Below are 72,089 nucleotides of genomic sequence, written 5' to 3' on the forward strand. Positions count from 1 at the left end.
TATTCCATTCTCTTGCCATAGTGAGTCTCCTTTACTGCTTCCTGCCTCTTGCATTCCTGTTTGTTGCATTCCTAGTATCAGTAGGAAAGCAAATTCCCTAAGAAGGATTTTTTCTAGAATGCTCTTTTGCCTAATATTTGGGACACTCTTCAGTGGTGTAGGAAATGGGATTTCAGTTCCTATGTGGTTGAGCAGCACTAAGAATCAGAGAAAGTGAGCTTGTATTTTATTTTCTGGCATCCTTCTCAGTTGCCATTGATGACTATAGAGGTTCAGCCAATGGATTACAGACAGATTACAGAAGGATGGAATTCAGTCAATCCGACAGAGGTACTGGGTCTATTATATATTCTATGGCTTGACCCAGATTTAGTTAAATGACTGGCATTTTCTTGGAAATATCAGGAAAATACAGAAATACAATACTTGCAATACATTCACTTGATATGCTAGACATGTCCCTCTCTATCTGTCTTGGTTTTGTTGTTTGGTGGTTTGTGGGGTTTTTTTTAAGGCTATTTTGAACTCTACTTTATGTGAATATATAAGTACCATTATGTCGCTTCACAATCCACATATTATTTATGTTGCTTTGAAAAGATCCCTGACTCAACTATTGCCACCTAGTTGACCCCTTTGTTTTTGCATTAGTACTCCATTACTTTGGCACTGGTATACTGGGCTTCCTTTGGATTTTGCCTTATGATGTTGCAAAAGGAACAACATTCTTTGTCAAAGTAAAATAAAACAGCTAGGCTGATGTAGCTGAAATAATACCTATTTATATCAGTAGAAAATTTGGCCTAATTTTTCAGCCGTTTATGTTACAAGCTGTATTAAGGAATGCAAGTTTATTGGCTCCTTCACTTTATCAGATGATGAACTAAAGCCCCAATACAGCTAGTAATTATATTAGTCACTAATTTACCTACACTGGATGTTGGTCTGAGGCCTTGAATCCATGAGGAATACCTGCTGGCAATATTCAGCAAAATGCTGCTTCCTAGCAGAGGGATTTCCCACCAGAGCAGTTTATCAGTGCAGCTGTTCATCATTATGTACAGTGAACTACTCTGCATCTTTTACATAAAAGGAAGTGTTGCATGATTCTCCCCCTCAGAAACAGCAAGAAATATTAAGTCTTTGTGCCATCTATAAGTTCTTCCTGAATATATGAACATGAATCACAAGGAATTTCTATTTTACATTTTAAAACTATGGAATTTTCCTATACAAAATTAAATACACCCATTGAAATAAGTCAGCATCTAAACTTTAAATTGTCCTGAAATTTAAAGTGGATGTGTATTTATTACTAAGAAAATGTGGCTTCTCCTTCATTAAAATAAAATATTAAGCACTATAAAGAAGAAATCTTCAGTTTACACACTCATTTTCACACCTATTTTCCATTTTTATTGCAAAGAACTGTTGAAGTTTTAAGAGTGGCTTTTGAATATGACTTATGAGAATTTATTATTCATCTCTGCTTTTGGACAATATACCTACTCAAAACAGTTTTGAGTAATTTACTGTTGTGGTAATTGTGAAAAACTGACATAATATGGTAAAATGATCAAATAAACTACTTGGAAACTGAAAATGTTTTTTTGGGCTGTGACATTAAAAAATTGCAGGATTAGAGTAACATCTAAAATGGATATATAGATATTAGTTTCACCCACCCCCTAGAATATTTTACATAAAAAGATCTTCCACTGATTGTTCTAAATCATAAAATGTCTTTATAATGATATCAAAATATTCTGAGTGTCTAAGTCTAATAAATTGCATGATTTTGTATAAACATTGTGAGTAAAATCCTGACCTGACAGAAAACAACAAAATGTTTCTGACTACTAAATAAAACCCATTTAAAATCTACAGAAGTTAGATTTACTTAGTATCTACTGAAATAATACTATTGCTACTATTACTAGTGCTAATATAGTGTTACTTAAACTGTAGTGTTTTGGTTCTAGGTATACAGATTTCTGTTATCACAGAAAATTGAATTTGTTATCTTAAAGATGCAAGATTCATTCACAACACATTCTAGCTATTGGCAGTAAAGCATATTGCTATTTTGTACAAACACTAAGCACCATTAAATTCTGCCGATCTTCAGAGACGTAAGTGCTGTCAATGCTATTTTTATATTTTTGTGAGGTTTGAAAGTACAATTCTTTTTTGTGTATAAACTTTATAAACTTTTGCTGTATGAGTTCCTCTCATAATTCAGTCTGAGATTCATTGTTTAGATGATCTGTTTTCCAAGACCAAAATTCTACTTTCTTTTTGTTCTTTGTATCCTTCTATATAAGACTTTGACTCACAATATACTTAGGGATGACAAGCAATAGTATATTCCATAGTTATTACAGAACTGATGGAGAATCTTTTGAGAAAGTGGAGGGATGAATTTTTCTCTAAGCAATAAGTTTTGGTTGGTTTTGGTTTTGTTTTTAAAGGGTGTGTTTATTCATTTGTGGGGGTATTTTTTTGGTTATGGTTTGGGGTATTTTTTCTTTGTTTTGGTTAGTTGGTTTGGGGGTTTTTTTTGGATTTTATGTCTATGTTTTATTTTTTTTTTTTTGGGATTTGTGTGGGGGTTTTTGGGGTGGATAGTGTTAGGGGTTTTTTGCGGGGGAGTGGTATTTTTATTTCTGTAATCTTAGTATGTAGACTGAATATATACAAAGGAATGTGGCTAACCTTTGGTGGTGTCAGATACTTGTGGTCCCTTTAGGTAGCACTTGCCTTTAGGATTAATAACATTTTCTTCCTATGGGACTTAGAGAAATAATACCTGGCCCTGTTAGAAAATGCACAACCATAGAGCATTAGGCTTTCTCTCTCCTAAAATCTTATTTTAGACAGGCAGTCACAGGCTAATGAAAGGAAGATAGCAGAGGCACATTGTGAAAGGAGTAATGGATGATAATTTATTTGAAGAGAAGTCATTCTCAGAGGATATTCTAGTGGAAAAAAGTAAGAAATAGACAAAGGATGATAGCTGAAGTGAATGTGCTAAAGAAAGGACAGCTAAGAAAAATGAAAATGGGGCAGAAAATTTACAAAAATATGGACAAAGAAATCTCATTCAAAAACTGCTTATAATTTGCATTCTCAAATTTTGTTTCTACATACCTGCTTCTACAAGTGTGACTTTATTGTCTTTGCTCTCCTGGAACAAGCATAGGACCGAGAACAATGTCATTTAATGTCATTAAATATGGGGAGAGATTTAGTAGCTTGCCTCAAAAGAATGTCATTGGGAGGAGAGTCTTTAGGCAGTGCAACCTTTGGTTAGATTGTTTGTGCTCAGACCAGTTTCAGCTAGTCCTTGTGTTCAGTCTTTTCTCTGTATGCAGTGTCTTGTTTGTAGACCTACCAATCATTATCATGCCTAAATAGCATAGGAATTTAATGGAATGACATAACATGGAAAGATGAGCTAGCTACTGCATATTGCCAAACCACACAAAAAACCAAAGTATATTTCTGTTTGATACAGACGGCTTATCAATTTTTTTCAGTGTTATATTAAATCTTTGCTATTTAGATGTTTCTAAAACATGGCTTCCACTAAAATTCAGTGCTGCTGGCATATAACAATGCTTGACAAAGGAAGAAAGAACGAGATACTATTTTGTAAATACATTACAAAAAAAAGAGGTGAAGAAAGATAAACCACACAGAATCACAGAATTTGCTGAGTTGGAAGGGACCCACAAGGATCATGGAGTTCAACTCCTGGCCCTGCACAGGGCCACCCCAAAAATCAGACCATGTGCCCAAGAGTGTCACCAAACACCTCTTGAACTCTGTCAGGCTTGGTGCTGTGACCACTTCCCTGGGAAAACTGTTCAGTGCCCAACCACCCTCTGGGTGAAGAACCTTTTTCTAATGTCCAACCTAAAGATTCCTTGACACAACATCAGGACACTCCCTTGGGTCCTGTCACTGGTCAGCACAGAGGAGAGATCAGTGCCTGCCCTCACAAGGAAGCTGTAACTGCAGTGAGGACCCCCCTCAGTCTCCTCTTTTCCAGGCTGAAAGATCAAATGAGCTCAGTTTCTCTTCATATCCCTTCTCTTCAAGGCCTTTCATTGTCCTTGTTGGCCTCCTTTGGACATTCGCTAACAGTTTAATGTCTTCCTTTTATTGTGGCACCCAGAACTGTCCCCAGCACTGGAGGTGAGGCTACCCCAGCTCAGAGCAGAGCAGGACAATCCCCTCCCTTGCCCACTGGCCATGCTGTGCCTGATGCCCCCAGGACAGGGCTGGCCCTCCTGGCTGCCAGGGCACTGCTAATTCATACTTCACTTTCTGTTGACCAGGACCCTCAAGTCCTCTCTGCAAGGCTGTTCTCTACCATATCATTTCCCAGTCTGTACATCCAGGGTTGCCCCAGTCTGGCACTTCCCATGTTGAACTTTTTATGATTGGTGATTGTCCTCTCTGCAGGGCCTCCCTCCCTGCCTTTAAGGGAGTCAACATCTCCTCCCAGTATTGTACTGCCTGTGAACTTAGCATCCCTTCCAGTCCTGCATCCAAGTTATGAAGATGAATAGCACAAGGCTGATGGAGCCCTGCAGGACCCCACTAGTGACAGCTCACCAGTCTGATGTCACCCCATTCCTTGTAACCCCTTGTGCACGAACTGTGTGCCAGTTGTTCATCCATTGCATGATATGTTTACTGAGAAAGGGAAAGATACTTGTTCTTTGGTCTTATAACACTAATATATGTACCTTTTCTTTTAGATAAGTAAGACTTGTACTGTATGAACTACTTAATAAATTTAAGTCTTTCTCATGTTGAAAATTTTCTTTTCTGTTTAAAGGACTGTCCTTGTTTCCTTGTAGAGTTACAAGTAATTAATTTTTATAAAAAATCAAGTGCACATTTAAAGAAGCTTAAAGACTTTTCTATTTATCTTAATTGCATACATTTATTCAAGAAATATATAATAATTAATAATTTATAGGAGGCTTCTAAGAGTCTCCTGTGGAGAAATAGTTTCAGAAAGATAATGTGAGAGTACAACATGTCTCCCACCATATGTTTTTTAAAAGTCCTGACAATTTTACATTCATTTAATCTTTAATGTAATGTAGGTTTGTGTAACAATTTCACTCTGAGAGCACAATGCTACAATGAATCAGACGGCACTGGTAATGCTTTGTTTTCTGTGGAAGTCAGTCAAATATAGAAATAATCTGACCACAAGTATTTTGAGTGATTAGGTAGGAAATAACGTGGAAATTGAAATAAGCATTTTTGCCAGAGAGAATAAGTAGAGCAAGAGCAAAATTACATCTTTTGTAAGCTCAAAAACCTCTAATAGTTGATGTGGAATAGACATCCAAATGTCATTATTGTTAAGTGTGTATATTCTCTAGTGTCAGTTAAGACTCAAACAAGATATGTTGTTGATAATGACCCATGTACATAGTATAAATAATCTTCTAGCATTAAGCACAGCAGATTTACCAATAATCTCAGAAAATCATCTATTTCTACCAGTAAAATTTATTTCCAGGTTTGAAATGCATGAACTACTTTTTTTGGACAAATTTTTATTCCTGTGTTGATAAGTGAGACAACTTGTGTCAATATAAGAGTAAATCTAAAGTGAGGATAAAAAACCCAACAACTGCAAAAGAATAGCCCCACTCTCGTTTCAGGGTAATGGGTCTGCAGAAGGAGCTATTCTGAAATAGACACTGAAGAGTTCTTTATAACCAAGATCCAGTCAATCTTAGTGCAGACATATTTAGCTTCTTGGTTCTTAGCTATTTAGGTGATACAAAGAACTTCAATTTTCCTCAAGATTTTTCTTTTTTTTTTTTTTTGCTTGCATTTGTTTTTTTCGTCTTTTCCACATATCATATGGACACTCAGTAATTTGTGCATACCTAGTCATGTTAATAAAAAAACAATATCTTTTTAACTGTTTATGCAGCATGCTACTCTACCACTTGTCTTCTTGTGTAGCAGACAGGAATGTGAAAGGATACGTAATTCAAAAAATATATATAGATATATATATAGATATATATATATATATAAATTAAAACTTCCAATCCTTTGGCTGTACTGGCCAGTGCAAGAGTTTGTGAGAGCTCTGAAGAGCCTGTATAAAACTCTACCATCCACTTCAGAAATTTTAAGCATCTAGAATTTATCCCTTGCCGTTAACTGCAGCACAGAAGAACTAAAACAAAGCCTAATAACTCTTATCCCATCTAAAAAAATCAGCAAGGATGTCATTAGGCAGTCTCCATTGACTGACTACAAGAAAAAGCTAGATGATAAGATTGAGCAAGGTTCTTAACCTTAGTAAAGTTAGATGAAGAGGAATCGTATTCTTAAAATCTTCGCTGAAGTCTCTAAGTTTGGTTAAGCTCTTATAATACCTTAATACCTTTGTTTGAGCTTATCTAGACACATCATTTTCATCACTCTGAACACTTTGAGGCCTACTGTAGAGAAGAAAATTCAGCTCTGTGTCCTCATTGCTTGCTGCTCTGTGTGTGCTCAGACAGTATCATAAAAAAAGCCATAAGCAGAAAAGGATGGTAAAAATCTGAAAAAAAAGACAATTGAAGATATAACATTTCCAAGCTGTTTTTCACTTTCTATGTTAAAAATACTGGAAATAAAACAAAAATTACTTCTCAAATGACTGAGAACACATCATAACTATATTCAAAGTTTGAACTGACTCATATTGTTCAACATTCAAGGCAAAAAATTACTTTTCCAATCTTTATGGGGCTTTGAACTTACATTGACATTTTGATGCATGGTGTTTAGCTTTTTTGACTCCTGTGTCTTCTGGTGATGGCTGAAGAGACATTTAAAATATTTAGTACTCTACATAATGCCATAGAACAGTCTGTTAAAGCTCTAATGTCATCTTTTAATGGAATACTCCTGTGCTAATAATAAGATAACTCTTTATTTATAGATAATTCTATGTAGTCCCTGTTCATATTACTAGTAATAATGGTCTGTAATTTTTTTTTATTCGGAGTTTTAAATGAAACTGTCATTTGTTTTAAGGAAGTTTATCCTGAATGAAAACTACTGCATCTGTTATTTTGTTTATTTTATCCAAGTCTTCTGGAGTCAAAGGGCATCTTTGTAGGGACTTACATGGATATGGGATTTATGCTGTTGAAGAGTACCCTCTCAGTGAACCTTGAGAGAATGGGACTCACTTCTAAAGATCTGCAGACTTAGGCTTGACCTTGGGTTTACTCACAAAAGGATATAATGATCCAAAGTTCACTTTTGTTGTGTTGCACAGCTAAGTCTTATCGTTCTTTCTGTAATAGAGGGATGATTACAGTTTCTCTCACAAATTGCTCAACTTATCTGTCTGAAGTCTAGGGATGCAATTTAAACCAGGTAAGTATTAATATTAATGGCTAACTGCTATTTTTGAAATCCCTATTCAGGTACTGCCTAATCCTTTAAGAAGCAAGATCTCTTTCAGTTCTCAATAAAAAGCTATTCACAAAGAGGGTTTCCTAGATCATTTTAGTAATACTCAGACACTAGCCTTTCATGGGAATAACTAGGAGGAAGAGTGAGAGATGTGAAAAAACACACATGAAAGGCCACTAAAAGCTGTCCAGTGACAGTGCCTATTGCCTCAAAGTCCAGTTTATAGTATCCCATCTATTCTTTATTTCTGTATCCTTTTGAGAACAAAAACAAATGAAATCATGATGGCCAAAATTTTACATTTTATAATTTAAGTGATGCTTTAATACTGCTGTGGATGAGAGGACATTCTTCCATGTTCTCCCCTTTGCCAATAATTCAGATCTGGACTATAAATAATTTATTGTATAATTTACTCATGAGGAGTAGTTTTACAAGAATTTCCTTGGAATTTTGAGGGATATAGTCCTCATCTATAATGGGATCTGTACAAAACCCTCAATGTGTTGTTAATAATACTTTTGAATGATTTATTTATAGTTCTTGTCAGAGTTTTCTTCCAAACTGTTGATTTTATACTAACCTTCCCATTGACTCTCTTCTATTTAGAGCTGATCATGGCAACTTAATAAATCACAAATGTTTTTTATATCAAATGTAAAATATATCTTATGTAAGAGATAATACATATGTATATAATTATATATTAATAAATTCTGCATTGATATATTATGATTGCAGTATTTATTTGGGATTTTCATCTAATGCTAACATTACTTTTTATGAACTTTGGGTAATTTTCTCAGGAATAATTGTCCTTCTTTAATTCCTGTGATGTCATTTATTTACCTGTGAAATGTTTCAGACTGGCAAGGTTTACTCTGAAAGGAATGTTGTGTTGTGGTGCTTCTCATGAGCTCTGATAGATTTGGTTGCTGCTGGAAGAGCCATTTGTTAACCCTTCTTTGGTTTGATAAACAGACTGCCATTTGGCGGAGATGTTCTTCCTCTAATATAGATGTGATTGCAAATGGCAAAGACAGTTTCACTTCATTTAGCTTTAGACTAATCAGGGAAATAAGTAAAAGAAAAAAATCTTGTCTAGTGAAAAGTGCATCGCACTCTGGTATTTTCAGATAAAACCTGCTTTCCTCACAGATGGTAAACATTAAATTTGCAGCTACTGGATTTTGCATTTCGGAAATGGCTCCTGCAGGACATGCAGGCTGATTTTGCAAACATTTAAGAATATGAAGAGGAGTCATTGATTTCAGAAGACCTAATCATACGTGCAAAGCACTCCTTTTCCATAAGTATTTGTAAGACTGGAAGTAAAACAGGTTTTCTGCCTTAAAACAAACAAACAAACAAGCAAAGAAAGCTCTTGTAGTTCTTTTAAGCTAAAAAGGTGAACGTAATCCCTTGTTTCGTCATTTTATTTTGTTTCACATAGGAGGCCTACTAAGTCACCAATGAATCTGTTATTTGTTTTGTGCTTTGTTTTAATTTCTTTGCATTCTTGTGACAATGTCCTTTTCACAAATATTGTGAGGCATTTATAAGTAGACAAAATCAAGTAAGTTCCACTATGAACTGCTCAGCTTAAAATTTGTGATAGATTAATCTGTGCTGTTGTCTTGAAATTAATTAACCAGGCACTGAAACTGCTGGTTAAAAATTAATTCTTTTTCCTCTGTTCTTCATTCTATGACATGTCTCTACATCTCTTGGTTTTTTGAAAGAGTTGAAATCTAGTTTAACATAAAGGTTTGAACCATATTTTTTTTCAGTGATTTACATTTGTGGTCTAGCTGTCTTTATAATTGTGCCTTGTTTAAATTAAATGATTATTTTTTATTTTTATGCTTTAAGTTCTGTTTCTCAAAAGATCTACTAGCAAAGGGTAAATTTCTGTGTGAAATATTTTGATTTGCCTCAGTGGCAGGAGCAATATATAAATATGAACATGCATAGCATATCAATAATATATTTATTAATTCTGGTATATTTATGGCTCAGCAGTAACATAGAATGTGTTACTGTGTTTCTATTAATAAAACATGCTGATTTGAAAGGAATATGGGCTTCTATCCCCCTCCCCCAATCACCCTGAAATGTGTTAAACACCTAGTATATTAATTTTTCTCTTTATTTCTCAGAACATGATTCATGTTTTATAAAAATTGAGTCATCATTAGAAGAGAGTAATCCTCAGCTACACTTGTGGTAATGCAGAATCCCTGTAAAAGACTCCAGGAAAACTGGGCTAGCTGTACTATTCATTCAGAGGAAATCATAGGCAAAGCTAGTATCTTTGTTATGAAACCTAAAATTTTCTTTCTAGAAGGAATAAATGGGGTTTTTGTTGTGGTAATGGAAAGGCAGCATCTCTCAGAGGTCTTGAGAGAAGCACAATTTCTTATAGACCTGTTGATTTGATGACATAATGTAAGGCAGCTGAGCTACCATCCTAAACAAGGACAAGATGCATGGATAAACTATTCCATTTTGTTGTACAGGTGATTAGAAGTTGCCATCACTGTTTTGTTACAGATCAACAGCAGTACCCATTCACAATATTGTGATCATCTGCCTCTGCTTTTGGAAGTTAAACTGAATACATTCCAGTGGCTGGCCTCTGGTATAATGAATAGTAGAAGGGAAGGAAAATTTGGTCAGGAAAAATATATCTTAAAAATGAAATAGTTGCATATTAATAGAAAAATGTAATGGAAAGAACTCTTTCTTGTAAGAAAAAAAGCTTCCATCTATGTACAAAATTGAAGTACTTAATGAAAAGGTCAAATCTGATGAGGGATTTCTTATGCTTTAACTTTGTTTAGTGGTGCCAATCTAATTCTCGCTCTTAGGATATTCCCCAGTGACTGATGCTGGCGAGTTCATAGCTAGCTATACCATTCAGTAGTTGTACATAGAGGTTTATATGTAAATATGTAATTATTAATGGGTCTGCAGTAATTTAAAATTCATAGTTTCTTGGTCCTAGACTAAAATATAAACTTTGCTTACCTCCTTTATTGGTGGATAGAAAGATAATCTGTGTGTGTTGAAAATGTGATACTATAGTCATAACTTCTTCAAAGTTGCCCTTCAGTAGGCAGAGGTGTATTTTTTGAAATAAAATAATTCTTCACATTAATTTTATGCTACTAGATCTGTTCTTAGAAGGATTGTATCAACGTCATTTAAGTATCAACAGTACTTGCTCTTTTGAAAAAAAATCCATGTTTATATCTTATTTGAATTTGTCTCAGTTTAGCTAACTTTTTGTTGTTTTTTGAGACTTTTCCTTGCCAAATAGGTGAGTTTTTGTGATCATAAAGGTATTTTTACATTGCAGTTAAGTTCTACCTCAATCTTTTTGCAAAACCTCATCAGACTTGGATTCCAAAATCTACAGAATGGTACTTCATTATATTTGTATGCCTTAAATGTAGTAGATACTGGTTACCCTTAAGATTAAATAGACACCTAGAGCTCTAACTCAACTCTCTAGGCTGACAATATTTGAAGCTAAGAGAAATGAATCCTATTGGGTTTTTTTATTCTCCTAAGATCCTACATTTTTTTGGCTCATCCTTCTTTCAAACTGTTAATCTCTTAAAATAAAAACCTCAGAATGGATTACAGTGTTCTTCATAGGGATGAAGTCATCTCTCTTCTTATAAACCAGTTCCTCCTTAAATATCCAAAGATAGCATCAGTTTATCTCACTGGAATCTTCTCTTCAGTTGCTCTAAAAAGAAAACGCAGCCCCCTGGGGCTTTTCTAGTCATTGATTTGTAGGTTACTGACCATTGGTCCTGTCACAGTCATGTACATTCCAAAGCTATGGCTTCTATTCCATGCTCCTGTACAAATCTGTACTTTGCTCTGGATAAAGAAGTTTTATATGAAGGAAAAAGAACAGAATACTTAGTGTATTCGTAGCTTGCTGCCTGGGTGTTTTTCCCCTTTGGATCATCTGCAAGATTTATCTTCTGTGATTTTCTATTTACTTTCATTCATGAAAACATTTGCTTTGCAACATGCTGAATTAGAACTGGGAGCCATGTTCTTCTTTATTCTATTATTAATTCTTAAAGTGGTTTTCTCTGTGTCTTGGGTTTTCAGTTTCTTGACTACAGTTTCTTCATTTGCAAAATAAGGATAATTGTATTTTCTTACTTTCAGAGTCAAGGCACCTATAAAGTACCATGACATGAAACAAAACCAAAAACAAATGAAAAATAAAGAACCAACCAACCAAACAGACAACAAATCAAACAAAAAAACCCCAAAACAATGGGAAGAGATAAGAGGTGAAGAGAAGACAGGGGGAAGTGAGATAAAAGCAATCCTATCACAGAAATTGCTTTGTAGAGTTACAGTCAGCAGAGGCTAATTTGACTAGAGAGCATTTATACACAACTGTATGTCTCTGCCACACCTTTCCTTCAGTTCCTTTTCCAGAAGAGCAAAGCAGTAAGGATTCATGCACTTGTACTTATTGTAATCTTAATTATCTGAGCAATAACAGAAGAAACACTGACAGAGACTTATGGTTATTTTAGATAAAGTCCCTTTATATTAATCTCTCAAAAAAAAACAACCAAAAAAACAAACTGGCTTTTTTTTAACCCAATTTCACACAATCTATTTCATTTGATATGAAATGAGTCTTAGGTTCTAAAATTTGGTATAAACAGATTTTTTTTTTACATCCAATTTAGGAAGCTAGAAAGCTGTGAGCTTGGATGTACAAGACCACTTGACACTTCCAGCTTTCTATCCCTCTGTGTAACTCAAAATTTCTGTTAAATGGAATGGATATGACCAAAGTTTAAGACACTAGAAGTGATAATAATGGTGCACTAACAAGGAAGTAAAAATTCTCAAATCATCCTATGAAAATGAAGAGTCTTTTATCCATCTGTCCTCTCAATGTAATAAAGACTGCAGCTATTGAGATTTATGCTTTTTAGGGGGTATTTTGAATATGTGTGTGGCTTTCTGTATTTGTGTATGTGTAAGGTAAATATTTCAGAACAAGCAAACATTAACAATATGCTGAACTTCTGTCCAGAAAGTTGGGTATTTTCCTGATTTCTACTCTTCATGCTCAGATGCTCTGCTTGGTATCAAACTACACAGAAAATATATCTGCACTGATGTTATGTCCCTAAAGCTCTTTCTCAGGAGGATATTGACATGATTAAAAATGTTGGATAAAAATAGAGGAAAAAAATTAAAAACTGTGAATGGGCTGAATGACCCACTTAGAAACATATTTGGTGACCTGCCATGAAATAGTTAGGAAATGAAAAAGGCACCATAAAAAATTCTGCATCCTGTTGGGAGCCCTGATATCTTCAGTAAGAATATTGGTACAAAGACTTGTTGTCACAAATGGACAAATAGTGCTTGTGAGTCATTGCTTTGATTCCAAAGTAGCACGCAAGAAAAATTGTCTCTATTCATAACGCAATAAATTCAGAAAATGGTGGCAAACAACTCACCAGCTTACATAAAAGAACACTATCCAGTCTACATTAAAAGTTTCATTAATTGTTAGGTAAAATACCAATTTCCACTACCTGTTTTACTTCTATTCATGTATTCTCTATATATTTGCATTGGAAAAGCAAAGCCCTCTGTATATTACAGTGTGTGGATCTAAAAAAAATTCTATAGTTCACAGTGCTGGAAATCCTTTCTGGAGAATTTAATTTAGATGTTTGTAGAGATGTTGGGATGTTCATTTGATAGCACTGCCTATTAGTTACTTGTGTTTGATCTGATGTACCACTCAAACACTATCTCATTGTCCTTAGGGATGCCTGACTTCATAGTTAGGGTCTATTCTACAAAACTTAAGTGTTTATTAGTAAGGCAGTCAGTGGAGAAAGATAGGCAGCTCTGGAGATCATAGGAAAGCCTGACTTCTCCTTAGTCAAGTTTTTCCTAATTAAGACAAAGCAACCATCCTACAGGAATGGGAGCACTGCTGGGAGCCTTCCCCTTAGGAACTAGTAAGGATTTCATTCAGGAGCAGGCAGTGAAGAAACAGAAGAAGAGCAGCAGAAGAAACAACTAATTCTCATCTTATCTTGATGGTATTCATACAAGATGTAGAAACGTATTTTACAACTTACTCAGCCCCAAAAGAGATATTCTAGTTGAGGATAGAATTTATCTTTCTGGTGAACTGGGGTGACTTCAGGCAGGCTAGAAAAATCATGGGGCCATAAGATAAAAAGGCAAAAAGAAGCTGTATGCATGAATAACTGAAAACAATAAGAGAGGAGAAAATAATTAGAACTGAGGAAATTATTTTATTTTAGTTTAGTTTAGTTTCGTTTAGTTTCATTTGCATTATTCTTTAAATTCCCATGGGAAACAAAACAACAAACCAAAACTGTGTGACAGCCCAGTCACAGTGTAGATCCTACAACCTTCTCTCATTTAGCAATTTTTCTTACATTTTTTTTTTATAGAAATAAATATCACTGAGTGGATTGAAATGTTTGACGAAAGACAGATTTGTATTTTTGAGTTTGTACTTAATGAACGCTAAATACATGCGCACACGTATGCTTGTGTATCAAAATTCATCTGGAACTAATACATAGATGAACATAGAGCAAAAAATTGCAGTTCAAATTAAAAAGAAGAGATGGAATTACAATTTTTTGCATAATAACCATGTTATGAAATTCTGCAAACATATGTGAAATAATTTGTTAATCTATTAATTTTCACTTTGTGATGGCCATTTTAAGTAAGAACAGATTTGGAGAAACAGTATTTTTTTAAAATTATAAATTTAATTTGGGAAATATAACTTTAAATAATCATATGAGTTACATAAATGCAAGATGCAAGATGCTTTGCATCATATTTACATCCAAATAAAATAGACCAGTAAGTAAAGCTAGAAATGTTGATTGCCATAGTTTATTTTCTTCTTTGTGCCAACAATCTAGTGAATGGGCACAATAATCCTTTTAGAAAACAGCTGGTGAAATGCTTTGAATGTAACAGAAAGACCATAAAATCCTGCTGTAGTTGTAGGCATCTTCAGTAAGAATGTTTTTATTGTCACAAGCAATGGTAACAAAAAAGGGCAAATGAGGTTAAAGAAAATACTAGAATAAAGAATTATTTTCGTTTGTGATTGCTTTGTTTGTTCATGTGTATTAGTTATATAAAGTTGCCTTCTGATCTGTATCTAGGCAACACAAATTTACTCCATTTTAATAGTAAGGCATGAATGTAAATAATCATTTTTATAGGCACATACTGTAGAAGAAATAAATTACTCATTTACCCTTCTGTAAAAAGTAAAGAGAAACAAAAATTGCATTTTTGAGTAAAGGGTCAGCAATAACTAGATTAACTAAAGGCTTTCAACAAAGTACAGGCTTAAATGTGAAAACTTACCTTAATTTTGTCTCTAATGATGTCACTCGAAGAAACTTTTGTATGCAATCAGCCTCACTTTTGCTTTCCTCTTTGGGAGGAATAATTTCATTCATATCAATGCTTTACCTAGACAGATGAGAAACTGTAACTTCTGGGGATCCAAATATGAAAATGAATTCCTAGTGCTTTTTCCTCCCTCTCAGTTTATTTAATACTTCACAGAATTGTATTGTACTTCTTGTCAGTATTCTTTAGAAGCAGGATAGAATGAAAACAACAAAAAATGTTGTGTCTGGTCATTCCTGGATATTCTTCCTTCTGTTGAACATTAATCTAGGGACACACAACAGGCAGCAGAAGTGCTTTTAATGTGGTTAATGGGTTTTTTTCATTAACTCTCAGAGGACTGAGAGTCTTAATTTTAGGATTATGTTCTTGAATACCTGATAATAGAGAGAAATATGAAGCATGAAGATGTAGAAACATCTAAAGAGCTTAGCCAAAACTGCAGAATGTGAATTCCTAGCCCTCAGAACTGGTTTCTAAAGAAACAATTATTTCTATTACATTCACTTGTTGAAAATAACAAATAGAAAATTATTGGGTTTATAATACTATTTTGAAACATTCAAAACATGAATATTTAGCAGTGTCTGACTTTTTTTTTCTCCACAACAACATCTGTTTCATAACCAGAAGAATTCAGGATGAAAACAACAGTCCATATACTCAGCATTTACATTTCACAAAACATGTGTGGAAATCCAGAAACAATTTGGGCTTTTCTGTATTTAATACATCTTTTAGAACTGTCTCTCTTAATGTTTTGCTATGCTAATGAATTTGAAAGCATCCGAATCATTCTAGGAAATAAATATTTTTGGCTTTATAAACAAATTAGATCAAAGCTTTTCAGGCTTCTCAGATATATCTGCTATGAAGAATCATTCCAGAAGATCTGTCTTTTTCTCACTGGAGTAGCCAAAATAAAGGCTGGATATAGTCATATTACCAGTTCATAAATATCATCCATATTTTCTTTTGCTGCTGATTGATTTCTTTCTTCAACATTTATGCCTTCTACTGCTGGTTGATAATTATCATACTCTTACAACAACTTGGCTAGAATTTGAGCCCTGAAACCTCTTAGCTTTGCTTCTTTTGTAGAGGATCTCAGTTGCCTTCAAACACATTGAGTGTTATTTGTAGTAGAAATTAGCAAAGACACACAATTTTCAGTAGTGATATATTGAATGCAGGTGAATTGAGTGTTTGCTGCTCTAGTGCATGTCAGGTAATGCCAGGAGAGCTGGACTGAATCCACAGGAATAAGATTCAAGTGGGAGATTTTGATTGTATGTTTCATTTTCTTTAAAGAAGGGGTAGTACAAATTAGCAAAGAATGTGAACTGCTGTCACAACCTTGCTCAGGACCGACAGACAGCAGCAGTTTTTCCAGCCATCTCTCTAATCTGCACTGCTTCCCAGGTGGGAATCTCTGTAATTTCCATCTTTCTTATACTTCCTTTAGGGAGTAGTAACTGATCACCTTCTTCCCTGCACCTTGCTGGGTTGGAAGACCCATCTAACACCCTTCTGTGGGTGCCTCCCTTGCACCCCTCCTGGTACATACAAGGAGGAGCTGAGGTGGAGCTTGTCATGCCCTTAAAGATTTTTGCTATTAAACTTTTCTTGTCTTGTGAAGAGTCATTACTTAGTGGCTGATCAGAGCAAGACTGTGACTCAGTGTTTTAATTTGCCTTCTAGACAAGGTGATGGGTTTTGGTTTTTAATTTCTCTCCCTCCACTATCCATAATTAAAGATATTCTGAAGACTAATCTTCCTTTACAAAAGTTTACCTCTGTGAGTAGGGTACTCCTACAATTCATATCTCTGTCTGAGAGGCCAAATTATTGGTAATGTTGTGAATGCGTTCTAGCAACTGATTAATGACTGAGTTACTTTGCTTTTTGAGTACGGCAGCAGTGAGCACTGGGGAGATGAGGTGGAGAGTCTCCACAAAAATCACATCTGACACTTGGGAATTGTCACTTCATCATTTCCAGTGGTCTCTCAGAAATCATAAAAACTTCATCTATCCTGGAAAAAAAATTAAGAGATAGAGCATAATTTGGAGACACTTAGAAGTCCCAAAAACTATTCTAAAGACAGATCTAGCTTAGTCTCTCTACTTAAGTATTCTTTATTGAAGTTTTTTCACATGGTCTGCAAATCACTACATGGATATGTAAACATAAACAATGTAATAACTGAAACCATCACTATTAGCTGAAAAAAGTAAGTGTATCCTGAGGTTCATAAAAAAAACCCAAAACAAATAAAAAGGAGAATAATAATTTATTACTGTTAACCTTTATAATGATTTAGTGCTATAAAACATATATTAACCAGACAAGCACAGAAGGAAGCACCAAAACCCAAACCCAAGAATAAATATATTAGTGAGGAAAATCCCACATTACCTGGAGCATTAAATTAAACAAATCTAATCAACATTTCCTTTTCTAAATTATGAATACAGTAATTGAAAATCTAATTCCTCCCTAAGGCACATAAGTAATTCTATTAGGAAGCTGTTATATACCACTTAAGGAAGTTTGTGTGATGCCCATGAAATGGTAGCTATTGTACCACAAACTCAGCTAACAGCAAGTGACTTGATAAAATGTCCGAAATTTAAATGTTGGTTCTTTCATCTTATTTTAAGGACAAGTTTTAACTCCCACATTATTACAACTTTTAAAATCAAATTACATCTCAAATGACATGAATAATAACATACAAAGAGAAAAATACTGCCAGAAAATAAAAACTGAGCAATGAGTTGGACAGTCTTCTATCAGGATGACATTTCATAGAATAGTGGTCATTTCTACCTGCTAATTTATTTTAATAGTTATATTGTAACTTATGCATTATGTTTTTATGCTTGTGATTTATGTATATATACAGTATTCTTGAGTCTAACTGAATGCCTTGCAAAATCTTCCAGTGACTAAGAACTGCAAAGTCAAATCTTCTAAATCATCAGATTTTGACCAAAACTGGTAAAATATAGAAATAATATTTCACCTGTTATGATAGTGTAGGACAAGACTGATCATGACCTTCCAAATTTATTCAGAGCTTTATAGAAAATGTATGATATAATGTGCTAAAACAATCAAGAACCTGCATGTTTTCATTGATTGAAGCATACCATATCATTATCTTCAATGTTTATTTTCCAAGTTGAAGGAACATCTCAGATTGCAAAAAAACCTATCTCATTTATGATTCCCCTGTATCAAAGTCTTCTGGCAAACATCATAGTTATAGATGATGTTTCTCTAGAGTTAGAGTAGTCAAAGTATACTTTAAAATATTCGGATCTCTTTAAATGTTTGAATCACTGAGGCTATGAAAGCAATAAAAAGGGGTGTTATATACAGCTGAGAAGAGGAAGCAACACAACCCAGTGAAGTAACTCATTATGTCTTGCAACAGAAAACGGTGCATAAGAGGGTGAGAATTGTCCAAGGAGCAGAAGCGAGACTCCTGCTAATGATCACTGGTTAAGCACCACCCTTTTCCCTGTGGTCAGTCCTTGCAGAAGTCTGCTATCTGAAATCACAATTCCTTTTCTAACTGATTCATAATGTCTGGCAAGCTAGTAGGCATGTAGTTTATGCTAAATGCTGCATTTTTGCATTTTCCTACTTTTTTCACCTCTCCTGGAGTACTCTGCCCAGCTCTGGGGCTTCTAGCCTAAGGAGAACATGGATTTGTCTGAACAAGTCCAGAGGAGGGCCATGAAGATGATTGGAGAGCTGGAGTAACTCTCCTATAAAGACAAAAGAAAGCTGAGAGAGTTAAAGTTACTCAGCCTGCGCAGGTGAGGGCTCTTAGACCTTGTAGCAGCCTTTCAGTACCTGAAGGGGTTACAGGAAACCTAGACAGGAGCTTTCACAAGGTGTAGTGATAGAGCAAGGGGTGATGGCTTTAAACTGGAAGACAAGAGATCAGGGAGAAATTCTCTGCTGTGAGTATGCTGAAGCACTGGAGCAAAGTAAGCCCAGTGTTTGCCCTGAGAAGCTGTGGATGCCCCATCCCTAAAAGTGTTCCAGGCCATGTTGGATATGGCCAGGTTAAACAGCCTGGTCTAATGGGTGTTGGTGGTAGGTAGGGGGTTAGAAATTTTATTTCTCTTAAAACTAACATTCTATAAAAGCAACAAAATATGTTGGGCAACTTCTTTTCTTAAGTACTGAAGAAAAAAAACTTCATGAAGTTCTTAATGTTAACATTGTAAACCCTTTCTTTCTCATTGTCACAGTGGCTTGTAAGCACTTGGGTTTTGACACCAGTATATTAATGCAATAATATTGTCAAGTTGGTCAATTGGTGTTTTTCCTACCAAGAAAAAATTACACCTAGTATCCCATAACCCTTTAATTTCAAGGATTCTAACCTTTTGAAGCTGATAATTAAAGATAAAAATCCCCTTGCTGTTTTTAAAGCTGGTGCTTGCCATTCATGTCGTGTCATTATTCATGTCATTAACGTTCCTGATGTTTTAGGGGTAAACTTAATGCCTTTTATGTCTTTAAAATATGTAATATTTTTGTGTCTTGTTTCTCTTTTAGGGATATACAGCTACAAATGTTGTCTCTTCATCATAATATTGATTAATTGAAAAGAATCTAAAGTATGTTAATTTAGTCTTAGTTTCATGTAAATTTCATCTATATTTTATAATGAAAATAATAAAGTAATTTCTAGCTTTCATGGACCTACAGCACATCTCTTCTGGATGAGACAGGCACTTCTACAAAGCAACCAGATGCTTTTGTTGCCTTTTTCCCAACCTGGAAATGAAACTTGAGATAGTTTTAGTAAGGAGGTAATATAAAAAGGGATCTTTATTTGAAGGTCTTCAGGGGCAGTTATGGAAAGATGTCCACAAAAGCCCACCCCTCTCAGGGGTGAGTACAGATTTATAGGTTTTAGGAAATTAGCATAATTGATAAAAGCACCAATGAGGAGGACAAGTGCTGATGCAATTCCCCCTCAGGCCAAGCCCCTTTTCTGGAGTCCCCTCTTTGGCACCAGCTGTGCTTTGCCCATTAGAACAAATCTCGAGGGGTTGTTCTTGGCCTTGGTTCCCAGGAAGAACTGAGATAGCGCTGGGGCCTTGCACCTCCCGGGCCTTGGAGCTCTGGAATTTGTTTTGTCTTTCTGCTAGGTAAAGGCCATGGAAAAGTACTGGGAAAACTAGTTACTAATACAATAGGTGACAGAGTTACAAATATATGTGTGGAGAATACAGAGAACATATAAAAGAAAAAAAGGCAAAACCCAAACGGCATCACTTTAGAAGTGGAGATTGTGCCATAGCTGTGGAATACTGTACTGGGACTGGCTGGAATGGAATTAAGTTTCTTCAGAGCAGCCCATATGATGTTTTTTGTCTATAGCTAACATAGTGTTGATGACAGACTGATGTTGCAGCTTTGAGGCTGTTGCTGAACTGTGCTTACACAGGACCAAGGATTTTTATTTTTGCCATGCTACCTCAGAGACAATAAGCTGGAGGTTGACATGAGTTTGGAAGGGTGAACAAGAACCAGGACAGCTGACTCACATTGACCAAGGAGATGTCTCATTCTGTATCATCACACTTAGAGGACACAGTGTGAGAGGAAGAAGTGGGGTTGGTTTGACTTCCAAGCAGCTGTTTTTTCAGACTAGAAAGTATTCATGCTGCTTTTGGGAGGTGTCAAATGTTGTCCTTTCCTTTAAGTTTTGTGGGTTTTTTATTTTCTGTTTCTTTCACTGATTTTGCTTTTTCTTGTGTTTGTTTTTTGTATTTCCTCATCTGAGAAGAAATTGTGTAACTGCATTACTGTTTCATAGTAATACTTATATCACAATTTTCATGTTAAATGCCTTTGGACTTGACCATATAGATCAGTTATTATGAAATATTTTCAAATCATAGGTTGATGATGCCAGATATTTATTAGTTTCCCCTCCAATACACACACTTTTGTGTTTTCCTTGCAAAAACATTCCCAGAACAATTAATTGATTTTAGGTTGGTCAATTTTGGTGTTAATCAGGCTTTTAATAATGTACTCAACAGTAATCTTTTTTTATTGAACCTGCTGTTTTCGTGATTTTATATTAAGTAATGGCAGGTTTAACTTGTGAATATTTGTTTAAGTGGTGAGAAGACAGTTAGGTGAGTGTTCTGAAATATTTGATGCTGCCATCATTATTTACTATATTGTAAAAAATCTACATTCTTAATGATTGGCAAAAGCTTCTTCAGTGACACTTCCTATAAAATTATATGCTACTCATCATGAATGATAACAATATAAATGAATGGTGTGAATATCTTAAATCTTTAATATTTTAGAAAACATTCACTGGCCTAACCTCATTGCACAATAGCTTCAGAGCATTTTGCAACGCACAAGGCAAATTTAAGAGCAGTTTAAGTTTCACGTACTAATTTCAATTAGATTCCTTAAAAACATTTCATTGTAGAATATCATGATGGCTTGACTGAAGGAAATTGTTGATCTCCCTGGTGTTTTGATAAATTTATGTTAAGCTTTTCACTATTTAAAAATATGCATTAAAGTAGGTTTTAAATCTTGTTAAAATGTATCCTTTTATCTTTTCTCATTCATTTACTGTTAAGTGTTCTTATACACATTTATTATCCAGGACATTTTCAAAAGACTTTTATATATTTCAGATTAGATGTTTTCCTGAATTGTAAAAAACAGATTTTAGTTTTCAGTACTGAATCAATATAGAAACAAATAATAGTATTCTCACTTCACCATCTCTGACCTATTCTTTTGTACTGCATGTAGTAATGAGATGTTCTTTCTAAACAAGCAGATTTATGTTTTGCCTTCCCAATAGAAGTAATTGAAAAGAATCCATCAAGGCATAATCAGAAGATACTGTTTTCTTAAGCCCAAGCTAGAAAATTGAATTCGAAGCACCCCCAACCTTTATATTTTAACATAATCTATGAACTCATATGAAAACTGTAAGCTGAATTTTCTTCACTCTTTGCTTCTCTTCACTTACCATAACCCAAGTTAAAGTTTAAAAGAGTGTTATTTGCAGCTGGATAGGGAAAATAGCCATAGCATGCAGAAATTCCCTTTTGTGACCACTGCTTCAGAATCACACACTATCCTACTTCTTAAGTTTCTGAATACTAAAACATTTGTTTTGGCAAAGCACCTGCAAATTTCAAACAAATTTTCAGCTGGAGGAAAGACAATGTTGTTCTGTTTTCAAGATGAGGGAGTATCTGTGTAACATTATTTCTGCACAGACCCACACATAGCTAGTCATCAGTCCTCTCATTTGTTTCAGTCTGTAGGTAGAAATTTCAGGTGAAGCCATGATGCTTACTCAGCTTTGCATAGGCCAGCCATGCTGCAGGAGTGTGCGGCTTCTTTCTGCTAAACCTGTGCCAAGGACACCATCACTCTATCTTGCATCCCAACAGCTTTTCCATAATGTTCACATTGTACTGTTAGTAGACATAGAGTCAAAACAAAAAAGGAATATATAGTTATGTTGTTTCTAATCAAGCTATCAACCAGCCAAACATCCCCTCTCCAAACACTACTGGGAATGTTTGGGAATGGTTAGGGAAGGACAAGCATAGGACAAACATATGACAATACCTTCTAATGCTTCTCTGTTCTCCAACTATTTATATTTCAGGGTCTTCCTGAACCAACTGTAGTCTCTGTTCTCAGTAATCCCCACTTAATTTCACTTTGCATTTGAACAGGTCTGCTTTTACAGTATTAAATATGATAGGTACAGACAAAATCTGTTAGAAAATGTGAAGGCTCTGCTGTATGCTTGCCATTTGCTCTTTGCTTTGAAAAGGCCCTACTCTGGTACTTCACAAATGTAAACAAAAATACATGATTGTACTCCGAAGCACAGTCTCAAGTATTTAATTTATATTGCTTATGTCATTGTTGTGATCAGTTGCTGTACAAATCAATCTTTGTACATCACCTTGCAAACTGCAGCAGGCTATTCAGGCTTGGACAGCAGTCATGAAAAGGCATAAAGACAAAAGAAATGTGAACTCAGAAAATGCTGCAGAGGCTTAAAAAAGAGGATTTAAATGTATCAAAATGCACTAGCTTGTTGATTTTGTACAGATTTCCTGGTGATTGATTTCTTCTTGTGACATCTTGGCTGTTTAATGTGTCTTACTAAGTTTGGCATTATTTTTTGTGTGAGGGCTATGTCTCAGAAGTTAAACATTTTGTTTTTAAGTAGACCTGTGAAGGGCAGAGGATGAAGCAAAAGTACTTCATTTACAAAGGAAAGTATGTTTCATTTCAAGATATACTTTTAGAATTGATTATAGTAGCTAGTAAAATGCATTGTAGAATCAAGTTTAATTTTTCATTATTTATCTTCTCCCTTCTTAAATAGAATAAAAATCAAATAAAAGTGATTGAATTTATGATTTTATTTAAATCTGAAAGTCAGTGCAGTTTACCAGTACCAAAATGTATTTCTAAGTTTTGATACTATTTTGAGCCAGTAATATAATGCCAGCTTTCACACATCAAGGCAACCTCACCTGTTTCCACTGGGAAACACAGCTTGGGGGTTAGAAGGGAGTGAGAGAGAGAGAAAAAGGCACAAAGCAGTGGAGGAACATTCAAAGTTGAAATTTAGTCTTTCAACCAGCTATCAAATTGATTTGATAGTCATTAGGCCCAAGGGGCCAAAATATGAAGATAAAGAATGGACTTTTCCTGCAGTGATGTAATATTGGGTATTACTGTGTGCAAAATATCAAAGGAAAGTTTTGTAATTTATTTCTGAAAAATAATTTTAAAAAATGAGAAAAAAGGTCATATAAATTTTAAAAAATTAAAATGGTTACAAGATTTCAGTTATCTTGGTGATTTTATTTATCTTTAAGGGTGAAGTTATAGTTCTTAGATGATAATTTACAATCTTTAACATAATGGTGTTTAGGGGGTTTTCTCCATAGCCTTTATTTCTTCCTAAATCTGTGTATGTTACATTTAAGTTCTGTGGTTGGGAAAATATGATTGTGATCCTGACCATGTTCACACTAGTGTTTTAATTCAGATCAAGAGTGTATTTCCACAGAAAATCTCAGTGCTGCCACCACTCCTGACACATGGTTTCACATTGCAGAGAGTTTCTTACAGGTTAGGCCCTTCCAGGTGAGTCTCAGCTGGAGGATATCCTGCCCCTTATGCACTATGTCCATGAGAAGTCATTCATTCAGCCCATGGACCAGGCAATAGCTTGGTCATGGCAAAAGAAAGTACATGAAATGTGTACAGAGGACAGGCAGTCTACGTGATCTCTGTAGACTGACTCGTGAAGGTCTGCCAACTGTACTAGTGTAGAGATGGCCTCCAACCACTGCAGATGAATGGAGCTGAACAAAAGTAAACTCTTTGGGTGGATTTTATGGATATTTTTCTTTTCTGCTGGTCCCTGTGGGTCTCTGCATAATGTTTTAGTAGTAAAGGGGAAATATCACCACTAGTATGTTGGGGTTTAGAATCTCAGTAAGATTATCTGTAGCATATGGGAAAACCAATCCATAAAGATAGAACTAGGGATTTCTTTTTGTCTAAGTGGGATCTAAAGGAGCCTTGCATGTAGCTTCGTGTCTTCACTGCTTTATCAAAACAGTGCAAAGGACAGACAGCATGTAACTTTTGACTACATGCATTTTTAAAGGTTGTAGAAAATGAAAATTCACAGCAATTTCCTTTTACAATCTTCTTCTCCTTGATTATTGCTATCTAGTAGTTTAAAATGAAATAATTTTTCTTGAATGCTTTCCTTCATAAAGTCAGAGAAAAATAAAAAAGTTATTTCAGGAACTTCAGTTTAAAGAAGCAGTTTTTTCTCTCCACCAAAGTAATATAGAAAAAAACCAAAAAACTCTAAGTGTTGTGTAACTATAACAAATAGTTACTATTTTCCTGAATTTCTTTAAATAGCATTGAAGAAATATTTTGATCTGGTACTCAGAGCATGAAAAAAATTATCCTCATCAAGAAAAGACAGATTTATGAATTCAGTTTGTGTAATGTGGGGCTAACTTTTTGAGATGGTGATTAGTTTTTAAATTAAGAAAATTTTTTCTTGCAGTTAATGAGAATCAGCAGACAACTGTGAAAACAAAAAACCAAAAAGCAAAAACCAAAACAATACATAACAACCCGTCCCCCCCCCAAAAAAAAACAAACCCCCTTCATCTGTTGAACATTAGATGTTCATTGACTGCAGTTTTTTCCATTTCACCTCTTAGTACATTTGGTAAGAATTCAAAATCATGAAGTACAAACAGCATTAGTTTGATGCTGCTCATAGAACTAAAACAGGTTTAGGCTCTGAATATTAATTACCATCCTCCTTTAGAGGTTACTACACTCGCTTTATCCAATGAACATCATAATTTTTATTGAATAAAGCCTTAATTATAGATTATTATAGAATATTGCAGTGAGCTGCAGCAACAAAGCCAGCAAGTGGGTTATTGTTTGACAGGCTTAAAAAGACAATAAAGGCATGGGAAAAAAGAGAAAAACACATCTGTTAAAAAAATAAATTGAGACTATTATGGGTTAATAATTTGTTTATTTTATTCTCCATTTGTATAGAAGAGAAAGAAAAGGTTACTGCCATTCTTACGACTGTGCCAGACTTTCATTCAAACTGCACCAGACCATAGATCTCCTCAGTCCTGGGTCCCCCTCCTAGCAAATTTTTCTGAACTGATATTTAGCTGGAAAAAACCTGCCAAGCAATGTCCTTGTTTTGTCTTTGACACCTGTAACTGGTGCCTAAATGTCTGTCTGAAAACTTCCATATGCTGTAAGGTATTTCTAATTGACTTCGGACTTCACAGTTGTCTAACAGGAAAAGGTCTGTGGGACCTCTCTGTGTAAAGAGAGGGCTATAATATTAACTTATTAAGTTAATATAATATATATATATATATATATATATATATATATATATATATATAAAATATAAATATTCCTAGCGATAAGACCAATGGCTTAATGTGGTAATTTGGACCTAACACAAGGTCTTAACTGTGAGGGATATGCACCAGGGACAACTGCAATGTTTCACCTTAGCTGGTTTCAAAAAACTGAAATTAATCTCAGTCTTAATCTTACGGTCATTTTGTTCTCAGCTGCAAGACAAGCAGCAAACATGCCATGCTTTTTTCTAAAATCTGATAACCACAGTACAGGAACAAAAAAGAGCAGCACAGGTTTTCCTGCAATTTCCAAAGAGAAAGACAAGACCTGATTTGTTCAGATAAAATCTCCCCACCAAAGGCTATATTGCCATGGATTTACCAGCTATCTTCCTAGTAAATATCCTCTGTGAAACTGAAGTGTAATTTTTTTTCCTAGGCTTTTTCATGTTCCTTTTACTATTTACTTCAGCCCTCTTTTTTCTCTTTCTGGGTACATTTATCCATATCACAAGTACAAAAATTTTAAAGGCTATGTACTTCAGGACAATATTGGTAAGAATTATTTAAATTAATGTGTTAGTGATTGTTGTTCTCAGTCATAGACTGGCTATGCCCAGAAATGATTTCCTAAGATTTTGTACCCAACTCACATCCAGTTATAAAATGTTTAAAATCTTTCTTATGTATTGTTGCATTGTTAAAGAAATATTTCAAAAAGGAAATAGTGATTCTTCATGAACGGGACCTCTGAAGGGAAAAACAAACTCAAGCTAAACAGTACACAGAATGAGTTTCTCTGCTTCAGCTGGAGACATTTTACTAGGACTGTGACCTTTAAAAAGAAGAAAAAAAAAATAAAAGCACTGAAGATGAAAAGATGGGAAAATGTGTGGTGAATATGTAGATACCCTGTAGCTAACTGTATCTGGTGAACTAAAATTATGGGGTTTTGCCTTATAGGTTTTTTAAGTACTGGGGACCAAGCTGCAAAAGGCAATTATGGATTGCTTGACCAAATCCAAGCTTTACGTTGGATTGAAGAAAATATTGGATCTTTTGGAGGAGACCCGAAGAGAGTTACTATTTTTGGATCTGGGGCAGGAGCTTCCTGTGTCAGTCTCCTGACACTTTCCCACTATTCAGAAGGTAACAATCCTGTAGGCAAAATACTTTTTTCCTTTTTTATTTTTAAATAATGTTTAAAACACACTGAAATTGCCAAACAAGGTTGACTGAATTAGAATTACTTGAGGTCTGTAATTTTTGTAAAATACCTACTAGGTAGAATTCTGGACTTGTATTAGTCAACATAAATATATTTATTAGGAAAAATAAATGCTAGTACAGCATAAATCTCATGCAACAAATGCCATGGGCAATTTACTTTTTCTAGCTTTATCAACAGATTCCACTGGCTCTTCTATCAAAGAATTTGCCCTAATTAAAATGGAAAAGAGCAATGACCTTTTTGAATTTTTGTACACTCTTAGCTGTACTTCCAATGTTTCCTTACTTAATAAAAACATAACTAAGCCTTATAAAAAACTGTATTTAACTCCCCACAAGTACTGTATGATCCCACACAGTGTTCTTAAGATTTTGGTAAGTGAGCTGTGGGATTTCTACCCTCAACACCTCACCCTCCAAATAAACCCAAACACAAACTCCAAGAATGTACAGCAACGGTACAGAACTATAAATATTCCTGGTGATAAGACCAAATCTCCAAAGACTTTATAAAAGAAAACACCAAAATATCTATTGTATTTATTAATCCATGCCATTTCTGTCACATTAAAACAGACAGAAATTTGTAACAGATAAGCCATAGCCAGAAGTTATAGCAGGGAGGCTGGGAAAAACACCTAATTTTGAAATACATAGAATTATGCTTGACAATTCAGTCTATTGATACAAATAAAATGTCACTGAATAACTGTTGAGCAAGCCATTCCAAAATCAAGCAGATGGAACCATGAAAAACTGAAGTGATCAAATAATTGAGATTTTGTAGTATGTGCATTCAGTAATGATCTTCAAAGGTATATAAAAAAAACCAAAAACACAAACACATGTTTTTGTAGCTGTTACTGTCTTTCTCATTTTGAGAACTTGATGGTAGAAAACATGTGCAGAAGACACCCAAGTATTTCAGTTTAAATATAAAATAGGCCATTTTAGTGGTTTTACCAAAACAGATGGGGCAGATTCACCGGCAAGCTTCCCTTGCCTTTCAGTGCTTTAAAGCAAAGCTCTTCAGACTAGGTTTTCATTTCTCTTTATATTAGTGCACATAGAACAACATGAAAGAACCATTGAATATCATCTTACTCTCTTGCAAAACAAATATATTTTAATTCAACATATAGGCAGGGTTACACACAGACACACACAGACACACAGACACACACACAAAATTTAATATATAGGCAGTGCTAACATACACACACAATAATACTTGAAAAAAATTAAATAATAAATAAAAAATATCAGAGTAGAAAATTCAAATGTATGAAATTGCTTTTAACAGAGCAGGTTTTTTCAAGTATGACGCATGGCTTTTCTGAAGGAAATGAGAACGTGTAATTTTCATTTGACCTTTAAACTACTGAAAGGCGCATTTATGAGCGTCATTTACATGGCAAAGAGCATATGATTGCTTTTAGCTGCCAGTCCTTCAAAGAAATATTCACAGGACTACAAATGTGGTAAAGCCAGAGGACTTCCATCAAAAACACAAGAAAACTGCAGTACAGGAATGAGCTTTGTTCTTGGAACAGTAACCCGAAACTTTCATGCTTTATGTGTGTGAGTATCAAGAACACGAGAGGTTTTAATTAGTAGCCTATTCTACATAGCATAAAAAGGGAGCACTGAGTAGGACCTATAGAAATCGATTTGAAATTTCATTGTATGCGTTCTTTAAGGATTCTATAATCAAAGCTTTGTTTCCTTAGTAAGAAATACTTTTCTTTTTTTTAATACATATATATATATATATATATAATTTTTTAAAAATTTCTAATTGGATCTGTATTTAAACAATTTGCACCTGCAGGTTTGTTCCAAAAGGCAATCATACAGAGTGGAACAGCCCTGTCCAGCTGGGCAGTGAACTATCAGCCTGCCAAGTACACTCGGATATTGGCAGATAAAGTGGGCTGCGACATGCTGGATACCACTGATTTGGTTGAATGCCTGCGGAATAAGAATTACAAAGAACTCATTCAACAGACTATCACTCCAGCCACGTACCACATTGCCTTTGGGCCCGTGATAGATGGAGACGTGATTCCAGATGACCCTCAGATTCTAATGGAGCAAGGGGAATTCCTTAACTATGATATAATGCTGGGTGTGAATCAAGGGGAAGGTTTAAAATTTGTGGATGGAATTGTAGACAATGAAGATGGTGTTTCTCCCAATGATTTTGACTTTTCTGTCTCCAATTTTGTGGACAATCTGTATGGTTATCCAGAAGGGAAGGACACACTGCGAGAGACCATTAAATTCATGTACACTGACTGGGCAGACAAAGAAAACCCTGAAACGAGACGGAAGACCCTGGTTGCTCTTTTCACAGACCACCAGTGGGTTGCTCCAGCTGTTGCCACGGCTGACCTGCATGCCCAGTATGGATCTCCAACATATTTCTATGCATTTTATCACCACTGCCAAAGTGAAATGAAACCCAGCTGGGCTGATTCAGCTCATGGTGATGAAGTCCCTTATGTGTTTGGGATTCCTATGATTGGTCCCACAGAACTGTTCAACTGCAACTTTTCCAAGAATGATGTCATGCTCAGTGCAGTGGTTATGACATACTGGACTAACTTTGCCAAAACTGGGTAAGTGTGACCCCTAGCATTCATTTTGTTGATAGCATACTTCTAAAATTGTCGGGATGCCATTCCAATGGCCTCAAAATCTGATTTTGAAGTAAGTAGTAGTATAGAAATATTTGTGTTAAGATAGGAGGTAATTGAGGCTTATTCATATTTAATAGATTTTTAATTAGTGTGTTCCCTGAAACTATTTTCTTTCAGTAGTTCAATGAGAATAATAACACACTGTATTTTTGGTTCAAAAAATAGGACAATTACTAAGACAAAAAGCATGTCTCAGAGAAAAGGTGGTTCACTAAGATACTGAAAAATCAGAGGCAACATGTCTCCTACTTGAAGAAGGAACTGTCAGGCAGATAGCACTTATCTGGTATAAAAGAAAGGAAGTTCTTGTTTTTCAGCGACCTTCACAGGGATGAGGAGTCAGGGAGGAATTAGAACAGAAAGGCAGACACTGGAAAATTTTTTCCCTCTGAGGGCTATAATGGCAATAATAAGTACTTGACTGGAATGAAGAAGAGACTCATATAAATTTTACTTTGAGAAGGTTAAAAAATTACATTAATTCTGCTTACGAAACAAAACAAAGACATCAATATTTTGCTGAAATAGAGCTGTAAACATCAAGGAAACAACCCTCAAAGCAGCCTAATCTGCGAGCAATATTAATAAATTCTGTTCTCTTCCTATAACATTCCTTTAAAGAGTATTGCAGTGTTTTACTTCAGCAGCAAGGGCTTTTTTTGTTAACCTTGAGTCTTCAGTACTGAATTAAAACAAAGATACTTGTGGCACAAAGGGGCTGTAAATCATTCCACTGAATGTTTAATGGCAGGATTGGGCTCTGGAAACTGCAGCTTTACTGCACTGCAGTGAATGGTGTGCAGCTATATAAGAAAAACTCAGATGCCTATTGTGAAGCACTCAGAGGCTTTAGCTGCCCTTGTAGCCTTCCATGAATCTAAATGACGTTCAAGGGAGAGAGATTTTGCAGTCTTAACAAGCACCTCAAGCATAAATCGAGTAAAACCCAATCAAATGCTTCAGGTCAATTTACAAGGTAAAAAAAATCTTTTGTTGCACTGCATATCAGACAAACAGGTAGAACAGCATGCAGAAATCCTGGAGTTCAGCAACAAAGGTGAATGAACTTTGTAAATATTTAGATGTATTTGGCAACAAGAAGTCATCGGTACTGGGATGGGCAAAATTCGTGATGAAATCATGGTTTATGGATGGACCATGCTGCATGATGGCTGTACCACATGCTCAGAGATGATGATATCATCAGTTTGTTGTAATTTTGGTAGATGAAATGCCACGTATATGTAGAGGATTTCTGATCCTTACAAATATATCTCATTGAAATTATTATAGAGCTGCAAGATCTCCATGGTCTCACTATTGCTTACAATTACTTTATGACTATTCCTGCAGATTAAAAAGTTGTATTTAAGCAGTTTTTAAGGCTGACAGGAACTTCTCACAGTCACAGCTGCAACCATTACTCATAATTTCAAGCACATTCCAGCTGTTGCTACTTGAAACTAATTTCAGCAGGCTATACCCAGTTCTCTGGTTATAAAGCCATTGTCATATTATGACTAAAGGCAAAACCAGGTGCTTTGGGAGAGACATTAGTAATTTCTGAAACTTTCCTGTTGCTGATGAGACAGGAATGGGGTATATATTCTATTACAGACTCACTCCCTCACAGGCAGTCTGAAAGATGTGTCATTAGAAATGACCTCTAGCTGTAAAATTTCAGTTTTCAAAGGAAAGGAAAAGAGCAACACAATACATATTACCTTGACGGGATCTTTTATTTGTTTGGGTGAACAATGATTAATTTTTCTGAATAGTACAAGAGAATACTTGGAGGCAAATAATATTTTAAGATTACATTTGTTCTGCACCTCTGGTTCTTGAAACAGAAAGACAAAGGTTGTAGCATCTCAAGCCTAGAGCAATGGGATCTCTGGGGTAACTGATCTCTACTCTGCTCATTCACTTGCAATCTGGAATCTCTGTACCCACTCAGGTCCTTCAATTCTCAAGATGTGTGATACAGTTCAAGACTGCATTGCTGAAGGCTCTGCTTTGGTTTCCCCTCCCCCCCCTATTTTTTATTGATCATTTCCCATCCTTATTATGATAGAACTTGTCTTGCTTTATGTTTGTACCCATGGCAACACATAAAAAATATTTTAACTGAAAGATTTTATTATTTGGCATTTTCCAGTAGGTAAGCTTTGAACATTAAAACCGCAGATATATTTATTTATTTTTAATGTGTTGGAGACTTTTCCAATCTCTATGACTCTCACACAGAGGCTGCATCCAGGTACTTATTGTATAATTATGGCTCAGATGGTGCATCACTCAGATGGACTTTGTTAGGCTTTTAATGACAGGCCATGCGTTGCTAAAAAGGACATGTTGTTTAATGGGCCTACTGCCAAAGCTGTGCTTGGAGGGCAGGTCAATCTTGTAAAATCAGTAGGTGAAAGACACAGCACAGGGCACAGTGCTTTTATTGTCTTTAACTTAGAAGTCGATTACTGAAGCTAGCAAATAGGAGGTGACAATTAAAGTGTTTAATGGCAAATAGTTTGTACTTGAAATGAGTGCCAGGAAGCTGCATTTTGCTAATCCTCCATTCTCTACCTAGCTACGACTCTTTTCTTTATTATGATGATGATTATTATTAAGAGTTTTTCATTTAGCCTTTTCAAAACTATGTTTCCAACATGCCTTAGACATAGGAAAACAATTTGTTACAGAGTAAGTTTGAGATACTACATTTGGGATACAAAAATAACATGAAAATACAGTTTTGAAATCCTCAATGCACAGTTATATGTGAGAGCTTATTAAAAGGTGCACTTGGACCTTCAGTCTGCTGCCAGTAGTGCTATCCTAACTGTAATGGTAATTTTATATGCCAAGTGTTCTGCTAGGGCCGTGTTACCTCTCTTGCAGGCGGAGAATGAGCAGCATGAGGGGTTGTGTGCCAGTCCTTCACAGATGCTCTGCCAGCTATGCTCTTGTAAAGAAGGATTTGAAGGTTCACATAGTAGATACAAGGCTATGCTCTCATTAGAAGCATCTACTAGGTTTCTTAAAATTGCCCTGTTTTTGAGGAATTAGAGTACTCTGCTTTTGCTCTTGTTTCATCCAGCTCTGCTTGTGTTGGTATTGGGAAAGATAAAGGTCCAGAGGATATATCCTTGTTTTCTTTGTATTTCAGATAAATACTCCAGAATTATTTTGCTACCTTTGATACTGAAGCAGAAACTTGAGTTATTAAGAATGTCTGTGTTTTGTATGCTGTTTGGTTCTCTAATAGAAGACATGATTAAACTTGCAATTATTAAAGTGCAGTTTCAAATCAATTGTCAATGAACAAGGCTGTTGCATTTAATTTTGATGTTGAAGAAATAACTGTCTCCAATGGCAAATCTGAGTTAGTCAGACCAAACAGTGTAGTTATGGTTTTTGGTCCTTAGCTCTTATAAGGAGTCCTTAACTGTTAGTCTTTAGCTGACAGGGAATGTGGCAACAGTGGGACCTGGTGATAACTGAGGAAAGGAGATAAGGGAAAATATGCCTGTGTACCAGTCCTTCTAACAGGAATGGCCCTGCCATTATTAGTATTGTGACAGCATGAAAAGAAACAACAGAAGAATGAAAAAAAGACAGTTCTTCTCTCTCTTCCATTTTTTTTATCATACAGAGGAAAGAGTACTACTGAAAGAAAATAAAGTATCTAAGGGCATTTCAGAGTGTTGGAGACAAAGATTATATAACTGTGAAAACATTTCACTCCCCAGTGAAGATAGAGAAAGACCCCAAAATTAAAACATTTCAAATATATTAATGTAGCAGTTCCATTGTTCTGAGTGGTAGTCAGTGCTGTGGCAGAAGTAGTTAAACACAAATGGTGTTTCCGCATCTTATAAGGAATTTGGGATATGAGTCATCTTAATTCACCATTCTTCCCATGAAAATATCATCAGATATGAAATACCCCATTCCTTCATTTGCCCTCCAGGTCAGCTACTAATCTACCTTGTAAATAGGAGTGTGTGTTGCCCTTCAGTCAACATCCATTGCAGGCATATTTACTTTATATCACCTGGGAAAAAATTGATGCTTTGATTTTACATCTCTAACTCATGAGGCGTGAACTGAATGACAATATACAAAAACATCTTAAGCTGTGCAAAATTAGTGCAGGTTGAAAGTGGGAGTTGAAAAGTGACAGGTGAAATGAGATAATTCTGCACATTAACAAAAATATACCTTAGAGAAGATATGGTCTTCTGTCATATGGAAAAAAATGATCAGGTACTTCATGATGGAGTTTGATGAACAAACTGATTTCTAAAGGTCATAAAAATAAGTAATGAGAGAGCAAAATAAACAACAATAATCATCAATCTTGTTATAATAGTCAGATGAAGGAAAGAGAAAGCCTCCCTCCCAACTGACAAATTGGGAAACAAGAAATCTCCTCCCTATGAGAGCCAATACTGTAGGAAGTACAGAACTGGAGATATATTGTTCAGATTATACAGTTACCATCATGATTGCAGTGGATTTTTAAAGGAAGGTTTCCTGGCAGCCTTTGTTATGAAATTACACACTTGAGCCTCAAGAACATCTAGAAACACAAAGGAATTGTGAGAGTCTTAAAAAGGCAAGGAAAAAATTGAAATTAAAGTAACAGAACAAGAATTTTGTTGAACAGATGATTTGATAGGAGAAATGGTTGTCTCTACATCTATGTTTTATGCATGCCAATAAAATTTGAAAATGGTTCGTATTAGGATAAACTGCCCAACTATACCAGGAAAAAAACAGAACAAGTCATAAGTTGTAACTTCATGAATTTTCTGCAGTGTACATAGCAGGATGGCCAAGGAAAGCAAAAATTCTCTTGTTTATATCTACTGAACTTTTTTGGCAAATGATCATTAGTCTATAAAACCAAGATCCAAGGCCAATATTAGATCCTTTAGGACTGGACTTGGTTATTCCTGTTTCTTCTAAAAAAACCCCAAAATAATTTAGATATCCATCTTTCAAATTCAGAGAGAATATTCAGACCATTTTATTAATTTTTTAGATGATCAACCCTACATTTGATATCAATGGTAGAGCTCTGATATTCTCAGCAAAAAAATTACTTCTAAAGGGATGGCTGATTTTTTTCTGTTTCTTGTTTCAATGGACAATTTCATGCCCACACAGAGCCATGTAAACAAGTATGCAAATACAAACCCAGACTCATGTAATGTTATTTTCTCTCTTGTGTTTAGAGGAGGCAGAAGCATAATTGGCTGCTCCCAATAAATATAGTTAAAAATGACAGATGGAAGTAGAGGATGGAAGAGAGGGAAAAGGAGGCTGAACTAAAGAAAGGAGAAAGAAAGAAAGAAAGAGAGGAATGGTAACAGTTTCAGAACCCCTAGTTTGTATTTTTCGTATCTTATTGAAATGGGAAGGATTAATATGTCAATATTTTAAAAAAATCAGCACACTAAACCACCCTAAACACTGAAACCATAAGCATAAGTAAGCCAAAATACCAAAATTATATAGAAAAATAATCATCACGCTTTATCACAAAAAGGTAAGATACATTCTTTCAGGTAAAAAAGAATACAGGAATCATATAAAGTCAAATTACTTGTCTCATTTAAGAACTAAGAAATAGCTCTTTATGTACAGGAAAGCAATGCTTAAATAGGCTATTCAACTCATGGGCTTTTGAAAATGGAAAAAGAAAAAAGATGCTTTAAAATCTGTAGTGATGGGGTTTGGCATTCCCAGAATATACATGACTGTATATTGGAAGAAAAGGAAAATATTAGAATCATTTTCACAGGAAATAAACCAATGCATATGAATTAATAAAAAGGAGAATGGGAAGTTCTGAGTAATGCACAGGAAATAAATAATGTACTTAATATAATTAAGTATAATATATCACAAAGTCACAGAAAATATTCATTGCTAGAAAAGACAATGCAAGTTAATGTGCAATATTCTATTAAACTTAATATTAGTAATTTTAACTTTCTGTATTTTATCATTCTATTTATTTAAATTTTACTAAATTTATAATGATATGCATACATTGACCATGTCTAAATGCTCTTTGTGGCATTGGCTTGTCTGTAAGTAAAAAAAAAAAAAAAAATACTGATTTTGAAACTATTTCTAACTTGTGTACTACTCGTGTACTCTACTAATACTACTTATGCACTATAAAACTAGTTGATCTAAGTTAAAATATTTCTCATCTTAGTTAAGTCTCGTTGTCCTTTGGCCACCAAACACAATACTTCATAGCAATGATCACATGGAATGTTAGAAGAGTCATCTGATAGTGGAAATGATAGAAAGATTTGTCCCACAGAGGTAGTTCAAAGGTTTTTTTTCCCCAAGTAGATATTTTACTCAGGAAGACTAATAGCTCAATAAAGGAAAACAAGCAGAAATGGTTCCCAAGTACATTTATTAGCCCTGCTACTTCAGGTTTTGAAGAGGTTTCTTTCCTTGTAATATACACAGCCATTATGATTTTGTGTGTTCACAAGGACTTCCTGTATTGCTGTAGGGCTTAGATGCTCATATTTACTACTTACAGCAATAGTAGTGCTAGCTTAAATGAGAGGGCTAGTGTCAAACCTGGACAAGTGTTGAGTCTACACATTTACTACAGGAAGAGGTAGTTAGTACTTCTCTAAGATGGTGTGTCTCTAAGACACACTCCTTGGAGAATGATACTGAATCACAGAATTTCAGATCACCTTTTGGGAACTGAAACACTATTATTTCTGCATTTTCACGTAAAAAAAAAAAATATTGTGGTATCTGAGAAGCTCTGTACAGTAAGTAATTTTATTTTGATTATTTTTAACTGCTGTTCTTCAGTTAGGTAGGGTTTTTAGCTTCTTCTTTTAGGTAACTGCAGGTATTGTATAAACTATTAACTGTAAGATTGAGAGGGTTTGGTGTTTGTTTGCTTTTGTTTTGTTTTTGTTTTTTTGTGGGAAGATTAATAACTGTAATATTGTCTGTTTTCATTTTTGTTTTAGAGATCCAAACCAGCCTGTTCCACAGGACACAAAGTTCATCCACACAAAACCCAACCGCTTTGAAGAAGTAGCCTGGTCCAAATACAATCCTAAAGACCAACTTTATTTACATATTGGCCTGAAACCCCGAGTTCGTGATCACTATCGAGCGACAAAAGTGGCTTTCTGGTTGGAGCTTGTACCACACCTTCACAACCTGAATGAAATATTTCAGTATGTTTCCACAACAACTAAAGTCCCCCCTCCTGACATGACCTCATTTCCGTACGTGACCCGACGTTCTCCTGGGAAATTATGGCCAGCCACCAAACGCCCAGCAATGACACCTGCCAACAATCCCAAACATTCAAAAGACACCCATAAAACAGCTCCAGAGGATACGACAGTTCTGATAGAAAACAAGAGAGATTACTCCACAGAGCTGAGCGTCACCATTGCTGTGGGGGCCTCCTTGCTGTTCCTCAATATTTTAGCTTTTGCTGCATTGTATTACAAGAAGGACAAGCGGCGTCATGAGACTCACAGGCGCCCCAGCCCCCAGAGGAACACCACCAACGACATAGCACACATACAAAATGAAGAGATCATGTCCTTGCAGATGAAGCAGCTAGAACATGACCACGAGTGTGAATCGCTGCAGGCCCATGACACGCTGAGACTCACCTGTCCTCCTGACTACACACTCACTTTGAGAAGGTCCCCAGATGACATCCCGCTAATGACACCCAACACCATAACCATGATTCCAAATACATTAACAGGAATGCAGCCTTTGCATACTTTCAACACCTTCAGTGGAGGACAAAACAGTACAAATTTGCCCCATGGACATTCGACCACTAGGGTATAGCTCAGCCCTTCCCCATCTACCCTCACAAGCCGCTTGGAAGAAAGAAAAAAAGAAAAAAAGAAAAAAAAAAAAAAGAAAAAAAAGAAGAGGAAAAAGTTATATACCATCCATTGAACACCTTGTCAAAATCTAAAGTAAAAATAAGTAAAAGAGAAGGACAGTCATTATTTTCTTACTGATCCTTCCCACAGAAACTCACTGATGTTAAAGATCAACTACAAACCCTGTGAAATGTGAAAAGTGTACATTGCTGTTACAATACTGCTTTAGATCTCAGCCACTTTGATTGAAAGTTGAGGCCAGAAGAAGTAATTTAAAATGGTGTTTAAAGTATAACAAGCAAAGCAGAGTATTCTGGAACACAGAGCCAGTGACTGTACAGGTGTTTTGGGTTTTTTTTAATAAATAAAATTATAAAAAAGATTCTTTATGTGCCATACCATGAATGGCCGTTGATAAAACAAAGACATCACCATGGGCTTTTACCCAGCATATGAAGCTGTAATTCAGATGGGGAAAATAGAATTTTATTATTAAAAACAAAAATGAAAAAAAAAAAGAGGAGGACTGACTATGCAGAAAAATACGTATAGTTCTGTGCAAAGAGATGACTTGCCAGCCTGAACTATATTTAAAGAAACTTTGTAAAAATGTACATAGCTGTGAGTTTAAAAACAAACAAACAAAAAAAAGAAGCAGCTTTTATTGATGTTTTCAGTTTGAAAAGAGCTTTTAGAAAGATTGTGCATTCGATTGTGACCTATGTGTATATACATTAGTCATATGACCTCTGTTTCCTCCAAGACCAAAGGAGGAATTTCTTCTTAATTACTAGTGGTTAACAAAAACCATGAGTTTTTTCTAACATGTTTCATTTATATGAGGCCATGGTGTCATGCAGAGGATACAGTTGTCTGTGTGACCTGCGTATTTTCTCTTACAGGTTACACTAGTGCATGTTAAAGTATTCATAGGAGATTGTTGTTCTTTTCTGAAACATTTTTTCTATAATTTAATTTTGTGTTAGCCTTTGTTAAATTCCAACACAGCAATGGATTGGAAAACAAAGAGAAAAAATGCAAAAGAAAATAATTGCTATTTTAAACTTGTTGAACTGAACCAAGAAACATCCAATAATATATATTTGGAGTCCAGTTTGTAGTTCTTGGTTATTGTGATACTTTAGGAAGAGTTTTGTGCCCTGACAAAAGCAATGAAAGCCTGTGTTTTGGTCAGCCTTCTTTAAGGAAAACTATCTATATTCACCAGCAGTTGCAGTGGAAACTCAGCTGAGAAAGCACCTCCTCAGCATTGCTAAACAAAATAAAACTACAATTTGAAAGCTGGGAAATGCAGGGTTGATTGGCTGTCTGTTTTTCAAGCTGTTCAGAGTGATGAGTGTGTAAAGAACTTCTCAGCCCAGTATCTTGTTTTGTGCTTGAGAGTGTACCTGTCAGAAAATTCTTATTTGCTGATTCATTGCACAGTCCCACAGTCAGTGAGCATTATGGAGAGAGAATCAGAGAAATCCTCAGCTGTTCTGCATTTGAACAAAACTGAAAATCCCAGAGAGCATCACTCTCAGGAAAGGCAAAATTAGTAGCTGGTTATTCCCTTCTGCCTTTCCTTCACTAGAAAAACAGGGGCCAAGCAGAGCTATCAAAGTAACTTACCAGTTTGATTCAAAAAACTCATTTGAATGTGGAAAGGTAGAAAATAGTTTTTGCAGATGAAGATTGCTTTATATTTTGTCTTTGAAAGTTACTTCATCATTGAGAGATAGTAACCAAAGATCTTTGAACAAATTGGTCTGCACTTGAACATGACTCTCCCAGATGTATTTTCTATTATTAATTCACAGCTAAACTGCATTGATATCATATGTCCCATAACAATTAACACAAGATGCCTTGTACCTCTTCTTGTTTTCTACACTTTTTCTTTTCTAATAAAATACTTTGAAATAGTCACCCCTACAAATAAAATCAAAGACAAAGTGATTCACTGAGGTCTATTCATCTTCACAACTCTTTGTTGTAGCAGGCAGTAAAGCAAATTCTGAAGGAAAGAAATAAAAAAATAATGACATGATAAAAATAAAACATGTGGCTGATATAATCCTTTATCTGCAGTAAATGTTCTACAAATCTGACCTGGGAGCTCAGGCTGGAATGTGATGAAGTAGCAACCCCAAAGTACAATTAGTAGAAAATGGAAAATTGTTTGTTTCTTTTCACTGATCCATCACGTAATATATTAATGCTGACTCTATACCAGGCCATTTCCACCAGCTATGTAATTCCTCAGCTGAGATGCAGCAGTTCATAACTCTTAAAAAAAGGTTTAAAAAAAAGTAAAAAAAAAAAAAAAAAAAGTAAAAAAAAAGGTAATGATGCTTGGCATCATGATCAGTTGGGTATGTTTGTAATGTGAATTACAGTATTTGTTTAGTACTTCCAATTGTCTTCTGCTAGCAATATGTACAGTACTGTGTCAGGCTTGTGACATTTGGGTAAAAAAAGTTCCTGTAAGTGAATGAATTTAGCTTTTAAAAGTAATTACAATCAAGTTGATTTAATAATTTGATACATCTGGACTGATGTATGATTTATAGAGGGAAAAGATTTATAGGGTCTTCATAGAATTCTATAATAATGATATCAAAATATACTTTGAACTGTTAAAGAAAAACAAAAGTACTTTCCCAGGCTTATATTCTTGTCCTTAAGAGGCACACAGGGTTCAATGGTTTCTTCTGTTATTGTTTGCAATTTTTTTGTTTTTTTTGCCTTAAGTAATGATAGAAGATATATATGGCTGGACACATATGTATAAACTTTTCAGCAGCATTTTTAATAATAAAATATCACGGTATTTTCTAATGCTTTGTGCAAATAACTACGTGTTCATCCTTTTGTGTAGAAAGTCTTTCAGAGGTGTGTTTTCTGCCTCATCTCCATTTCATTATCTACTGTAAACAATGCCTTGATACTCAGTATAAAAATATTAAAGTAACAGAGGTTGCACTTTTAAGTTAGCATTGAGTTTTCATGGCTTTTGTAGTTCTATGAGCCTGCCAGTAAAAGGAAAGCAACTCAGACAATGAAGATATAACAAGATAAGCTCCATATATTTATTACCTGTATACAATGCATTTCCCATTGAAATAATGGTTTAATTGTTTTGTTAGTGTTTTCTGAGGCACGGAAAAAAATGCTTGGGTAACAGTTTCCCATTTTAGTGTATAGTTTAGTGGCTGAAAAATGCAAAATTGTATCTTCCAAATTAGGGATCAAAATAATGCAGATAAATCTAATATGTCAAGCTCCACAAGTCAATATACTTCACTTTTATATTTTGAATTTAGATAAACAAAGAGTTTTGTTAAAAAAACAAACATGTAAGAGTAGCAACATATGTTACTCATATGCATTTAAGGTATTTCAATATATTGCAAGGATTTTAATATCATTCTCCCTTCAAAGGCTAAGTAAGTAAATAGTTTGTTCTTTTATGTCAGATTCTGTCTATCAATCAGGTTTCCTTTCACTGGAAAGGTATGTAGACACTTTAGTAATTTGAACTGGGTATTGTTTTCTTTCTGTAACTATTCTGCTGAATAGAGGTACTAACAATACTATTTGATGAATTTTGAGCATATTACTGAAGAGTATTTGAAAAAATCAAAGTCTGAATTATTCATATCAAAATTGTGATATGAAGGATCAAGCTTCTGAGATAGAAACATGCACCTACTGACCTAATCAAGCAGCTTGAATTTTGAATATTGAACTTGTATATAAAGCTTTTGCAAATAAACTGCAGATTTAGAGTTTTTCAGCAAATATGTTTAATTACAGGTACACTTCAAAATTTCACATCTTGCTGTGAGATAATTCATACACACAAAAAAGAGGCTAGAATTGTATTTCTGTGAATTTCTGAAATTTCTGGGTGAACTCAATAAATTAACTTATTTTCAGCTAGTCAGTTTCACATTTAAAAAAGAGAACATCTTCAGAACTTTGTTCATGATAACTTAATACTGTGTTATTTTATTACTTTACTGTCTGAAATATAAATATGCAGATTAGTATGCTCCTGTTTTGGCTTTGCTAAGAGTATTACAATTTAATGGTATTTAATATCACATAAAAATCATATGAAATAGTACCATGACAATTATGTCCTTGTCTCAGATTTGTGTTTTTACATTTGTATTATTTAATTATTGTCAACTGTTTCTCATATTTTCATCTACAGCTATTTGGCATCACAAACCTCATCAGCCTGAATCTCTCCAGAGGCCATTAGAGCTGGTAAAAACTGGGATTTTTTTCCCACTAGAAATTATGATATTATAAATTTAATGTCATAATATTTTAAAAGCTTCTCAACACATCAAATTAGCCTAAAAAGTAAGATAGTAACCTTTTATTAAATTAAATAAAAAATAAAGAAGGGGTTTTGAAATGTCTAAACATCTTCTTTGAGCTGTAGTGTAATAAATAAGTTTTTACTTTCAGAAGAAGGTTTGATTCAAGCCATTTTATTTGGTGTTCCACAGTGGCACTACGGTCCTCACTATGTCTTCTAAAAATTACGTTATGTTTTTGTAGCCTACCCAAATTATTTCATCCAATTTTTACTCATGTGAAGAAAGTCAGATCACTCAGGGATGACTTAGACACAATCCAGTCACAAAGTCCAAATGAGAGAAGGAGTTTTGTCATAAACTAAGTGAACTGTAGCTACCCTAAGACACAGTAGTAATTAAAGAGGATGTGCAGTAACATCCCAACAATTCAGATGCAAAATAAATAAGGTACATTCCATTGTTATGAGTGGAAAGTTTACAAATTTTTGCAATACCTGCATTTTCCTAACTTCATTTTCCACCCCTTCTCTATATAAAATGGCAAAACCTTTTCATACAGTACTTTCTGGAATATCCACATATATAAATTATGAATGAAATTATGACCTCTTTTTGTTTTCTCTTCTGCATAAAAATCCTCGAGTGCTGAAAGCATAAAATGTTCTTCCTCCAGTGCCTTTTATCAGGGCTTCTAGGTTATCTGGGTGATTTAGAGTAGTCCCATTCCAAGGGCTCCAAGTTTAAATAAAAGGGAAGAGCTAGACAAAGGACTGACATATTTTGGCTTTGACTTAGACTACACAGCACCATGGTATTTCTCTCCAAAAGCCAAAGATGTGGCACAAAAACAGAAGAGAGCTTCATATATGTTTTATTTTCAAAGTAAATTAAATTTCTCGGCATTTCTAGAGACCACTTTTTCTTTTTCAAGATTTTGATGTCTGATATCTTGCTTTTTGCTGTACCTAACTCAAAGCCCTCAGTCATTTCATGTCCTCTCATGTCTTACTTCTTACATCATCAACTTTCCAAGAGATCCAGATATGTTTTCATGTGTGGTTTTTTTTTTCTGTCACAACATTTAAGGTTGGCTTCAGACTTGTTCCATTCTGTGCTGCATGACTGTGAGAGCGCATTTTCATCTGACATTTTCCTTGCTGCTTTTAGTGTTTAAGAAGTTCTGCTGGAGGGGTATTTACATGAGAGTATTCCTCATCCTTGAAATGCATTGATTTCCGTGACTGCATTTTGTGCCAGCCTAACAGCTTTGCTTTGACATGGTGTATGTCTTAGTGGGAAGTGCCAGCTTGCAGCCAGCTCTCCTGCTACTCTGCAGCTTTTATTATTGTTATTATTCACTGTTGGCATTTGTTTCTTTTCTGCATTGATCTTTAATCAAAGCTAAATTAAGTTAGGATGTTGTTCTATTCCACAGTAAGATTTCTCAAACCCTACTTTGTTCGTAGTTCTTGTTTAGATATAGCAAATTACCTTCTTCTACCAAAACATAAAAACCTTTCTAAGCTATTATGTTTCGTGATTCTACCATCAGTGCAAACAAAGGCTGGCACAGTCAGCCTTGTATGACAAAAATTCATGCTGTACTGGCTTACACTTGGTGAGGACTTGTTTCACATACACAGGAAAATAAATACAATTAGCATTTCCATGCATAAAAATTAGATCATGTCAAAGTTGAGCAAGACCCAAGGTGAAATTCAGAGAAAATGCTCTGGTTTCCTGCACTGGTGGTTATTTTGTACAGGCAACAATTTGCAGATTGAGCTGCATGAGTACTGTGTACACTTTAGTCAATGGATATCTCACTTCAGAAACTAGAATGGAATATGAGGATTTCAGGAAATGAAGATGATATTGCAAAAGTATTTATAATGTAGCTTCTGCTTTCAAAATGCCTACCAGCATTGGCAAAGAAACTGCAGAAAGAGTGCTTTAAAATAAATAGGAGTCAAATGCAAATTATTTCTAAATGAATTTGACAAGAAGAAATATGATACTATATGATATGAAATGACCTTAAAGTAATATGATGGATTTCTTCTGTGTGAAGGGCCAACAGAAAAATGAAAATTATCTCAAAGGATACATTTTTACAGGGACTAGTCAAATTAAATCATTGCAGAAAATGAGACTATAATGGAATTTTGAACAGAGATGTTGTGTCATAATGGAATACCATATGGATTTAGATATGCAGAACATAATCTACAGTGCTCATCTGGGTATTGAGAAGTATAAAATTAGATCCCAAGATGCCCTACTTTAATGAGAAGACAGTGCTGCCATTGTAGATAACACAGCAAAGTGGAATGTGCACATTTCTCAGGGAATGACATAAGATAAAGTGCCAGACTGAAAAAAACAGGGAAGAATGACAGTACAAGCCAGGAGCAGGTCCTGCCTGGATAACCACCCTGCATGTAGGACCAGCAGAGGGGCTATGTTTCAAATCTGATTTTTTCTTTATTTTCTGGGGTGAGAATCCATTGAGAAAATGTCCTTGGAAAAAAAATATACTGGAAAAGAGTATACTCTTTTCGACTAACCACTGTCCCTTGAGCCCTCAAAAATCCCCAATAACTGATGTGTTAGAGGTCACTCTAAGCTGGAACTGGGACTGAGAAAGAAGAAATATGAATGGTATACTTGCTATTAGCATTTTTTTTTTTTCTATTCTTGGTGAAGGACAATCAGAAGGAGTTAAGAGATGAAGAGTGATGTGCAGCTAACTTACCCCAGTACTCAGGGGAGGGCCAGCCAAACACCTTACTCAGTTTTCAGCTGACTAAGAAAAAAGCAATGGAGGCACTAGAGGAGCAGTGGTCCGTGAGGGAGTTGCTGGAGATGGGCAGCAATAAACTGTTGAGTTGATTCATGAGGCTTGAAAGTCTCTTTTTTACCCATTATAATGGGTTCATTAAAAAATATCTATGCTGCTCCCCAGACTGTAAATTCTGCACCATTAATACAGCAGAAAATCAGTAAGGATGTGATTAAAAATTAATCAAATAAAAATTTAATTATCAAAGCTAAAGCTCCAGTATGAGTGAAAGAAGTAATACCCAGCACTGTGTTAATCCTCTCATTTGATTGCAGATGTTTTATTATGCTTCCAAATCAGACACAATAGAGATTTCTGATCAAGGCATGAGAATAAATCATCATGTGTATATGTACAAAGGTAGAAAGTGGAATTCCATTTGAAACTTCTCCATAAATTGCTGCTTCAATAAATAGTAAGTTTGAAATGATTTACCTTTTCTTGCTGAGTTTTTAGAATGTGAGGTAATGTATACCAAGGGCACATGTAACAACTGATAGGAGCTCTCAGACCTGTAGCTAAAGGAAAATGAAGACAAGTTGTTGGAACATTGGACGGCTGAGACCAGGTTTCTGTTAGGAACCTTGTCCTCTTCAGCTCCTGCTGCCAAACCTCCACTCAGATCTTAGGTGTGATGAAGGGTTTTCTTGTGAATAACTTTCTTCTTCTAGAAGGCTGCCATGTAGCTGGGGACTAACACTGATTGAAAACAAGCATATCTCCCCAGGGTGGTGGTAACATATGAGTGACTGCACTGACCTCTGCAGAGCAGGTTTACAAACTTCCTTGGCACTCTAGTTTATTAATAGGTGACCAGTCAGAAAGAGAAAAGTCTATTCATGAGGTACCATATGAGAAATAACTTCAACCGCAAAACAGAAATGAAGATAACTCCTGTTAGTAATAGCACTGTGATATAGAAGCACTTCAGCAATTTCAAAAAATCCTTGTGAATCTGGCATGTGACAAATAATAACAAAAACATTTTTACTGTTGCACAAATGTGTGCATTTGTACTCAACTGACTATAATTCTCTATTTTGAATTCAAGATCTGATTTCAGCTTTATTTGTCACTCAGAATTATTTGGGTTTACTTTTTTTTGGATAGTTGTGGAGTTTATGCATTCTGAATGTGCAGAATTCTACTGTTGTCTCACTTTCCTTAAAAATAATCAACAATAGGAAAATTAATGCTTTTCAGTTATCTCAATGATTGTCTGAAGGAGACAATAAAATTATTTGAGAGACTGTATGTTTGAGCATACAGCTTTTTACAATTCTCCAAACCTGCAATTCTTACTGTAAGCGATTAGAAATTTAGCAGCTGTTTTCAGAGCAGTTTCTGCATTGCAAGCCTTGAAATGTTAAGAAAATATGATAGCAATATAATTTTGTAGGATACATAATTTGGGGAAAGAAGGTTTTTGGTAGATATGCCATCTCAACTGTTTTAATAAGCAAAATTATGATTGGTGTGAAAATATATAACCTTTATAGGAACTTCTGCTAACATTTGAGTTTAGAAGTCTACATATTTAGATATTTGGGATATATTTCTACATCCATCTTTATATGAAGATGTATTTATGACATATATATATGCTTGTTATATGCTTCCTCACTACCACTTTTCACTGTCACATTATATAAGCTATTTTCAATTATTTACAATTCATAGAATGCCAAAAAATATTAATGCATTTTACAGGTATTTTGTATGTGGTCCTTTTAAAGGTTTTTTTTTTCATAGATTTGCATAAGTTTTGCTTTGAAGATCCACACAAATGCAACTGAGGGAAAGATGAGAAGATAACTTGTCTATTTATACTTATTTGGTGAAAATAATTTCCCACCTGCAAAAATTCTGTTGCAGAATGTTGCAACTGAGAAAGACCTCAGTTGTTCCTCAGCAAAAAGAAAAAAATCCCATTCATCTGTCAAAAATGAGGTTTCAGAAGTGTGAGTAAAGGCAAGTTATGCAGAATGGACCAAGGCGAGTCAAGAGGATGGCAGGAGCTGCAGAAGAATTGTGGCCATTAACCAAGGATGCATGAGGAGGAGCCCAGAAGTGGTCTGAGGCTGGATCAGCTGAACTCAGAAAAAGTATAAAACAGAGACCAGGAAAATAAGCCAGAAAATCCATAATATTGATAATAAAGGTTCAGAAAATAGTGCACAGGACAAAGACACAGTGCTAGACTGCCAAACTGTGTTTACATTAGTACTTTTGTTTGGTTCAGGAGGTACTGTTAAAGGAAATATGCCAATCCCCATTTATTAAACTTTCCTCACAAACTAAACTTTGTTGTGCATTGCAAGCGATCTTGGAGCAGGTGAGATTGATTCCTTTTGCAGACATATACTGAAAGATGTGATCTGGAAATGCAGCCCATGCCTACAAGCAAACCACTGGCACTTGTGGATGCAAACCTTTCTGGAACACTTCCCCACAGCCCTGACAGCAGCCCTGGTCCCTCTTCTGTTTAAAGAACTAGCAATTTAGCAATATGGCCTCTGGCATAAAAATTACAGTCTTTTCCCACCACATCAAGGCTAATTGATCCTATTGACTAAGTTTACTTTATGGTGCAGTGCATTTGATTTTAGTTCCAAAATGCATACTAAACTGCCAAGTTCTAAAACCATTTACAAAACACTTGCTCATTTTTTTAATTCTGCTCACAACTCTGGAAAAGGGAAAGGGCAGGTCCCACTATTGACTTTGTAGATTATATTGATGAATGGATATTTATTTTCTCTTTTAAATAAAGCAAGCATACACTTGATACTAAAACTAATTCTGCTACTGGTGGTTTAAGGATTCAGCAATGCCAGAAAATTTACTTTTGTCCATTTAAAAACCTGAATTAATTTTAAAAGTGTTTTAGTGAGAGAACATGCACCCCTGGTATAATAGCATACATTCCTAACACTGACCTAAAATGCCAAACACTTGAAGATGTTCTGAATGAACATATCCAGCAATATTAAAAAACAAATAAAGAACCCAAAACAAAGACAAGAACTTCACAATTTTAAAGTGTTTTTATCTTTTGAATGCCCCATTTGATTTTAATCCTTTTGCACTCTGAAATCTAGGCACTGACTAATATAATTTATTGGAAGTGTTATTATACTCACTTTGGCAGTTAATTTCATTACAAAATATAGGGGGGATGCATTAGGAATTTCAGTGTGATTTCATGTTTCTTCCCTGGTTATACCTTCTAAATAAATATTACAGCCATAGGCAGTAGATTTGTCGCTCCACTCTGCGAAAAAAAAACAGACAGGTATGTTTCTGGTTTCTTTTTTGTACCAGACATAGTGAGGATTTTGCAGCCATTGTAAGGCTTTTCATTATTTTAGTCTTGGCTATTACAGTAAAAAGATCCTGTGTTAACTAGGAAAAGGACTCAACATCCATTCCATACTTCCATGGTAGTTTTGTTATCACATCAATTGAGAGAACTCATATCTCATCATGTACTACAATGCCTAAATTTTGAGGTTTTCTCAATTCAAAGGCATGTAAAAATATATCTCTTTCATACCATAAGTTAAATAGCAAAAGATTCTTTGAACAAAAAAACAAAACAGACAAAAACCCCAACCCAAAATGTTTGCATATTTATGGAGGACAAGTCTATAATCTCAGAGAAAATGAAATTTGCACCTAACACTGAATCTGATCCACATGGTAGCCAGTAGTCTAAAGACAGGTTTTTTATGGGCTTCAGGAGTACAAATTAACAGAATAATTTTTAAATTATATTGTACTTGCTGATTAAGATAAATATTGATTCAAGTTTTTTTTATTTTTTTTTTAAGATACTGAAAATATTTTTAAGTTAATGAATTGTCTACTGAATAGTTAAACTATTAGAGGCTCTCAGATCTTCCTACAAATGTGAAACTTCAGAAGAAAATATTTATAAAAAAATCACTCATCAGTCCAAAGAATCAAAGTAAATCTGGGTACACAGTCTTACTCTTGGTAAAATTGCATGAATTAAAACCAAAATTTCACTGATACTTGGTACAAAAAAAATAATAATAAAATATATATATATATATATATATATTAACCTGTAGTAATATAGCTGCATGGAGTTTTTAATTCAGTTGTGAATGAGGAAGTCAGAGAATCAAATTATCTTGATTAAGAGAAATGTCTTATATTTCATTTTATCAAATCTTATCTCTCCATGAGAGATTTTAGGAATACAAAGGTTGAAAGTGTGATTTACATAAAGTTAATTTAAATCAAGCAACAAAATTAACCAGATGTATCCTACTAACACCAAATATAAATTAAAGAGTAATGGGATAGAGAATGGAGAGTGTCAGGGCAGTTCTGCCACTCTGGAGGTATTCAGCTGTTTAGTAGAAAAAGAACAGAAAAAAGTGAAAGGATAGTAATTCTTAGGGAGAAGAGACACCTATGGAGGAAGTAGGAGCAAAATAGATATGGCACTGGGCTCAGAGAAGATGCAGAAAAGGTGAAGGGTTGTGGTCCTTAGCTGGTAAATTCAGAGACAGAGCTGATGTAGAAACTCAGAGGGCAAGATTGACTTGATGTTTAGGTAAATAATTATTTTTTAGCAATAGAAATCAAGTGACTAATGAAGATATCCAGTTTTTTGTTTTCAGATAACTGTAAACAATAAAAATTATGTACTTGCAGAAGGTGAAAAAATTACATTCATAGCCGGCTCTGACTGGAACATAGAGTTGAATCTTTAAAGGCTAGAGGCCCTAAGATATAAGTGCATGCAGAGTGGGACAAGAACCACACTGTCTGGATATTTTAAAGTAAATTTATAGCCATAGTGGTTTTCCCTGGTGCCAAGCAGAAAGTGTGATCAGTAATGCACAGAATTCATCTAGAAGACCAGTCTGAGCATGCATGGTCTTCAGCAGAACAAGCTAGGCCTGGAGCCTTTCTCAATGATTTGCATACTCAGTGAATCCATTTTCTAGTAGTCCATTACACAAAGAGTAATTGAAATGTCTATGAGAACTTTTGGGAGAGAAACTGAAAATAGGAGATAAAGTCATGGACTGCTTGTGTCAAGCATTTCAAAAGCAGCATTCCGTGAGCTGAGACTTAACAATGGAAAAGAAACTGCTCTTGGGACAGGGGGTAAAGACAGAAAAGAACTATGACAAAAACTCAGAATAGGTGAAAGCAGGGTTTACATTTACAGGGGTACAATAATAGCCATTCATCACAAAACAGAATGAAATAGCATATGAGACATCATGATGGAGATACACAAAAAAATAACAGAAACTTAGAAATAAATAGAATAGCAGCAGATAAACTGAGAGGCTGAAAACCATTCCTGCATTCTTTTTCTTACATTAAGGTACAAATGTTACATAGAGGTGTGTAACTTCTGTGTAATAAATCTATACGATATGTATGTAATAATTATAATATTAATGGTCAGCAGAAGCTGATGAAGCAAAAGTACTGTGAGAAGGTGCAAATCTAATAATATTGTACAAAATGTATGCGCATACATGTTATGATTCTTTCTTCTTATTTCTTCTGGTAACATGTGGGCTTTAGTAGCATATGGGTGAGGTTGGTGAATACACAAGTGCACAGTTATCTGCTGAAAAGGTGAGTAACTGTAACCAGAAGATGTAAAAGGAAATTTTGTTTTCTCTAGAAAATAAGGTTCATCTGTGTTCAGCTCAGAGTATTTCTTCTAAATATACAGAATACTTTAATGTGTCATCATCACAGTCTCATTCCTTTTCTAAGCTGTAGAATATTAAAATACCTTCTATATTAAGTACTACTGGGAGTCAGCTACTCCAGTGCACACTTTGTCAATATTAAAATCAGCATTTCTTTTTAATTTTGATTTTTTTCACCCACTATTCTATGTACCTAGTATTTATTTGCTCTCCCTTTCTTCCTTTTCCTCTCTGCATACAGATACAGGTATGCATTTTAATCTAGCCTTGGGTTAGGCAGATTGAGCATGGATGTGAACCCAAGGACACATCCAGAGGCATCCAGGACAGAACACACATGACTTGGAGCATCCTGCCTTGTTTATTTTCTTGCCACCACTACTGTAAGATGCCTACTGAATGTGTCCTAAGATGCTCCTTGGCCCAGTGCCACGTCACACGCCTGTGTTGGTCTGTCAAGGGTTGCCTTGGCCTCAGTGTGTAGCTGAGAAAATTCTTCCATTTGCTCTCTAGGAGGGTAAAAGCCATAATTTGTTAAACTGAACTATTAAAATATCTGATCTTCATTATGAACCCCTTTTTTTTATATTATATTTAAATATGTGCTTCATAATTAAATATAATTTACTTGGAAATACTGCAAGCATGTTGATCAAAATTAACTCTTGGAGGCAATTAAGTGTTGTGGAAAACATTTCCCTTTGCTTACGCATTCACTATAACATTTCCTCATACAAGGCCAAGTGAGGAAATAACTTTTAGACATAAAGCATGGAAGAGCTATGTGCTTGTTTGTAACTTTGAAAAGCACATTGTTTTCTTCTGCAAAACTCTATTTCCCCAGATCTTTAATCACAGATGTGCGTATTTGTCTAAATATCTTCCCTCTAAAACCATTAACTATATTTCCACTGAATTCCACAATGTGAATCAAAAACTATACTCATGCTTTCTTTAAAATAAGACAAATGTGTAGCAGTTGCTTCTGCATTTGTTAATGGAGGGTTTTTTTGTGTTTTTCCTCTCTTTCAGAAGATTTTTTAAAAAATTGCTGGTGTTGTATTCATAATTCATTCAAACTTTAGCTTATTCCAAGCAAGAAATTTACAGTTAAGAAGTCTTTATCATTAATTTGGTGGATTTAGCTGCATCTGTCTAAAACACACTTGTCAGTCAAGTTTTTAAATAAAACTAGTAAGAAAATTTTTAAAGAATAATAAGAATTCACTAGAAGAGATACTCATATATGAAGTCTTTAAATTTAAGTCATGTAATAGCTGTAGTCACAATTTGTCATTGACAATTGTGAATAGTGTTGATTATTACCAAGTAACATCCAGTTTGGAAAGCACTTTACTAAATAAAGTTCTATAGAAATACCACATTCAGAAGAGGAAATGAAACCTCAGGTAAAATCTTATTTTTCACAGAGTTCTTCTGTTTGAGGTTTTCTGTTTGGTTTGGTGGTTTTTTTTGGTGTTTTTTTTTTCTTTTTTTTTTTTTTTTGTAACTTGTCAAAGTTTTCATATTTCTGTAAGAAAGATTTCCTATTTATACAAGAAATATCTTTGTTGGGTGCATTTTCATAATTCTCACTTTTTCTAATTTGTAGCAAAATGTGGTGACTAACACGTCAGGGAAGTTATAAAAAACACAAGATTAGAAAAAATTCAAATTGAATGTAACTTTAAATTTTAATATAAGTCTGCTTCGGTCAGTGTGTATATTTTGCCACTTAGGTTCTTTTCACATATAAATAACATGTAGTTATTTGTAAAAAATTCCTATGAGGGAAGGGGGAATGATAAAATTATTGAACTTTTATTACACTAGAAAATTTCCATTGAATTGTATTCATATTGAAATTTTCAGTATATTTTTTTCCAGAAATAAACCAATAAAACTTGGTTATCTTTGAAAAATATAAAATCAGCGTGACCTTGATTTTTTATACTTTTTAAAATCAGATCTCTCTTGTTTTAAACAACATGAAACAGGATAAAGACATAAAACAACACAAAGACCAAAATAAGTGAACTAGAAATTTGCTCAGTTTATCCTGTGGATCATAGGTAAATCATGCTCATTTAGCCCAAAGAATTAAGCAACACTAATAAAACAATAAAATGATATACCAAGGAAACAGAATCACACCCACCACATGATATTAACAAACCCACATTATACCATGACTTATAGACAAGTGCATTCTTAATAGCTTCAATGCAACCCAAAAAAGAATAAATATATATATATATATAAAGTAGTTGGTGTATCTCCTCAAATTGTAGTTGAAAAATTATTTTATGTATGGACAAAAGAAGAAAAATCACATATGACATGATATTAATCTTAGTGTTAAATGTTTGTTGTCTTCAAAGTGACTAGGACAATTTTTAAAAAAAAATAGTTAAAACTGTAATAAATCAGAGTCAACTAAACAAGAACTTGTTTCCTACATACTAGTGACATATGTAATAAAAATAATTGCCCTTGTTAACAACAGAATATTTTCATTTTTGCCTGTTAGGTGACATTGAAAGGTAGGTTTGGCTTCATATGGACATTTATTTCACAACAACTGTTAATATAGAAGCAGAATAGAAGGAGCACCGAGTTTGTGCAAGGGCACCAGGACATCCGTAATTGTGATATTGATACAGAATGAAACACTCTGTTGAATTAAGTGGAGCTTTGACTATTTATGGCAGATAAAGATTTGTCACAGTGATTCTTCCTTCCATGTGTTTACTAGATATAATTTTCTTTTTTTTTTTTTTAATCTATTTAATGTTAATGAAGAATAGAAATGCTTATACTCTGTGCTTTGAAACAAAATAAGAAAATAATAGAAAATTCCCAACTTCCCATAGCATTGCAATTCTCAGAGCAGTTTTTCCCTCTGTTTCACCAGTGAGAGAATGTTGGTGAGATATTTTTGAAGGAATGTATAGCTCATTGATATATATTAATCTATAAAACTACATGAAGCTCAATTGACAACATGCATAGCTTTTAACAAGGAGCTTTTTTTTTTCCATTTCTTTCATGGTACATAGTCAGACTAGCCAGACATATGAGAACTTTACCATATATTTCTTCTCTTCAATTAGCAGCAGGTTTGGTGTATTTTTCACTGTTATATGGCTATTCTGCTATATTGTAACTGGCACCATGCTTGATATAGTAATGGAGGCTCTTTATCTGCTTAGATTCTGTTTTGTTGCTTTTGTTTTTTTTTTTCTTAAGGCTGCTGTTTCCCAAGTTGTTATTTTAGTGCTATTTCAGCAACTTTTCAGTGGCTTTTCACTCTTTAAAATCAGTTTATTTCAGGAGTAAAACACATCATCTCTTCTCCATGCCCTTCAATTGCTTTGGTATTTGGCTTCAAATTAGGTTTTCTTCAAAATATAAAATCACAGCAGGAAACAAAAAAATCAAAAATCACAAACTGTGGCTTTTATCATATCCAGCTATAGATATCTATTAAATAACCATCCATTCTCCAAACAACCTTGCTTTGAGCGTAGACGGAGATAATTAATTGTATCTGAATGGAAGTAATTGCTCTGTTTGTTCTCCAGCCCTTCTCTGCATCTAAGTTTTAGCTCTTACAGGCCTCAGGACTTACAGTCCTGCCTCAAAGCAGAGGAGTCTTTCCTAATAAAATACTCATACTCTCCTTTTTATGGGTAGGTGTATTTTACTTGATCCTTTGCTACAGACTGCTCCTGGAGACATCACAGAATCACAGGATGATAGGAAAGTTGAAGTTAACTTGTCTTGGTTAACCTGGCACCTTTACTCTCCAAAAGAAAAACAAAGCTTTATGTTAATATTTCCCCTTTTCTGTCCTATTGGGAAGTTTCTCTTTGGAAACAAATCAGCATTAATTCCCATTTGGGATCTACAAGATATATTGAAAATATCAGCTCTCCTCTATTTCATAAACTTTTGAAAGGAGAAAGAAGAAAGACTGACTGGCTTGACATTAGGGTCATATGCTTTGTAGTTGAATGCAAAGAAGCATAGACATGAAAAACAGCTAGAAAAATTTGTTTGTTTCTGTAAAAATCTCTTTCCGTTTTATTCATGAAGACTTTTACTTCATCTTCACCAGAAGGAAGGAGATTAAGCTACTTGTGGTGCTAAATAATGGCATTTCTGCACTGTACTTTGAGACAGACACCTCCTGATGGCTGAGTGAAAAAAAGTCCAACTGAAAACAAACACCAAAAAAGTGATGAGTGAAAAAAACATTAATTTCAGTGTATTTCCCTTGATTTGTATCTATCACCTTTCTCAGTCTTGTACATTACTTATAAAGGATCTCTCTTTCCTCTCCAAAGCTTATTTTAGAGTCTTTGAAGGAAACCAATGACCATTTTTCTCTGAGTTTTTTAATTATCTGAACAAATAAATTCTATGCTATGTTACCCTGCTGCTTATTTTTACTAAGGCCAGGTTCATTGGCAGATAGAATTTGGGAAAGCAATGCCTTGACCCATAGTTCCCAATTTTTGTCCTGTGTTTTTTCCTTAAGAATTTACTCTGATTATTTCTTATAAATAATCTTATAAAATTTTATAAATTCCGCTTATTTCTTAGTAGTAGAGTCTCCTACAAGTCCAAGATCTATTAACTGTAATTTCTAACAAGGAATTGAGTTTTCTTGGACCATTAAAACTTGTATCTTAAGGCCAGTAACGAAGCAAAGCCATGCACTCTAACCTCGTTATTAAACTGTATAATTTTTTTAATCCCCAAAGAGCTCATTGTCGTTATTAAGGGACTTAGATAAAATTATGATAATTGTGAAAGAAAAATACAAGGATTTTTTTTCTACTGCATTCTATTTATTTATTACCCTCAGATGATTCAAATTAGCCGTACCATCAAGTACAAGTTTTGGTCGCAGGTGCTGTGTTACATTTTGAATTTGTTAAATTGTTGCAATGCCCTGACAGTAACAGCTGGGAAGATCAGTTGTGATGGTAAAATAAGAACCGCAAAAAGGGCTTCATTCTTTCACCTGATGAATGTTATTTATCCTGTGACCCATCATTCCTCATATTTGAACAAGATAAAAGTCTTCACATCCTAATGTCATCATTTACACATAGATGAGAAGCAATCATTTCAGATAATGTGAAACTTGCTTCTTTTTTTTATCTCCATGTCTCTGAGCTCCTTAACTTTCTCTAAAGGTGATCTTAAGCCACCCTTTTTGTATCAGACTTACATATCTGCAAACAGTTGATTCACTTTGCTGAAAATAATGCCTAAATAGTCTCAAGAATATCTCTAATCTTCAGCTTGTCAGTAGTTCTGGAAACTTAAAATATGTAAAAAGCAAGTAGCATTTTTGGGGTATATTGATTTTACAGGTCTATAACTGAAGCATTTGATGAATTTTAGAAACATTATAGACTCATCTATGCATTTATCTCAAAAATACTTTATTTTCACAAAATCGTTGTTCTCTGATATACTGTCTGATGTTAAAACAAACTGATTCCATGACCTGAAAATGCAATCTGTATCTTTGTTTTAAAGTAATATAAGACACTCCATATAATATGAATTAAAGTTTTAAATTTAAATACACTGGACGTGGACCTTGCTTCTGTGGAACTACATAACAACAGCTCCAGAATTTTAATAAAGATTCAGAGATTATCCTTCAACTATTCAGCCATACATAATCAAAAAATAATGAATAAATAAAACAATTAGAAAGATTTTCCTCTCTTTCTTCCTACTATATTCTTCAAGTCAAAAGAAATGAAGGAAGGAATTGCAATGTTTCAATTGAAGAAAGTAAAAATATTCTCTTTGTTTCCCCCTCTGTATTTTATATTAAAAAAAAAAATATATATAAATTGTTAGACAAAGGAAAAACAAAGATAAGGAACATTCTCAGTGATACTGTCAAACTTGTAATTTCTGTTCTTGTCTTTTTCATGAAGAAGAACAATCTTAAAAAGAAAGAAAGCCTCATAGATTGTAAGGAGAAAAGTTCTATTATTCTGTTAGACAAATAATTTCTAATGACTGTTCCATTTATGAAATAACGAATTATAAAATCAAAAATAATCTTGTTAGTTTCCCTAGGGAATCCATCTATTATTTCTCATACTGTATTTACTAACATATTGTCAAACTGAATATCATGTGGCTTGATCAATGAGACTTTAGTCTGATTTCCTTGGGAATTCAAAGATTAACAATAGCTCTTATCAGTAGGATGTCCTGTTTTGTCATTTCCCTTGCACATAATTACATTTTCCATTTTACTTGTCACTGCAGTTTCTCCACATTTGTCGTTACATGGCGATGGATACCTACCTCTCTGGAGATGTCTGTGTTAAAGTATTAATGTGCTCCTGCAAAAGTAATCCAGACTTGTGTTGGGTTTCTGCTGCGGAATCGTGCTAGCTTCCATTGCAAGCTACTGACATTACGTAATATAAACTCCACTGCTGCTGCTCAGGGCAAAGAAAACAGAAAAAAGGGCACTGAAACAAATAAAGTACCTTCTGCTGAATAAAGATACAAATCACTCAAGCTATTGTTTTCTATATAAAATTATCTTTGGGACCGTAAAAGATTGAAATTTTAAGAGTGTTCTGAATTAAATGGATAAACACCTGATCCCTCATCTTATCCCTTATCTCATTCTGGGCTGAATTATTTTTTTCCAAGTGTTGTGATGGAAAGATAAGAATTTTGAAAAAATCAGTTTCAAAGTACAGGATTTTATAGTTTTATTTTTTGGTTTGCTATTCTGAAATCAACATCTAGCAATTGTGAACATAAAGTATTTCCAATTAAAACAAGTAAGATCTAATAAATATCAAAAACATGATATCTTGTAATTTACACTATCTCTCCTTTAGAAAAAGCATTCAATAGGGCTTTACTACTATTCCCAGGTAAATAAAAATTATTTTAATTTTTTTTGGCAGAAGAACCAAAAAATATTAAATGTTCATATAGCATTGATTTAGTGATATGTAGCATTCTTACCCAACACAATACTGTATTTTTTTAGTTGTCTTTTTCCCTGTTAAATATATATTTTCACAGTAAATTGCTTAAAACAGTAGCTTGCTTTTAGTTTAATAATAAACTATGTTATGAGTCACTCTTGTTTCCAATCTTTGTGTAAAAACATATTGCTGGAAAATAAGCAGTTGAAAACATGCAGCTTCTTCTAATGTATTAATACTTTTAAATCTATTTAGCAGATATTAGTTTTTCATACTGTCATTTATTTTAGGGATCAGTCTGTCATGTATCTCTAAAATATGTCCAAAATTGGGTCGCCCACTTTGTCCTGATTCATACATGCACTGTTTTCCATGATGATCAGGCATTTAATGAGCTTTCTATGGAAAGGACTGCCAATCTTTCCAACCTGTTTCCACTCCAGAAAGTCCTTCCCACTCCATTTGGGTAGTCATCCTTGCAAGAACATTACTTTCTGTGCAATATTGTTTATCCCCCAGCAGACAGGTGGTAGAATGAGTTCATCATCTGAGAGTCAATGTTCCATGTTTTCAATAAAACTTCCAACCAACGTGCACAGATGTGCTGTGTGGCTGAGATGAGCATTCAGATATACTGCAGGCAAGGATGATAACAAACTGTTTTGAAGCATTTTTTTTTTAATAAATTCAGGGAATGGAGCCTTGGAGTGGATGGAGCTGTGACTTTTTGAATGCATTTTTGCCAAACTGAAATTATTTGAAAACATACTTTTCTGGCAATTTTTTTTTGTTCTTGTATTACACTGATTTCTTCTCCTTCATGTCCCCATTTCCACAAATATGCTCCTCATAATTTATATTTCTTTAATGCAGAAATCAGGCTAAGCTTCTTGATTGCTTTGTGACTATTGTGGATCACAAACCTATGGCTGGAATAAGGACAAGGTGAAAAAAGAATAAAACCTTCATGAGGGAAGGAAAGTGAATTTTAGCAGAGAAAATTGAAACAGCATCAGCTGGGCTGGCTAAACATGACAGGGATGTCTTGGAGTCAAACATGGTGAAAATCATCACTAGAGCAGAATGTGCTTCCTGCATATCCCAGAAAAGAGCCCTTGAAAGCTGAGTTATGTGCATCTCTGGAGCAGGCAAACAGCTGTACCTCCTTTTCTCTTACTAAAAGGGATTTCAAGAAAAAGACTGTATTTTTCCAACCATGTGGCATGTTCATTCTGGAAGTGTGAAGGTTTCCAATATATCTTGTCCTACATACTCCAGCCTCCTGGGCACAGAGGTATATTAAGTATCAAAATGCATTAAGCAGAAATATTCAGGAAATAGAATCCAACCAATGTATTTCTGTGCTATTTCTTGCTATGCAAGGCTAGTTTTGACAGGGTTGTATGTTTGCAAATATCCTTTGAAAACAAGTAGAAAAAGGGAGGCAAATTCTCCTTGAGATTCATATAATTAGATATAGTTGCTTGTAATACCGGGCTCCACTGTAGAATGCACGTCTAGGCTATTGTCTAGGACACAGTCAGCTGAATTTACAGATCCAGCGTATTCATCCTAAATAAGCTCACTGGTCACCTGAGGAGCTTTTTTAACCTTCACTGATAGTATTGCATATGCCTCTGAATATAAAATTTACAGAGTCATTTTACCTGTAGACTTATTCTCCAAAAGCCTGGCTCTGAGTCTCATCCCTGGTGTCTGTGATGATATGGAGCCAGCTAGCAGATCAGAACACCCCCAGTATTTCCAACATCTTACAGTAAATTGCAAGTCACAGTGCTATCTCAGCAACATACCTTAAAGTAGCCAAGATCTTATATTTTAAAGTAACTTGGAGACAATAAATCTATATCTTGTTAATTCATTGCTATTTGATTTCTTTTTATTACCTATTATTTTTAATTCCCAACTGAAATATTTATTTATTCTTGTTTAATCCCTTTGTCCCATTGCTTCTCCTTTAATTCTGTGTCTTCACCTAATTAACATCTCACATTTATTAATTTCTTTCCTGGGTTTGAGCAATCTGATTTTATAAGCACTTCAAAAATCAGAGTGAGAACTTTGAGCAGATTGCCTAATTATGTGAGTAGTTAATTTGTCATTATGTAGAAATTCATACATAGTAAGTGGTCTTTAACTTGTTAAAATTTTATATGAGGATTACAGTAGGAAAGACTTTTTTTTTTCTTTTTGGAAATTGTTCTTACACTTTTCTAAAATTAAGTATAAGGAGGAGTTAATGCATTTTGTCCTTGTTTTTATTAAAATTTTCTAAAATCAGTAATATGCCACAGGTCCCTTAACACTTTATCTCTTCATCTGATACACTCTGAAATCAGAGCTATTTATCAGAGTCTTAACTTGAAAAGAGACGATCTCTATAAGGATGTTCCAAGTCAGTTCATAAACTTAGTAGTATCTTTTTTATATCCCTTGGGAAGTGCCTTGTCAAATGTCTAACCTAAATCTGGATAACAAATGACAGACAGTGTTTTGTCTTCTTTTAGAGTTTTTGCTTCGTAGTTGACTGACTTTAATTTTACAAGGAGATTGAGAAAAGGTCCTAGGCATCCAGATACCAACTCTCTGTTCTTACATCTTTCAAAGGGGTAACATGAGTGCAGTTACCAAACAAAAAGTGGCAGAGGTGACTTGAAGTCATAAAAAGCCTTTACTCCTGTAAATTAACCCATCCAGTCCAGCGAACAGTTACAAGCCCTGATGTTTTCCTAGACAAGAATAGGGGGAGTGAGAGAATTCTAAGCTAGAAAAAAAATACTTAGCTCAACTAGAGTCCAATGTTAAACGTATTTAAATTACAAAGTTATGCAGACTTCTGTGGTCTGAAGAGCAGACTGTAGAGGATGCCTGTAGCTACATCCCACTGTAATCCATGGGAATATTTAACTAAACATCTTTGAAATGTCTGTTCAATGGCTCTGACTCACAAAAAACATGCTGTTGAAAATCCAGAGAGAGTACAAATCACTGTGTCTCCAAGTATATCCTCTCTTTCTTCCACCTTGTTTGTTGCATAGGCTGATCCATTTTACCTGAGAGAGATCCTGAATGAACAAAGTTCACAGCCTGAGGTATTAGTTAAGACAAAAGTCTGTGCATGCTCCTTTTTAAAAAGGTTGGATGGTTCATTAACATCTTTGGAAGTCAGCTAGTGATAAGAATTGGAATCTCTAAGGGAAGAGACTACAGTAAAAGAAGGACAAACCCTCAGCTCAAATTACCTCTATCAAGGAAAAAAATCTGTATTCCAAATTTGATAATGTAATTTAGTGTTCATAATACATTCTTCTGTAAACTATTTTCAAAATATGAAATCTGGAGAGTCTGAAACAATTAAAAAATAATGGAGGGTTTCATACTGACATGTTCAAAGTGAATTTTTTTTTTTTTTAATATATTTTTCTGTTTGAAACTTTTAAAATTACTAAAAAATATCGGTTTTCTTTCCACTTATACAGTAAAAATTGTACTAAGGGAAAATGCAATGCTCTGTTTAATCTTTGATATTTCTGTGAAAATTAGCACAGATATGTTTCTGATTATCCCATTTTCCCCTCTTTTATTCCTAACAAAAAAATTCAGTGGCACAACCAAAGAATCAGTTTCTTGTACAGCCCTACTTAGGATTCTAAGTCCCATTGAGTTTCAATGGGTCTTTGTGTTTGATACTGTCCCACTGAAGTCAATGGGTGCAGGATGAATCCCTTTATCCCTCAAACACTTTGCAAATGCATGAGTCACACTTCATGCAGCCAGGGAAGTGAGGACATCAGCCAGAATCCTCAGGACTGAAGCCAACACTGCTTTGTTGATCTGCTCATAGGAAGAGCCATAGAAGAATGCAAATTAGTCCTTGCCCTTTGCCTAAATGAAAAGCACTACTTGATATTTCTAGATGCCTCAATTGCAGACAAACAACCCCAAAATTCTGCTACATTCTAATTTCCCAGAATGTGTTTTATAATAACTGCAAAATCACTTCAGTAAAAGTTCTGCTTTGTTTTACCAGCATTTTTGGCAGCTAAAAAAAAAAAAAGAAAAGGAAAAAATATTTCTAATTATTTATATACAACAGCTTTGATATACAGATTTATATAAAGTCTTCATTGGTTGCCCACTCATTTAGACATAATATTTGATAATTCTTGATAAATAAAATACATATACAAAAAATACTCCAGTCACCCAAACAAACAAGCTAAAACAAAACCAAAAAAGCCTGTGAATGTATTAGGCTTAAAATTTATGACAGTACTTGACAAAACCTAGTTATACTGTCAGGTGTTATTACCGTGCTTATGAAAGTATTACTGAAAACAAGTGGAATCATATTATAGCTGCTCATCTCTTTCAAGATACTTTCATCCTCTCAGTGTACAGTCAAAATACATAGAGGACACTGAAAACCAAAAACCTTGCCTTTAAAAATTATATAGCTGCAGATAGTCCTACTGTAGATGTATTTACCAATATAAAAAGCCCAGCAGTAGAAATTATGAGATCAAACTTGTGTAATGACAATTAATAATTTAAGAAGTACATGGTCTGATTGTACAAGGTTTGATTTCCCAACCAAGGCAGGAAGATTTCCCAATAATGAGCATCTCCATTGCCATGGAGCATTTTCCTTGACTCTGTTGGATCAAAAATGAGCCTTTTGGTTACAGAGGGCCATTGTGTTCAGTGTTTAGAATTAATCCAGCTCTGAACTGGATTAACTGGTCCACAGATTCTTTGGGCAGACCACCACAGTGCAGAGGACAATGTGTACAATGGAACTTTCTGAAATTATTTCCGGTCCAGATATATTCTCTTGTCCCTTCACACTTAAGAAAAACAAAAGAGAGGGCTTCAAGCCTGCTGGCAAGTTAGCAAGTTCCTTGCAATAGTCATGATGCCAAATAATGATGAGGTTACATGGACATCTTGCTCCTGCATTTAGAATTTCCTGCTTCTCAAAGCTAATTTTTATTTCTTCCAGCTTTATCGAGCTGCTGAATCACAAACTCCTGTAATCAAATACTTCATTAATCTCTTTAAGCCAATTAAAGATACAAAAAATAAATGAAAAAATAAATAAAGAGGTTGAGGAAGTTAATTTTTCCTACATTTTCTATTCCATTTAAGAATTTGTATAGCTGTACATACTACAACACATGCTTGGCATTTTACAGGAATACAAGCGGTTGATGCCATTAGGACTTTACCTTCTTAGTGCCAGTCTTCTGCTCTTTCTTCATAGAATAAGGAAAGAAGAATTAAATTAAAGAATCCTGACCTGCAAATTGGCAGACAGTCCTTCATTATTCACCATATCTCATCTTCTCTTAGACCAGTGACTCCCCAGGGAGCTGAGAGAAGGATCACCATGCCTGATACTAGGGAGACAGCTAAAAACACTGCATGATAACCCTCCCTTGGGGTAGGTAAATTAATATTATCAGTGCTTTTTAAAATCAATTTCCCTTTGTTATTTGAAAACTTCTTTTTGAGTAAGAGACATATAGAAAAACAGTTTTCAAGATGCTTCTAACAGCATGGTTACCACTTGAGAGATTGTGAGTGAAATGAACCATACGCAGGCTCTGAAGTGGTCAGCCCTGTTTCATCATGAACTCCTGTGGCAGGATGGGCGATTCTTTGTTTTATGGGGACATTTTGACACGTGGGGTAGTGCAAAAATACAGATTCTGTGTGTTGGTGTAAAGGCCAGCTGGGAAAAATATAGAGCAACATTAGCCATTGAATAAAAAACCACACCAGTGTTAAATAGTAATTTTTACACAGGGTTCTATCTTGCTAGTGATTTGGCTTCAGTGAAAGATAGGAATAAAGGAAAAATGTTCAATTTCTCTTATTCACCCTTCTAGGATTCATGCAAATGGGATTAAGATCTTTAAAATAATGCATAAAAAAGGTTACAAAATTAATTAACTGAGGAAGAACAACATTTACTAAACTGTAACAATTTTCTGGTTGGTAAATTGCTCTTGGAGAAGATTATACTAAGACTAATAGAAGGTATCTGATATAAGGAAGAAATAATGGAAAGCATCCCCAGCCAGTGTGATTTCTTTGGCCATTCTTGGTACCACAGTAATAAATTACTTGGTTCAGATAGAGGGGAATTCTGTGCATTGTCTGGTCTGCACTACAAATTCCTAGGAAAAGATTTTTCTACTGCTCCTTCATTAGGATTTCCTGACAACAGAGAAAAACAAATCTTGAACTAGAAGCTGAGTTATGTTAACACTTAAATTGTTTGCTTGCCACATCTCACACATTATAAAGTGTGCAGTATTTAATCTAGCTACTTAAATTCCTTGTCCACTTTAGTCCAGTGTAATTTTAGAACTGCAAGTAAAACCACATTAGTCAGGCTCATTCAGGCAGGTGTTAAACAGAACTCATCTGAGAAAATAAACCACAACAAAAAAAGAAAGAAATAGGAACTTAAATGATTTGCATTAGTTTTTTGATTTTCAGCTGTATCAAAGACTGCAAGATATACACTACTAAATGCTCAAGTCTATGTCAGAAGTTCAATTAATTCTACAAAATATAAACATTAATTGATAGACCAATGCAGCAGAAAAGTATTTTCTAAATCTTCCACTGAAATGTGTATTTGGAGTTTTGTTGTTATTTGAGGGTATTTTTCTTTTGTTTGTTTGTTTGGTTTTATGACTTCTGTTTTATGTCTAGAAAACAAGTATAAGCATACAATATAGTTACATATAAAATCAGATCTGTCTTTCTAATGAAATACCTATTTTAAAACTGAATTAAAGGTATTATAACCCAACTTTGGCTTATGAATAAAAAGTGGGGACACAGAAGGAAGGAGAACTGGCAGAGAATTCTAGTGCTTTCATTACCAAAATTCTAAGACAAGCATTTCTGAGGTAAGAGTTGAGCTGGCAAATTCCATATATAGTGATATACAGATCAGTAAATACCATGCATGAGGAAGTTTTTTCATAATAATAATTTGATGAACCTTCCTTCTTTATAGAAATAGAATAATGGAGGATGGCCTCCAATTCTTTACAGTATGCATAAACTGACCTATATTGAAAACATGCTATGTTGTGTCCTAGAGTCCTTGTTGTACTGGTTCCCTAGATTCCAATCTTGGTTGGTGCCTTTGTAATCTTTCTAGCTGCATTACAGAAATTCCATGCAAACCCAGAAACAAAATGCTAGAGCATGCTTAGGGGCAGTGAGCCTGAAAGTGTTGGTGGCACTACCTGTATAAACCTTGTTCATAGTATTTCTGCAAAACTTTAAAAGAAGCCAAACAACATAGTGTGTTCTTAGTATCCCTATTCAAAAACAAAATGCTAAGGACACTAGAAAGGAAAGAAAGAAAAGAATAAGCATTTAAAAAAACACGAGAAGATTTGAGAATTGTAATCAAACTTGACACATTTTAAAAATAAGTTTTTTAGAAAATTAGATTAACTTTAAGCTATTATGCAATGTATTTTGGAAGAACAATTAAAAAAAAAATATTAACTGCTTAACAGATTTGCAACATTCCTAGATATAAACAGAACAAAAAACCCACAATAACAACAACAAATAACTTTGGAAAGAAATCTTAATGGATAATATGGATAATAGATACTTGTACATAATTTAGAGAACTTCTATGATAGAAAGGCAAAGCATTATGTACCTAAAATCAGTAAACAGTGGGAATACATCAGAAAAAATGAAACTCTTAAACACTGTAGCAATGTCGTCCTTCCTCTGAGCTGAAAAGAAAGAATATAGTATGTTTTCCTTATCTGATCTCAATCTGTGTTAAGAAACATGGGAAAAAACCTTTCAAAAAACTTTCATATAAAGCTGCTTTTCCAGGTAGCCCATAGGTGTGCATAATGTCTCCTATTTGAAGTATTTGCAGTGGAGCAATAATGGCTGATAGTTAGCCAACTGGAATAAAGAAACACCACTCTCAGTTTATAGATAGCTGGTAGACAAAGTTTCATGTCTTTTCACTTTTTTGCACATCTAAAGGGAATACTCGAGTCTCCATCAATCGTCAAAAGTTTCAATTCCTTTCTCTACCTGGAGGATTGCAGCTTAAACACACTGACAAAAATCTTTCCCTCCCTCCCTCCCTCCCTCCCTCCCTCCCTCCCTCCCTCCCTCCCCCACTGTAACACAAGTATAAATACAAACCCTAATATTCATATTAATTTTGCTAAAAACAAAAGGTGTAAAAGATGCCCAGCTCTGACACCAAGTCGCCCTAACAAATTCCTGCTGACACTGTATTGAGCTTGTACTTCCGTAACAGACTGGTTTTGGAGAAAGTAAGTTTCAGAGCGAAGCTGAGGAGTCCCCCAACAGCTGAACAGCTTCTGGTCACCTTGGCACTCAAGATCTGTGTTTGATTCTCTGAAATTTCACATTGTACATGTTCCTACTGTGCTGATAGTTTAAGGGTTGGTCATCCCTTGAGGGGCATCTGAGCACAGCTCAGAATCAAGAATGCAATGATACTCTAAAAAATAAAAAATAAAAAAATAAAAAAAAAAGGAGTAATCCTAAAGAACACTTGTGGAAGATATCCAACCAGAAAACTACCCCTCAGAATTTCACCACATTACCTTCATGACCTCGCCCTCTTATTCCTTTCTGTGGCTTTTCTGTCCTATTACCTTTGTCAAATCTGGCCCCTTTTTCTAACTCTGTTTTTCTAATTAGATGCATTGGCGACCCTTTTTGTCCCTCACTCCTAGTCTTAATTTCTATATTGGCATCCTGGCTCCTGCAGAGACCTTCATCTCTTAATGACTGATACACAACAAGTTCCTGTAATCCTAGAATAGATTAAGCTCAATGAGACAGAGCCTCAGGGCACTTTTTTGTTGCAGTTCAGTGAGTCTCTGCTGAGACATTTTTTGGAAGCATATAATTTAACCACATCTTTCTGTTTTCATTTGCAACAGGCCTTCCAAGCATTCTTGCTGAATTTCAGGCAACTACATTGAGAGAATGGAAAAACTTCATAACATAATGCCCCTTATCTGTGCTGCTACTGGTCCTGGAAATGAAGATCTGAAGTCAGATAGCACCATGCATCTTCTAGAAGGTGGGCTATCTTCTAGAAGGCATTTCTGGTCTGTCACATAGTTCATACTTGTAGTGGTTTAGATTTGCTAATTTCGTTTTCCCAGCCAATGCACCAAATAAATGTTGTGGTTTTAAAGCAGTAACTAAAAAAATTACTAGAAAACTTACTTATTTCTTGCTGTGAGATATGGATTAGAGCAAGAGCAAAACAGGCTTAAAACTTAAAAGGAATAAAGAAAGTTTATTAACAAAACTACAAGAATAAGAACACTAGAATAAACCTCCAGAAAACCCCTTTATCCCCCACTACCCAACCATTCCCTTGTTCACATGACAACATAGAGACAAAAAACTTTGGAACTTTGGTGTTTAAAACAGTCCCAATTCCTGCTAGAGTCTTTTCATCAGCCTTTGTAGAGAGACAGAAGTCTTCTTCTGCTAATCTATGGAGTTTTTCACAAGAAAACTATTTCTGTTATAGCTTTCTATTTTTCTGATGCCAGCTGCCCAAAAATCCTGCCATCAGTTCACTCCTCCCATTTCACATCACTCTGAGGTGTGTGTGGGTCAATGAGTCTAGGGATGTCATTTTTAAGGATGAGTTATTCAAAGGCAAAAGTTCTCTTCATCTGTCTCTGTGAGCTTCTCTGGAAACAGAAGTTTTCTCTTTGCCTCTACAATGGCCCCAAATCTTCACATATTACTTCTCCCTCCTCTGTTCCAGCACTTCACTGTATCAATTACTCCACCTTTTGCTCAAAATCTACACTTTGAACACTCCATTCCTCCCAATATACTCTGTCATGAATTAAAGGAGTCTTTTCAGAACACTATTGTCCATCTCCATAGCTTTAACAGAAAAATATTTCAGCTTATAAAGCATCTCCTTATTCTCTCTTCCCCGTTTAAAACTTAACTCTTTTCTTCACAGTGTTTGATGGTTTTATGATGTCTTTTTTCATGCTGATTGTCTCTCTCTCTCTCTCTGTCTCTGGGAAAAAGGAGTAATCTGTACATTTTATCCAGGTAGTAAGAGTTAAAGTCTTGGAAAAGCTGCAGATGTTCATGGTGTCAGGTTTCGGTCCAGCAGCAGAAACTACAAACCAAGCCAGGCCGGCTCCGTTTCTGCCCCCGCCCTCTGCGGCCTTGTCCAGCCTGGAGGGGGGGGAGGAGGCCGAGACAGAGCCTTGTTACCTTTTCAGTAGCCAGAAACCCAAAAAGAGCAAGCGAACTCTGGCTTTACATCTTAAGGTGGTGTTCACAAGTCGATCTCACTTTTCAATGGTTGAAACCGCTGCCAATTCTCAGAAATGACCGATAATTGGTCAGGAGAAAAGACTCCCATCAGCCACCAGCAGCTTCAACTTCCTTAGCTCACAAGGCTATCTTAAAGGTAAAGTCACCCCATGACAGTACTGGTCAAGTTAAAGGACTTTATAGAAATGCAACAAGTTTAGCTAAATTCTGCTGGAACCATGGAAGAGAAAATGCTGCCATAAGAAAGTATATTGGCTTTCTTTTAAGTAAAGGCATCCTAATTAATCTCCAAGATAAGCATGGACAACAGGGAGGGAGAAAAATGAGAAGTCTCAGATCACACAAAAAAACCCTGATATTTTAAAGATTAAACAGAATAAAGGAATAGAGGTAAGAGGCAGGGAGGTCTGCTAAAAGCAAGAAAAGGGAAAAGCCTCCAAATACTTTAAAGATACCAGTCCCATTTCTTCACTCCTGCTTAGACATGGGGCTGTATCACATAAACAGTAACTGTCTCACCCTGGGATATGTGCCCTTGGATTTTAGGACAAGAATGCAAATTTACTTTTATATGTCTTTTTAGTACATCATGCTCCATGCTCAAGAGCTGTCCTTGAACTAATGTACATATCAACCTTGAAAAGAATTGACTGTAAAAAATTCCACAGTCCTCTTCCTTGGGATGAAAACAAGATTGGTTCAATATGGTATCTGTGTGGATGGTGTCTTCCAGAATAACAGAGGAATAGTGTGAGAAAAGCAGGTGGTCACTATACCTATTTGTGTTGTCTCTTTATGACTGCATTTTAAAATGTGCAGAAGGCTGATATTTAGAAACTGCTTAGAAGGAAACCTACTGCTGCTGAGAATCTATCACAGGAGAAGATCAACAGGCTTCATGGATCTGTTAGTGATGGTGTTCCCACAAATGACTGAGCACACTGAGAGGTTAAAGCACAAAAATGAAGTGGCCGTATTTACAGCCCTGAGGACTGGAATCTGGAAAGAGCAGATGGAGGTACTTGAGGATTAAGCACAGATAAGAAGAACAGTTGAGTTTAGATCCAAATGACACCTGTTTAGACCTGAAAGCCCCTCACGTGCCCTGCATTGTGGTGGGGTAGTGTCAAGGCATGGTATCTCCAGCTTTAGAATGTTGTCCTTGATTTAATTCTGCTGTTTTTGCTCTATTGCAGTTAGGTGGTACTAGGTGGTAGTGCTTTCATATTCAGTGAAATACACAGGATAGTATGTGATCTTCTTAGGAATAGTTTTGAGTCCTTGAATTTTCATGTAGTTATCCATTCCTCATTAGCCCTTTTATTCTCTCACTTCTATTTTGGAATTTTAGTGACTTATTTTTGTGGTACAGCCTTGCTATTTTTTGAGTGGATGCTTAGAAAATAGATGTTCCATGTGACTTCTTCCATCTGTACATGTTTTTTTTTCTAAAATAACAACAGATTGCTTTGATGGTGATATTCAGGGGAAAAGAATCATCTGCTAATAATTTTTTTTTTTTTTATGTTCTCCAATATGATTTTCTTCTATCTGTTCATGGCAAACAACTCTTTCATCCCTAGTCCTTCATATTTTTGTACTTTAAAAATTATATAGATTCTCATTTGGCTTAAAAAAAAAAATAATTATGCTAACCTTTTTGAATTTTTCTCTTCAAATAACGCCACATGCCCATTTCTTGATGAAAGCTATTTACAAATTTTTAGTGAGTGAAGTATTAGGGAAAAAAAAAAGTGTAAAGTATTCTAAAATAATCTGAATAATCAACTTAATTGGTTTTCAATGATCTATGAAATAGATGAATTATTCACTCTTCACAGCAAATCTAACCTCTTCAGTTTCAGATAAGATAAATGCACTCCAAAAGTACAGGATCAAATCTTGAATAAGTACATTCTATTTCAAAATCATGGGGATCATGGAATTTTTCTTGAATTTCCATTGGAGAGTAAGATGTGTCAAGAATGTAATGTTGAAAAATACTGAAAAAACCCAACTTTTTTCCTCCCTTATTCCAGATCCAGAAGCTGATAACCAAATTTTTATTATTTTGAGGATTTTTAAAATCAACTAATTGGGAAAGAGTAAAATTGGGAAGAGTACTTGTATATTTTTATTATCTAAAGCAAAACTCCATTTCACAAAACCTTAGGGAAGAAAGTGAAAAATATTTTCATTTTACTGTTTAGTTATTTAGTATGAAGGGGCTTGTGAATAAAAGGACAATGTATGGCCACATTTATACCACTGCATTTTGATATTATGTCATGGAGTTCTAAAGTCCAGTTCTAGCAAGGCAATGATCTTAGAGGCTTCCTAACCAGAAAACAGAGCAGTTCTATGGAAAGAGATCCAGATATCTTAAAAAAGGAAACTCTGTTTTGTGTAGATAAAATGTCTATTTTATGGGATTGTTTTTGTGTTTTGTGAGGTTTGCACAGCTTTTACACATCAGGTGAAACCACATCAATAAACAACAGATATAGCCTTATAGGAGACCACTGACAGCAATATGTCTGAAGAAATGGCTCTCTTCCTTGTGGAGTTTGTTTCTTAAAGTTCATGCTTAGCAGAGGAAGAAAAGCACACCTTTGGATAAAAATCTCTTGACTGCAGAATTCACAAAGTAAATACCTGCACTTCCCATAATTCTCAGTAAGTGAGAATTTCAGAAAAATCTTCCTACTCCTCAGTCTCTAACCACTACACAGAATGCAAGATGTGACTCTCTCCACTTGTACTTTTGGAAACTGAAACAACTGGGGACCTGAGTTGGTAGGTTTCAACCTTTGTGGTGGAAAGGACAATTCCAGTCCAATATGCTCTCTCACCTTTGTGTAAACCAGTCTAACTTCAATGACCCCTAAAGCAAAAACACAATAATTGTACTTGAAAAAAAATGAATAGAAGCTACAACATTTATTAATTTTTATAAACTGATATATAGATATCTATCTTTACATATAAATGTCTCAAAATCTTTTGTATAGTTGGAAGGTTTCATCTCCCATTTTATTTCAGACACATACAGTGAAATTATGTCAAAGTTTTTAGACTCTCTGGAAGAAAAACTTTTTAAAAGCACTTTCTCTTAGATGTTCACATTAGACGAATCTTTGGGGTTTTTCTCCAAAAGTGAATTTACTAAACCTAAAAAGCCATCTCAAGAAAAACCGTAACGGCAGGTATGTTTATGTTTGGTTCTACCTTTTCAAAGTATTACCCCTTCTGCTGGAGGGTCAGAATTGTATAGTGTTGTTTTAAGACAGTGAAGTATTGATGGGGTGGGTTGAGAAAAACAGGAACTGGGCCCTTTGATTATTTTGCAGTTGGCTCAAGCAAGGTCTAACAACAGAATAATGTCTGAAGAGAATCAGAGGTCTCACAGCCTGATGTTCCAGTGAGGCCCAGAAGAACACTGCACCTGGGTACCAGCCAACAGCCCCTCACTTCACCCTGGGAAACAAGACTTATTATAATATCTGCTTCATTAAGGAGGTAAGGATGTGTACAAAGACCTGCTGATGAAGGACAGAGAGCCTTTACTGCCTTCTCAGTATTAGGAGAAGGACTGATGTGCTTATTTTACCTCTTTTGTCAACTGTAAATTCTGACTGAGACTCTAATTAAGCCTCATTAACATATTAAATTACGCACCCATTGGGATACAAATGGAGGAGAATGTGAGACCTATAATGCATGGATGACCAAAGTTACCAAGCCCCACCAACATCTGATGGTTCCCTCTCCTTGGACCAGACAATATTTATAGCATAAAAGAGGGGCTTCAGAAAAAATTGGAGGAGAACACCTCTTCCCTCTGTGAACAGTCAGTGGGCTGTGTCTCTTTTCCTGAAGGGTTACATGGTGGGTGAGCTTTGCACCTCCAACTGTGTTGGAACATGCTTGGGAATATTCATTCATTTATATACACATATATCTAGATCTATTTATCTATTACTAGATCATCCTGCTGTACTTTCTGTCACAGCACATACTAATGCAT

The 72,089-nt window shown here is 34.9% G+C and overlaps 1 protein-coding gene across 1 annotated transcript; it reads left to right on the forward strand.

Annotated features, from left to right (window-relative positions):
* Positions 1-18,883: 18,883 nt before the first annotated feature.
* NLGN4X (neuroligin 4 X-linked) lies at positions 18,884-40,619 on the forward strand. The gene is made up of 4 exons (XM_058831476.1): positions 18,884-18,956; positions 26,907-27,092; positions 29,005-29,794; positions 36,901-40,619. Exons 1-4 carry the CDS (start codon positions 18,884-18,886, stop codon positions 37,748-37,750), a joined length of 1,899 nt encoding a protein of 632 aa, XP_058687459.1. The 3' UTR covers positions 37,751-40,619.
* The last annotated feature ends 31,470 nt before the right edge of the window (positions 40,620-72,089 follow it).

The sequence above is a fragment of the Poecile atricapillus genome, chromosome 1, assembly GCF_030490865.1.
Source record: "Poecile atricapillus isolate bPoeAtr1 chromosome 1, bPoeAtr1.hap1, whole genome shotgun sequence".
Taxonomy (NCBI): domain Eukaryota; kingdom Metazoa; phylum Chordata; class Aves; order Passeriformes; family Paridae; genus Poecile; species Poecile atricapillus.

What these genes read in the sequence shown, in the direction of transcription:
- NLGN4X (XM_058831476.1), top strand. Translation starts at nt 18,884, where the DNA reads ATGGCTTTAAACTGGAAGACAAGAGATCAGGGAGAAATTCTCTGCTGT. An exon ending in TGCTGAAGCACTGGAGCAAA is followed by an intron (nt 18,957 to 26,906) that starts GTAAGCCCAGTG and finishes TTTGCCTTATAG; the next exon opens with GTTTTTTAAGTACTGGGGAC. An exon ending in ACTAACTTTGCCAAAACTGG is followed by an intron (nt 29,795 to 36,900) that starts GTAAGTGTGACC and finishes TTTTTGTTTTAG; the next exon opens with AGATCCAAACCAGCCTGTTC.